Source organism: Nycticebus coucang, chromosome 2, assembly GCF_027406575.1.
Source record: "Nycticebus coucang isolate mNycCou1 chromosome 2, mNycCou1.pri, whole genome shotgun sequence".
NCBI lineage: Eukaryota > Metazoa > Chordata > Mammalia > Primates > Lorisidae > Nycticebus > Nycticebus coucang.
In genome coordinates this window covers 127,109,244-127,180,230 of record NC_069781.1, presented here as the reverse complement: position 1 = coordinate 127,180,230, position 70,987 = coordinate 127,109,244, and the positions used below count along the sequence as shown (strand labels likewise).

The following is a 70,987-nucleotide window of genomic DNA, read 5'->3' as shown; positions in this document are numbered from 1 at the left end:
TTTTCACCTCATAAAGAAGTAGCTGTAGCTTGCATCTGGTCACCACATTTGAATAATCACCAGTTCACTTTGTTTTCACTTGTCCCTGCTGTTTGGATGAACGTATGAGAGCTGTCCAGAAAGTATCCAGCCATGCAATATGAAAAATAGAAATACACATGGCTAGATTTTTCCCCATAACCCTCATATACTTGCAATTGACTCCTGGCGCCCAACCAACCAAACAAACCTGTCCTAAAATTGTGTGAGGTTCAAAATTCTGGTCTGCATCAATGGGTCCTGGTAGAACCAGCCTGAGCCAGCTTCCCAGGCATGAGGCATTGATCCTCAGCATCCCGGTATCTTTGTAGGTGCTGCTCATCAAGGATCCTTGGCCAGCATGGCCAGTGGAAGCAGTGGCGTGCCTGTGAAGAACAGACAGACACTTCGCTCACACAAAAGAAAATCATCCCGAGCAGGCAGCAAAACCACGCAGCAAATCCAAGAAGCTACCGAATGTCTGTGAAGACCTGCAAATGTGGAATTACGCCTGAGGCATGAAAGACATTTGGACCTCGAGGAAATAAAAATTATGAAGACAGACTCAGGAAATGGAAAACGGAGGCAATGTGTTGGGGAAGGAAATAACTTGCATCTTCACATTCCCCACCCTTCAGTCCACCTATCCCACCTCCCCAAAAATGTGTATTGGAAACAAACAAAAATGTTTTTGCATATAGCTTTCCCATAGACTTGATCAAAATGCAAAACTCTGTGATAATTGCTTTGATTAGCAGAAAATCTGTAGTCAGGTGGCCTAGATTCAAACCTTGCCTCTGCCACTGACCTGCTGCGCATGGCCTGCAGCATGTGACTTAACCTTTCTGTGCCTCAGTGTTCACATCTATAAAATGGAAGTAATACAACTAATTGTGTCATATGCAACTGTAAGAGTTAAATTGAATGAAAAATAAATCAGGTAGGAGCATGTCTGGATCACATGGTTACGACTTTTCTTAAATAAGAGATAACAATTGATGACGTAGGTCTAATATTAAGATATTAGAAGTGATATGCTACAGATAATATTAGCCTTGTGGTGTCCACTTGCTTCCAATTGCTTTGCCTGTGTCTACATGACTAATGTTAGGACAAATAGGTTTTGTTTTTTATACACACACACACACACACACACATGTTTTTTTTAGAGAGAGGGAGGGAGAGAATTTTCTTAAATTCACTGAACATGGGCCTCCATAGCTTTAGAAACTACCCTCAGAGAGAGGTGAAAAAATCAAAACTACAAAAGAAAAGTCAAACGGTTAGGTGGAACACTATCCATATCAATTTAATAGAATAATTGATGGTTTTCTCTTCTTGCTACTACACAAATCTATTGTCACCCTCAAGGCATAATCTGCTGTTCTAGCTGAGAAAAAAAAAATCAGTTTCAAAGTCTTTAATTCAGGGTGGGGAGCAGTGCTCAACTGTAAACCTAGCACTTTGGGAGGTGGAAGTGGATGGATTGCTTGAGCTCACCAGTTCAAGACTAGCCTGAACAAGAGTAAGACCCCATTTCTAAAAGAAGTAGCTGGGTGTGTGGCAGGTGCCTATAGTCCCAGCTACTTGGGCAGCTGAGGCAAGAGGATCACTTGAAGCCAAGAGTTTGAGGTTGCTGTGAGCTATGATGCCACAGCACTCTACTGAAGTTGACAAAGTGAGACTGTCTCAAAATAAAAAAAAAAAAACAAATAAAAATTAAAAAAAAAAAACAGGAGTCTTTAATATCTCATAAAACTACTGTGAAAAGAACATGGAAATAGATTAAAAGGAAAAAGTAGGAAATGTCCTCCTTCCCATTTGTACCCCCATTAGCTAGCACCTGCTGACAAGTGGCTACAAAAGGACAGCTCTGTGCCCCACCCTGAGAACATTTTTCTGAGGTCCCATAGGAAAATGAGATTTCTTAAGATAAGAAAAACTATCCTGTGTGTGTTCACATCAGTGTCTCCTCCCTATCACAATGGAGAGCGTGTTGGAGTGTTTGAAAATGTGACTACTTGTTTTGATGTTGCAAATTGCTCTGTTTGCCATCCGCCAACATCTTCCAGGAATAACATGCCGGGGGGTTGCCCATTACCACAGGTGATCTTCTTTCTTTTTCTCTCTCTCCTTACAAATGCTGGTGCTCTTTAAATGGGCTATCACAAGGGAATATTTAAGGGAGGGTACACTTGTTTTACAGGGACACAGCACAACAAGCACCCTGTTCATCTCTAAGATACAGAAAGACAAGGGTCATATTGATGCCTGGCTTTCAAAGCCGCAGCCTGCTGAGTGAAGGCTGATAGCTTGCCCGCCTGCTTCCTACTGCTCTGCTGAGAAGTCTGGGTGCTGGGGACTGCTGGGAAACCTCTGCCTGGCTCCCTGTATCCTGGGACAGCACTGCTGGGACAGCACTCCTAGGATGAGTTCTGCTCTGCCCAGAGAGAAGTTCCGTTCAGCAATTTCTCTCCTGGGTCCAGTCTGGGATGGTAGCTGGTGGCCAGAAGAGCCAGCCCCATTCCATCCAGGCCTGGCCTATTCCTCGCTGGCTAAGCTAAGTCAGGGCTCTTAAATCTCTCAGAGGCTCTTTCTCCAGAAAGTTGACAAACATAGTCTTTATGTCTTGAGGGTGTAGCCAGGCTGTAAAAACCTAACAGCTACCGGTAGGTCTGGTGGTTCAATCAGCTTCTCCTGATTTCTTTTTTCTCCATGGCTGTCCCAAAAGAGTCTTTGTAGCTACTCACAATCAACTTTATTTGAAAAGATTGATGTCTAGCGAAAATCACTGCAGTCTAGAGATGGAAGATCAAAAATGGAAGAGTATTGTTTCTGCAAGGACTTGGGGTGCAACAGTGAGCAGCCCAGATGGACGGAGCAGAGAAATGAGGTGAGAGCCAGGTGGAGAAGCAGCAGCTCAGCCTTGGTTTAGGTTCTCCTTAGGGGTAGTCTCAGGCAAGCTGACTGGCCAAGGCCTTGATTTTTGATGAGGGAAGCACATGGAGGTTTGGCCCTGACTCCTTAACGCTCTGGAGCCCTTTCTCCCTTGGGTGCCTACTGGTCCTCACTAGGATTCAAAGAGGGAGGCTCCGGCTGTCTAGTCCCAGGGAAGCCTAGGTGCAGATAGAAGACCCTGAGGTTACCTGCGGAGAAAACTAGGTCCAGATGAGTTCGTGTGAGATGTGCTTTTCTCCTGTCCTTCTCTGAATTGTGAAGCAATCTACCTCTACATCAAAGTCAGGGAAGTCAAAGCCTGTCACCACTTCTAGCAGTTACTACAGTTCCTCTCAACTCCACCTCCCACGTGTCTCTCTTCTCGGGAAGCCAGAGGAGATGAGGTGGCAGGGAATCCTCCCACACGCAGGAAAGAAGCAGAATTTTGTTTTTTAGAAAAGTAGATGCAGGGCGGCTCCTGTGGCTCAGTGAGTAGGGCGCCAGCCCCATATGCTGAGGGTGGCGGGTTCAAACCCAGCCCCGGCCAAACTGCAACCAAAAAATAGCCGGGCGTTGTGGCGGGCGCCTGTAGTCCCAGCTGCTCGGGAGGCTGAGGCAAGAGAATCGCGTAAGCCCAAGAGTTAGAGGTTGCTGTGAGCCGTGTGACTCCACGGCACTCTACCCGAGGGTGGTACAGTGAGACTCTGTCTCTACAAAAAAAAAGAAGAAGAAAAAAAAGAAAAGTAGATGCAGGCGGCTGGGTGTGGGGGCCAGGGGAACAGCAGGAGCCCCAGCTCTCAGAGCCGGGTCACAGACTCAGGTTGTCGGGTCACAGACTCAGGTTGCAGGAGGCATCCAAGAGCATTTTTGGTTCTGAAGACACCCTATGCCTAGCAAACCCCCAAGGCAGCTGAAGATCTCCCAGGGAAAACAAAAAGACAGCAGTCATACTGGGGTGTATTGGAGGCCAAACACCCCACCCACCACGTCTCGCCCACCCCCCATCCCCAGCTACCAAGGTTCCTCCTTCCTCGATTGGTTTTCTCTTTCTCGGATGTTCTGCCCTCGGGTGTAATCCCAACTCCGGTGGAAAGTATTTTAGAGCTACTTTTACTTTTACCCTCGACACTGGGGCCCGGCGCGGGTGTGGACGGCCCAGCGTCCTCTCGCTGGCTGCCCTGCACGCGGGAGACCCAAGCTGCCCGCCTGTCTGCAGCGCCCTTGGCCTGGGCCGGTAATGCTCACCCAGTCACACTGTGGATGCCCAAGCCGGCGAAGTACACTCTAGCCTTTTCCTTGGAGCCCATTTAAACTAGTCATGGGAACCCTATTCAGGGCAGAGGGGTAGGGAGGTCGTCTTCCCTCCGACAGCCAGCCGCTGTTTTTAACCAGCTGCGCTTCCAAAGACCGCACGCAGCGCTGAAGGCTGGAGGTGCTTGGCTGTCTGGAAGAGCGTCTGAGTCCACGGTTTGCTCTTTGTGTCCAGAAAGCTCTATGGAGACGGAAAGAGGGACCAATGAGGGGTGAGGGATGTTAGTGACAAAGTTTGAGCCCCCTCATCAAAAGGAGGACGCTGCTGGAGGATCGAAGAGACGCGAAGAAGGGTTGGGAGAGATGAGCCAAGTTTCCGAAGGGGGAGGAAAGAGTCTTGAGGCTGAGACTGAGTAACAGAGGTGTCACGGGTCCGTCTGATTCCCAGGTTCTTCCTCGACCTGCGCCCCAAAAGCTGAGGGTGGGGGGCGGGGCGGGAGGAGGGAAGCACTGGACAGAGTCTCCACAAGGGGCCACAGCCTCTGGCTGGCTCCACGCCTCGGGGCAGGATATGCTATTTCCTCAAGGCAAGTAGGTTCCGTGGTGGACCAACCAAGACTGGAGAAAGAGGTGGGGCAGGTGGCGCTGTCCAGCCACCCCAGCAGCCGGCAGCTTCAGAGAAGAGCGCCCAAATCAAATGGATGAGCCAGGGCAAAGGCCTTGGTCTGGGGTAGATCACTCCTGACCACTTATCGATTTTCTCTGTCTCTGCAATTTCAGGTCCCCCTCCATCCCTCATTCAAGTTCAGCTTCTCATGCTGGGCCACTCGGGGTCTCTGGCATCCCCAGTGTATCAGCAAAGCCGGAGACATCCAGCGCCAGACATAAAATATTCCCAAACCAGGCTCTGAGCCCTCTGTCCCCATCCTTGTGGGGCAACTCTGTCTAGGGGGTGACCGGCGCCGCCAGGAGGAGCATAGGCAACCGCTGGAGCACACAATATTTTTTGAAACGCATTGCTGTCCCCTGAAAGGTGTTATAACAGCAATTCAATTACAGTAAATGGTGCGCATCGTCCTCACAGCGCCAAAGTCGGTAACTGTGACTGACCACTGTAAAGGAATCCGCTAGATGCGCATTACTTTTATTTTCCTCCCTCCCTTGCTTCTGACCCCCCCCTTCTGTCTTTTCTGCGCTCTGTATTAATTGTAGCTGGGCCACAGGTTAATTGGCTCCAAAGAGCTTAGTCTATCTGGACAGAAACACACTGAGAAATTGGCAAGAGATCCCCCAAATCGGTTGTGTGGTCAGAAAGATCGCCCCAAGTTCCTCACGTTCCCTCTGTGGTGACAGCTCTGCTTTCAAGGATCAGAGGTTTGGGCGGGTGGCAAAGCCGCCTGGGGGTGTGGTCATCTGGGAATGACGGTAGCTCCGCTACCCACTTCTGGGCTTAGATCGTGACTCCTCCTGTTAGGAGAGGGTGTCGACTAAATCCCACGTGACATGTTCTGCAGCTATCCAAGGAAAGGTCAGGTCTGTTCCTGATGTGTCTTCACTATCCCCAGTTCATTGGGGATAACTCTCACTTGTGCCGTGGTATGCTAAACTTTAAATAAGTCTTCGGTGAAATTAATATCAACAGCAACCAAAAGGGGCAAAGCCTGGGTGAGGAGGAGGAAGGGGCAGTGGCTGCTTACTTTCCAGAGTGGGCTAAATCATCACGGAACTGGATATGTTAAAATCCAGAGGGAAGGCTGGGGGGGGGAGGGGCTCTAAAAAGTCAGCCCAGGCAGTCATTTCAACAAAGGTAAAACTAACACTAGCTCCTTTGAAGTTAAGAATGAAACTGGCTTAAAAGAGGATTGTATGTAGTGAGCATCATATCAAAGCGAGACAAAAGGTATTGCCTCACCTGGAGTTTTTAGTTTCATGATATTCCATAAAACATCACTTCAGAAAAGGTCAAGATGACAACGCAGGTGTCCCACTGTGCTACTGGGCGCCCAGAGGGGGTGTTGGCATGGACCTCTCCCTGTAGCTGGAGAAAGCTCAGTTTTCCCGGCTGGGGCAATGCAGACTAAAGTATGCGCAGGTTCCCTTCTCCCCACCCAGTACTCGGCTAGTCCCGAGTGTTTTTGTGTTGACTTCTGGAGGGGACAAGGAGCACCATACAGTGGTTGGGACAGTTCTAGGGCAGTGGCCACCCAGCCTGTAGGCCCCCTTAGCTCTCTACCTGCACCCAGCACGGTCCCTGGTGTGAGAGGTGCCCCACATCCCCGTCCTCCCACCCCCACCCCGCACCAGCAGCCAACTAGTTGCAAGGGGAAGAGCAGGTACAAACCTGTGCACTCGGGGTCTCCTGACTCCAGGTAGGCCAGCCACACCAGTGTGGAGCCCAGCCCAGGGTTTGGGCACTGATGGGCAGGAGCAGAGTGCTAGGTGCCTGCTCTGCCCAGAAGCAGCGAGGGAGCTCTGGCCCATCTGTGGCCAGAGTTGTTAGGGTTGTTTCAGCTTTGTCTGCTTTAAAACCTAGAGGCACAGTTTGTCAAGCTCAATAGAGCCCTGAACCCCTGTTTGCAATTCTCGGCCAGGCCCTCCTGACTTTTTCTTTATGTTTTTCTTTTTGGTATGGTAAGAACGGGATGGTGAGAGAAAGTGAGTCCTCAACTTCTAAGGTTTATGGTAGTAGGAAATCAGGACCTGTCCCTATAACCCGAGGTCACCAGCAGTCAGTGATCTGGGGTTGCAGCCTTGTCCCCGCCCCTAGAGCCACTTCTTAAGAAGTTGCAGAAAAGGGTCCCATGTTGCCTGGGTCTCATCGCCCCTCCTGGCTGGAAAAAACCCGTTTTGTAGGCAAAGTGGGTGACGCTGGAGGACGCTTTGTTGTGTTGTTTTTACCGAGGCTCCTGCCAGCTCTGCCTTTTAGGCAGAAGGAGTTATGCCATGACCTCCTACGTTATTCCACCAGAGGGGACTTGGATCCGCGTTTGGCCTAGTTCTAGGGGGATCCCGGGGACTCAGCATGCCCGCGGTGGCGGTGATCTCAGCGCAGCCCCCGCCCAGCTGCGCGGCCTCCCTGCCCCGGCCGGTCCGCAACTCAGTCTGCACAGTCCCCATTCCTCCAAAGGTCCCCTCCCTGCTCTGCCGAATTCTCCCCACTAGCCTTTTTCTTTCCTAGCACTTCTCCGGGACGTCGGGACTAGCCCCATCTTATTCACTGCTCAAAACCCCGCTTTTACGCCCAGTTGGGGACCTCAGTCCTTCTGAGAGGTAGAAAGAGCTAGATTGAGAGTCCTGTGGGTGGCCCTTCTCCAAGGGAAGGCCTTCGTTCGCATCCCTGCTCAAGTCTTGCAAAGTTATACTTAGGACTTGCACTCTTTTACTTCACTGTGGATCTCAGGGGAAAAATACATTTGGAAAAAAGGATCTGAGAATAGCAGCAGTGCCGAACGCTGCCGGAGGCTCTCTCCCAGACCTCCAAGTTCCCCACCGGAATTGCAACCTGCGAAGGTCTCGGATATGGGACTTGAGGAACACTTACTTTCCACTGTTCCCAGAATCCCCACACCTAGGAAGGAAGGAAACCAAGTTTTTCTCTTCAGTCTGGCACACCCCAGCTGCCCTCACCTAGGGCCTGCCCAGCCACCGGGTGGCCTTCGGGTTCTGCCTCTGCCCAAGCCCCAGTGCACGTAGGAGCTGCCCCAGCCCACAGAAGCTAGAAGAATAAAAGATTTGAATTTATAAATCCGGTCACAGCAATTCTTACACTTCTCCCCTTCTACTCACCTGTGGAACAACACACGTTATTAACCGGGTGAATTGATAAATTCAGTAGACTTAAAATATACACATACACAGATCTTTTCTTCCACTGTGGGGTTCCTCCTCGATAGAGATCTCCTAACATATGCACTTAAAGGTACTCAGGACTCCAACTTCTGTTCATCTCGGTTTTAGAATTAATGAAAGTTAACTATAACTTAGATCATTTCCCCCAAAATGCCTTCTTTGTTTGTCTAAGATAGTAAAAATTAAAATTGGTAAAGTGATCCCACATTGGTCCTTTTTTCTACTCTCCCTAAAGTTTTCTCAATAGCCATTTCTTTTAGATAAATCACATTTGGTATAGTTGCCATTACTTCTGGTCATTCCCCAGGTGTCCGATAGTGGGTCTCCCATCTGCCTAGCCAGCTTTGTATCTGTCAGCCCAGCTCTATTTCAAAGTTCCTTAGTTTGATCTGTTCTCCCCAGCTCCTCTTATTTATTTTTTCCTCTGGTGGATTAATCACAGAAACAATTGATTTTTTTCTGTGTTCTGTTTGAAAAAGAAAATAATGACATCTTGGGATGGGATGGGCCAAATGTAAGTGAGCATTAACCCCCCTGGAATATGAGGCAGCCAGTCCACTCTCCAGGTCTGATATTAAAGTTGTGTGTGCACACATGCATGTTGAAGGGTCCGCTCACGTTATCATGCTTATACACCTGAATATAAATACAAACCACAATAGTATAAAATTAAGAAGAATTTTCAATGTAATGTCAAAATGTAAACTGAATGAGAAATCATCCTAATCTGGATAAATGAGTAGATAATTAATTATGAAATCCTGATTCTTTTGAGCTTCCTATACTTGCTAGAAATGAATCGTCTTTTTTTCCTCTTTTATTGGAAGTAAGATCCTAAATTCCTCTTGACTGAAAGGAAGTTACCAGACAAGATGCAATTTTCTCTTTCTTTTCTGACAACTCTGTCATCCAAAGGATCACAGCCATGACAGAGTGTCTGTCTTGGAAAGAAAAAAAAAAGAGAGAGCGAGCTAGTGAGAGAAGCCCTGCAGCCCGTGGCCATCTTTGCATCAAAATTTTCCAGACCTCTATTTTTGATTGTGATCCCACTGATCTGAGTTTGAAATGAGAACACAGTGAAGCCCCTAAGCCTTCAATCGTGTGAAATTTTCAAAAGATCTCTAGAAGCAATCTCAGGCTGCCTGACCCCTGACAGGCACCGATCTCTTTATTCCTCTCTCTGCCAGCACTTCATTTGTTGGAATATCTTTCAGATTTTCACCTCCAGATGACAAACCTGAGTGTTTATTATGTGTACATGAATCAGAAATCTTCAAGCCTGCATAAAAGCACCATCTTAAACACAATATTTAATTTCCCACCCTAAGTGTCTGCTCCTTTATTTGCTTTTCATTAGCTTAAATATTTTTTTCCAGGTCTCCTCATGTGTCACTTTGATATTTAGATGATTCTCTCTTTTAATCATCATTTCCCCCTTGAAAAATCTCCTGTCGCTGGTGTCTGTGGGGCTCACGTGGCCACGTCACTGACAGGCAGGTGGTTGTGGATGGGAGGGGTGCATCTCCAGTCGGAGCGAGGGCCAGTGGGGTGCCAGAGAAACATTTGCTTTGTAACCAGTGACCAGGGCTGGGTCCGGACAGTGAGGATCCTCCCATCTCATTCCACCTTTCTTCTTCAGGCCTTTCTCATTCCTTACATTACTTTTTAAAAATAAAACAAAATCTCAAGTGGCTTGCAAAGTGCTGGGGGCTGTTCCCAGCGTACCTGTCCCTGGTGCTCTGAGCTCAGGTGCAGAGTTTAGATGTTCCACCCAAATCAGTCAGATGCTCATTCCTGTCCTGAGATTCCTTGTCCTGCCCCCTTTCTGTGGGCACTTAAATTCTCTGAGCGTGAAGACACTAGAGGGTAAAGGGATGAGGTGGTGATTTTAGGAAGAAGGCTGCTTTGTTAAAAAATGCCCTCTACTAAAAATGTTCTACTGACAAGTCTCGGAGGGTAGAGACTTCGCCCAACCCTCCTCCAGTCTCAGCCCCACAGTGGGGCTCTAGATCCAGGCTTGGTACCCCAGGTAGATCGATTTGAGATACAGATGTTCCCCACCCCAGCAGAGCATGGGGATGACTCGCCACTCTCAAGCACAGTCCTAGGTTGAGAGGTGGTGGGCTGAAGCCTGAACCCCCCTCCCTCTGTGTTTGGAAGGGCTGTGTTGCTATGATTAACTTATTAAACCCCCTCGTAATTATTTTAATTTGACTCAGAAAAAATACTTTGGGTGGTGTTGTGCGATGTGTTTGTATTTATCCATCCCCCCTATAAAACCTGTGTTAAAACAAATGTTACTTTTCTCTCTCTGTACATAGACCCTCCCTTTTTGAAATAGACCGCAGGGACTGCCATTAGATCGAATGGCAAGTCTTTATGGAAAGTGTTTTGCATAATTACATACCAAAGCCAGAACAGTCACCTCCACATTTTATGGGTCACAGACCATCAACAATTGCCACATTATTGTCCACGAAACCTTAGTCCCTTCATTGATGGAGCAGACTCCACTGCCTAATCTAGAACGGGAGAGGATGGAAATTTCTTCTAATAAGAACCCGAGAAGATTATGTCCCCACTGACAACGTGTTTACATATAGTTATAAAGTTCAGAGGACTGACCGGGAGAGGAAAGGGAATAGGACTAGGCCTGATTAAGAATGGCGCATGGGTTTAATATAGATAGCGCATCAAAAGGAGAAGCTGAATGCCTCTCCCCTTTTCAGATCAGACCCCTTTTCTACCTTTGTGATGCAGTAATTAAGATATTCTTATTTAGACAGACAGCTTCTCTGGTAACTGAATAATATTAGCTCCTTTGATGTCAAACTTTTGACAGTTATCACACCAGCACTGGGCAATTTAGCACAAATGCCCTCCTTTAAAAAAAAAAAAAAAGAAAAGATAGACAGCCCCCATCGGCTTTGAAGAAATCTAATAAGTGTGATCCTTATCACCAAATGATCTAAATCGCCAGCGACAGGCCGCCTGGCTATAAATTACATTCGGTTGTACATAATGAAGCCGAATTTGGGTTTTAGTTCATCGAGGCGGTATTGGTGGAAGGAGGAGCGAGAGTCCACACTTCCAGCTCCCCCACTCCGGACGCTTGGAGAGGGAGAAAAAATCCTCCAAGTCTACCGGGTCAGGGCAGGGATCGCCGGGGTTGGGGTAGGTGCCAGCAGAACCCACTGCCCTCGCCCAGCTCCAGCAGAGTCGGGCAAGACCAGCCACCTACTCCCGGGATGAGACGTAGCCCTCGCTTTCCCAGCTTGGTCGCCAAATTTGGGATTTGCCAGATGGCAGGATTATTTTCGCGTCTGTTATATTATGGGGTGTGCGGAGAAGGAGAGCGAAGGCCGAGAAGTCCAGAGATCGCTTTGGTTCCTTTAAAACACATGCACATTTTCTCTTTGACCACTCCCGGCCAGCCTCCTGGACCCTTACCAGAGCTCTTGGTGGCCCTAAGGCCGCAGGCAGCAGGCCGAGTTCCGGCCACCCTGCCCCTAGGTGGGGCCCACAGCCCTCATCTGTAGACGTGGGGCTCAGCGCTAAGCTGGAGGAGCTAGGGTTTGGGGGGGGGGTGACAGAGCATCCCCCACAGTAGAAAGCGGGGGAGGTAGGAGGGTTGGGAGGGAAGGGGGCAAAGGAGGCGGGTTAGGAGGAAGGGGACTGTGACAGTGACACCTGGAAGGCATTGTCCTTGGGAGCCACACCTGTCAATCTCCACTCTGGAGTCCAGCGGCCGGGCACCGGGAGGCCGCGGGTCTCTGAGCTGATGTCATCTCAGAGTCCGTTCCCCACCGAGGGCGGGAAAGGCTGGGAGGGATGCGAAGCCGAGTGGTTTCGGAGCAGGGTGGGAGAGAAAAGAGAAGCAGAAGTCGCTCTCAGGAGCCCGGTTCTCTGCTCGCAATTTACATGGAAATCAATAATCCAACTTTAATGTTTCTAATCTTAATTGACTGTCTTGCCTTTCCACTGGGGGAGGAAGAGTAGGGTTACAGCACCTTGTCCCGAAACCCAATCACTCAATCCTTGGGGGAGTCCTGCTACCCCCAAGCTCTGAAGTGACTGACTCTTCTTCCAGACCCAGTTCCCCTCTTTTCCTGGCTGTCGTTCCAAGTGCAGGCTTCAGGCTTAAGCAGGAAACATTCCGAGATGAGTTTTGAAAGTCTTCCGATATTGCAGGGGCAAGGAGGGGAGTTAATTAACGCTGGGCTTACTCAGCGAGTGGGAGCCGGGGCTCGGCGTGGGTGGGCGGGGCGGGTCGATCTTGGGGGTGCGGGAGGCGTGTGATCTACAGGCTCCTGCTCGGAGGCCGGGGCTGGGGGTAGGTGATCTGTGGTGTGCGTGCGGGGCGGGGGCGGAAGGGGGATGGTTTGCTGAGGTGCCCCAGGGAGTCCCCCCCAGTGGTCCTAAAGAAATACTGATTTCCCACCTACTGAGTCCCCACCCCCACCCCACAGTGAGCTACCCAACTCTCCCTCTTTCTATTCTTTTCCGCCCGAGCTAATTAGCAGCCTGCCAGCGGCCTGATTTATGGAAACAGTCGGGCGGGCGGGGACGCGCTGCTAGCAGAGCCGGGGCTGCCTCCGGCAGGAGTGGAGGAGGAGTCTCGACCGGCCCCCTCCGTTGAGTTTCCCTTCTCCCTTTCGGAAAATGAAGTTGCGGTCCCCCTTCCACCACTACTCCGGCCAATGCAGGAGGCCCCCTCGCCCTTACTGCCCCAACTTGGGACACGAGGTGCTCCGGGCGCTCGAGGCGGGCAGGTTCCAGCTGTAGCTGACCCCAAAAACAGGCTGGACGCGGACAGAGCCTGGCACCTCACTTTCCGCGTCCACTTCCCCAGAAAGGGGAAATCAGACGGACTCGAAGGGAGAGAGGGCGCCGCTTCAGGCCCCTTCCCCCCGACAGGCTGTGTGAAGCTGTAGCAGACCACGGTGGGGCCAAAAGGAGCCACCGATCTCATTTCCCTGGAGCAGCTCGCTAGGTTTTCCAGAAGGGCGTAGTTCTATACATTTCCTCCACCACCACCACCACCCCCTCACACACACCACCACCACCAATTTTTCCTAAGAGTCTGGTCCTGAGAAAGGGTGCTTTAAGTCTGAGACTCCAGCCAAGAGTCTGGGAATTTCAGGCTAGCAGAGTGCAGGAGGCACACCATTTCTAGAGCCCCATGGTCTGGCACTTACTGGACTAGTGGTTGCCAGTCTCCTTGCTTTTTGTGGTTTGCATGAATAATCTACGGGAACAAGGGGAGAGGAGTATTTCCTCTTTCAGTTGACCCCAAAAATGAGGGTGGAGAGAATAAAGAGTGCAGGGGTCAGAGGAGGAAGTGCAGCTGGACCTGTTGCTGCTGCTCAAGCAGCCTTGCCACTGGGGACAGTGTCCCACCCCTGATTTCTCCAAGAATCAATGGGGCTAGGGGTTGAACAGGCACACCTGTGCCCTTCTCATTTCTGAGAATATTGGGGGAAAGAGACTAGTAGATCCTGAAGGCCATGTGCCCAAAACATGCTCTTTGTTTCAGATTTGGGGTGGACAGGACTGGGTGGGGATAAAATAATTCTGATGAGGAAAGTGTCCCTAAGCCTGGCTATGATAGAAATTACAGTTGTGGTGAGCTGAGATCTCCAAGAGGATGTGTAAAGTTTACTCTAAAACACCCAACTAGTTCACCTTCCTTATAAGTCATTCTGGACCCTCTGACTGGGACAAATATAGAATTGGGACCCTTCTCCCGCACCCCAACGACTTTGAACACCTGCTCTGTCTGCAGAGTCCTGGGATCCTCCTTGCCAGGTTTGCCTGCCATTTAATGTCAACTAGAATGTAATTCCTCCCAGTCTGTGCCCCCCACCAGAAATTCAGTCTCCTCATCTCTTTCAGCCCCTTATCCTGCCTTTGCTAGCACCATAAGGGTTAGTAAAATTTGGGCAGACACGCAGACCCTGGCCCTCCCCTAAGCAACTAGGAGAAGGGAGTTGACACTGTCATTGGGCAATAAAACTAGGCTTTCAGCCCCCTGGGTGGTGGCCCTTCTGAATTCCCTACTGTTTTAAGGACTGAGGTCACCTGCCTAGACACATTGCATGGCCCCAACTTGACAGTGACATCTAAGTAGAAATGGACACACACACAAACGCATGCCAAAATGTAGCCTTTGGTCAGTGCATCTCTCAAAGACTGGCAGTCATCTAGGACGGCACTGGGTCCTGCCTCCCCAACTGCACAGGGCCAGCAGCTCACGTAGCAGATGCTGACGGTTAGGTGCCAAAATAACATTCTTCATTCATCTTTTTCAAAGTTGATTTATAGCAATTGACGGGTTAAAGCCTCATCTGACTTCATTACTTTTAAAAGCTGTCTATTTCACAACTGTCGCTTTTCATCACTTAGCTCCAATAAATACTTGAAGAAATGAATTGGAAAAGACTTTCAGATCATGTTTATAATTCTTGGTCACTGCATTAACATTTCTAATGACCTGACCCTCTGAGTTTCTGTAGTGTCCTCAATTGGGGCAAAAATTGCATTTATACTAGAAAACTTTAAGCCAAGTACAGGTGGCCAGAATTGCAGGCTAAAAGAAGTAAAGCGGGAGATGTATGGGCAGCAGAACTTGTGGGCCTTGAGGGCCCAGGCCAGGTACTCAGGCCACTGGGAGGAGGATGACTTACTAGTCAGGGAATTCCGGTGCAACCAGCTGCTAAAAGGAGGGTCGGGTCTGCCCGCATTGCCAAGGGTTGGTCGAATCGCTGCAAAACCGCAGGGAAATTCATGAGGATGGAAATGCTGTTTGTTGTGACCACTTCTATCATTATTTCCACCATTGTTTCAAAATTATTTTAAAGGGTCCCCTTGACTAAGGGTTGGGAGTGGCAGAGAGAGAACCATTTCCTCACGGGTCATGTTTGACTTAAAACTTGTGGGACACCCAAGAAAGGCAAAAATGTGGGAACGAAATCTCATGGATTGAAGTCCTTTCAATAAATCGAAATAGTTTCAATGTTGCCCAAGTCTTCTAGGGCTGCCGTTACTTTCTTTCCTCTCTCTATGTTTCTCTGTCTCTCTCTCTCTCACTTGCTCGGCTCTCAGAAATGGATGATGAGAAACAGAGAAAACAAAGAACGAAAACAGAAGGGAAGGAAGGGAAAAATACATAAAATACAAGGACAAGAAAGGGAAGAATAGGAAAATGAAAGCAAGGGGAAAAAAAAGAAAACTGTCTTTTCTTTTTTTGAGGGGACAAAGATAGAAAGTATAAAATTTTATTTTCTTTACTTTTTTCTTCAAAAAAACAAAACAAAACAAAACAAAACAAAACAGCAGCAGCGAAGTCCTGTGAGCCCCAGGCGGATGGACTGGGTGACCCCTCGGTGTGTTTGGGGCCAGCCTCCCCTCACTGGGCTCAGACCGACTGGAGCGCGCCTGGGGACTGCAGTCCTAGCGTCCTGCCCGCTGCCTCCGCCCCACCCCTGGGTCGCAAAGAGCGGTCGAACTTCGCAGATTCCTCGGAGCGGCGGCTCGCGAGCGTGCCATTATCTAGCCGAGGCCGCGCTCCCCGCCGCCACCACCCTTCCCCGGTCACGGCCGGGAGTCCCAGCCCACCCTGCCTGCCTAGGTGGGTCTGAGCGCTCCCCGCCTTTTCGCGCAGAGGCTTTAGGAACCCGGCATTAATGCCACTGGGTACCGGCCGCCTCACTGCGGGAACGTGGCCAGAGCGCTCCGCGGCGAGAACCCGGCAGCGCTGCCGTACCTTGGAGCGCCACCTCGCTGCGGAAACTAGAATTACGCCGCCAAGCCTCCCAGCCTCCTGCTGCCTAACTTGAGCGTCACCGGACGTTTTCCTTAATCAAAACCCTTAGAGAAGCCGAACGGTACCGGCCTTCTTCTCACTTGCTGAAAACTATTATCTGTGGCTGAAAGATCCCACAGTGGCTGCATTGGGACGAAGGGAAAATAACAGAGGATAAAAATGTATAGGTACAATTTCACGCTTTCCTAGAAAGGATAAAATAAATGAGACATGTTAGCTACGAGGCCACCAGTTCGGGCCGCCGTATGTTTTGGGTCATTTACCTATGGCCAATGCAAATGTCTCCCATGCCATGTTTCCTAGGAAGTCGTCCTCTCCCACTTATGATTTCTTTTTTCTTTCTTTTTTTGGTTTTTTGGCCGGGGCTGGGTTTGAACCCGCCACCTCCGGCATATGGGATCGGCGCCCTACTCCTTGAGCCACAGGCGCCGCCCTCCCACTTATGATTTCCATTGAAATTCATTCAGCCTGGCACCAGGGGGGCTCTCCCCTGCTTGTTGTCAGGCTACTGGGACACTGATACCCTGCAGTTTCGGTTTTACTGACCAAAATAACCACAAAATAACAATCCCCTAACATGTACTTCTATTAGCCAGTGAAAGTAGCAACTGGCAAGAGTAACAAATTACACAGCATTTTTCTCCAAGGTGCACCTAGGCATCGGACCCTATTTTGTCCAGTTGATAACTTAAGAGGTTTACCCCTCTCTTAAGTTTACATGACTATAAACTATACAGAAAATCTGATTCACCTGTACCGTAAGTCTTTGCATCTATTTGTTTTCAGAGTGCACCATCCCAGATAGAGGTCTTATAAGCAAATACAAATTTCACATGCCAAACGTAATTTTAAAAAAGAGAGGCTATTGAGGTTCAGTGAGGATTTGTATGGTTTGTTTTTAAAGGGGTACAGAATCTTTATCTAATGTACTTTTGATTATAAGTTGAACATACTTTAAAAAGAAAGCTCAGAGGTTCCTATCCATAATGATAGCTGCACCCGTGGGCGGTGGAGGGGGAAGGTAGTTGTTCCCTGGTGGTGTTATCACACTGTATTTCCCTGCCGACACAAATCCAACATAGAGGCCATTTCTTGAAACTTTGCATTCCCCTGAGTTAACAGGATGAGCCCCCAAAGGCCAGGGAAGAGATGGAATGAGTGCTTCTGGTGGTAGATTAGGAGGTTCTCAGAGTTCTTGCTCAGAAATTACAGGGCTACACCAGGAAAACAGCCAGGTTGGCTTTCTGGCTAGCTTGTCCTTTTTCCATCAGGCTAGGAAAGATTCCTGAGAGACCACACAGAAGAGAAGCCCCAGATTCCTAGCAGAACTTGAATGAGCACCCCTTACACCAGCCAGCTACATGGGGGTGGTCCAGTCTCTGGGAATCCTCAGGCGTGGGTGAATGCTAACATGGGGAGAAGACAGCTGCTGAGAGATCTTGGGAGCTCAAAGGCAATTCCTGAGAGGGTCCTGGGGCCCAAGGAGGGACTGGGAAGAGGGACAAAAGCTGCATTCCTGCTGTTTGGAAAGAGGGAGCTCCCAATCAAAAAGATGGTGCTTCTCTCTCTATCTCTCTCTCCTTTCCTCCCCTTTCTTTCCTCCTTTTCTCTCTCACTTCCTCCCTCCCTTCTTTTCTTTTATTTCTCTCTCCTTCACCCCCTCCTCTTCTCACATCCAGGTTTTCTGGTTTTTATTTTCATCCAATAATAACGAGAGATGAAAAAATGATTTTTCTTGCTATTACACTTCCTACCGCAAGATGCAGTGCAAGGCTGCAGAGTTTGTATTACAACTATGTCACAATGTTTCACTGATGCAAAACATGTACCCAGAGGGTGTTGCTAATGACTCCGGGATTGGAGTGAGATTGAGACGGGGCGAAGGAGAGAGAGAACAAGAGACAGAGGAAGGGAGGAGAGAGAAGAATTTCACTAGAGAACTAGGGAGGAAAAAAAATCACCGTATAATCAGCTCTAATAATCTAATCAGGATTTTTTCAGCTCTCAAGGTTCTCCCCATGTTTAAGAGTGTGAGCTGGAAGAGAGAGACAACTATCCTTTTAAACACCACAAGGTTTTTTGCATGTTAAAAACCACTACTTATGTTTACTCCAGTTAAGTGAAGAACTCTCCTTTGGAAATAATCAAACTTCGGAAAACGCTTAATTTCAGATTAAAGGCTTTTCCTGGAGCCCTGGTCGCTTGGAGAGAGATGGGGGCCGAGTAATCACCCAGGGGTGTGCGGAGCGCAAGGCGACCAGTCGGCAGAGGCTCACCGCCACCGCCCACGGTGCTGCACACAATTGTCCAAAAGCCTGTGACAGTCCGGTGGGACCCTGGGTGCCCCGTCGGGGCCCTCGCAGAACCCGAGGCGAAGCCAGCTTCCCGGGCTAGGCTTCTGCTGGGTCTGGACGAAAACGTTTCTCCAGCCGGAAACTGCCCGGCTCCCTCCCCCGGGACCAGCTCTGCTCAGGGAAGCGGGAGGTTTCGAGGTTCCTACCGTGGCCCAGGCGGGTCCCACCGCCCTGCAGTCGGCTTCTGCCACCAGGGGCACAGCGAGGAGGGCATTCCCCCGGGGCTGCGGCCCTTTGAACCCCAGGAGCCCTCGACTCCCGCCCGGACGCGCGGAGCTCGCTCGGGCCGGCTGCGGAGCGGAGTGCGGGTGGCGGGTGGGGTTGGAGGCGAGTGGGGCAGGCAGGAGGGGTGAGGGCGAGGGCGGGAGCCGGGCGTTAAGCCTGGAAGCTTGGCTGTTTACCCAAACGATTTTCCTTTCAGGCCCCAGACGCCAATGAGACAAGATCAAACTCCCCTCCTCGTAGTGCATGTGGTGTGTGTGTGTGTGTGCGTGTGTGTGTGTGTCGCCTCTTCCAAGAGGGGCTTTGTGAATGGGGGCTCCAGGACGCCGGGTGGGAAGGACCAGAGGCCGACCCCACCAGCGCCTCCTCCCGGGAGCTGGGAGAAGCTGGGCGGAGGGCGCGGGGGTCTGAGAGCGCGCAATGACGCCCCAGAAGCGCAGTGGTCCACAGGGAGAGACGCGAGCGACAGGGACACAGGCCGTGGAGAGCTAAGGTCACCAAAGGCCAAGAGAAAAGACCCACGGTCATGTGTGGGAAGGGAGAAGTATATTATGAATCGCATCCTTCTTCCAGTCCCGATCCCTCCAAAGCTCAAATCTCGCTCCTTAGGCCACCGGCTTCTTTTCGACTTCCTCGCTGGAGATCTATTAGCTGCAAATTAGGCCAAGGTTTTGGCCATTACGGTACAATTCAGGCCGCCAGAATCGCGTCGTTCGGTGTGTGTCTGGGTCCCTCTTCGCACAGTAATAGTTAGAAACTAAGAGGAGATGGGTATTCTGTATTGACAAGACATTTGTCATTTTTAAAAGGCCCAGACCCAAGAATATCCATCAGCCTGAGGGGAGTCGGGGAGAGAAAAGAGATGAGCGAACTGAAGCCTGAGCCACACGCAGCAGGTGACAGTCGTCCTGGGAGGGCTCGTGCAGCTGCTCCAGTGACCATCCAAGACTGAAATGTCGTTTACAAAATATTAATAATAATAACAACAGTAGTATTAGTATTGTTGAAAACAAAGAATCAGGAAGGCGGAGTTAAATTCATTTATTAAGGGTATTAATAATTAAAATTTGGTCACATGGACGTTGTGCTGTTGTAGGGATATTTAATGACACTACCTCCCTTTAGTCCCACTAAAGGCTTAACTCAATTCTTTCTAGATAAAAAGGTGTCTTTGTGATGCTCTGACTCAGCCTCTAGTGGCTCTCCTGCCTCCGTCTGCCTCTGGGTGCCCTACTCTTCCCATAGAAACTCCTCTCACTGAAGGCTTCCTTTTGTTTTCCTTTCTTTTTAAAACTGACCTTTATACCTCTGCCCAGGATGTTTTTATTTAACCAAAATTCCCCTCCCCTAGCACTGATCTGGGCAAGGCACATTGGGAACCTGCTAATGCTAGTTTCAGGCCTCAGTGTCTCCTGCTGAGGTGGCCCAAGCCTGGACAAACACCCCAAGGGAAAAACTGTAGAGCCTCAGGTGTTTCCAGCCTGTGGGTGGTGAAGATTGCATGGCTCAGAGAAGCAGTGGCTGCTGAAAGGCCTTTGAGTAGAAGTGGGGGTGCTTGAGGACCTACCTGTGTGCATGGTCGGTCTGAGATAAATGTGTTTGAGAGGGGAGATGCTCTTGGGGGAAACACTACTTAACATTTATTGAGCGCTTACTATATGCAGGTCACTGTGCTCACATCTCTGGGAACCTCTAAACCTAAGGACAAACCATCACAGCCAGGGTTAGGCCTCAGCACAGTGTCTGAACAAGGGCAGGCACATAGCCAGGTAGGTGGAGTAGCATGGCTGTGGGGTGGGGCTGGGGGTCAAAATTTCTGCTCCTCAATGCACTTCGTGTCCCAGGGTGGTGGGGCTCTTCAAACACCCATGAGCCATTCCCGAGGCCTTCTCCCTCCCTCGCTGCCAAGGTCATCTCCCAACAACCCTGCTGTCTCTCCCGGCTATGCTATGTGCTGGCCCTCGGACCCCAAGGCCTGGATGAGGATAGGCCAACAGGTTCTACTCATAGTCCCTCTTCTACACGCTGAAACCCAGAGAGGAAAGTATACTGGGCCATCAGGGCTGCAGAGGCCGGGCTCCAGCAAGCAGGGAGCGTTCAGTGCGCCGCAATGTCCTGCGTCCTATGCGGCCTCCGGCCCAGGTAACGGCGACACCGCTCCAGGCGAGGTGCGCCTTTCTCGCGGTGCCAGAGGACGCCTGACCACTCCCCGGCTTCAGCAGCCGTGGACTGGGCCTCTGGCGTTCGCGGCCTGCTGCGAAGGGCAAGATGCTGCCCAGGCCGCTTTGGCCGCCCCGCCCCGTGGGGTGTTGCAGCCTCCAGAGCCTGAGTTTTTGCTCCATTCTTCCACTCTGCCTCCCATCCCCCTAACGCAGGGGCTGAGACTCGCGGTGACCCAGTGCCTTGCCCCGTGAGAGTGAAAAAAAGCTTCACTGAGCTCTGTCTGGAGACAAAAGGCCTCCGAGTTCAGGCTCCTCCAGGCCCAGCCGCTGCGCCTTTCGCATCAGCCTCCACCTATGGAGAGAAGGCAGGAGCAAGTGGAAGTGTTGATGTGGGGATGGCTCAGGAGCAGAGCCTTAATTGATCCCCGAAATTGGACACCTCTGAGTCCAAGGGCATAGGTACGCCAGGCATCTGCTCTAGAAATACACAGTCTGCCCCCACCCCCCAGCACTCCACATCAGTCCCCGCGCAGCCTTCTAGACTCCTTGCAAATTACTTGGCAGCTAGGAAATACTCGCCCCTGATATCGACCTGCAGAGGTTACTCCTGTCCCTAAAAACGACTCTGGCTGTCCTTTTTCTTCTAGATCCTAGGGAAAATTCGTTGCTTTTAACATTTAAAAAAAATTTTTTTTTAACTCTCTTTGGGTGTGAGATGTGGTGGCAATTCTCTGAGATCCAAGTTCCTCATACTTCCTACTGCACCTGGAAAGCCAGTTCTGCAAAGAACAAATAGTCTTTTTCACAGTCAACCACTTCGGTATTACAAATAACCATGGAGCCAGAAATACCCCCTGCTTGGGAATAGTGATAGATGATAGTAGCAATATTCGCGATCGATCCTTTAATAGGCAGACGTCATAAATCATGTTCAATGCCTTGACAGCACAGTACTTACTTAATAATATAATTAAGATTAAAACTCAAGAGGTACTGGAGGCAGCATATATTGATATCTTCAAAAATTGTATTCGAGATGAGAGAAAGACCTTGGGAACATATAACCCCATTCCCAAAAAGTGGAGTCACCTGGGTGCCCTTGCCTAGAGCCCCTTTGGCTCTGCTCCCCCCTCCACACACACACCTTTTTTTCCTCACCAGTAATCCCAATCTCCCATAGGTCTGAGCAGAGAGTAAGCCTGTTCAGTAAGCTAGATATTCACTAGAATAAGAAGAAACAGGGTTTGACTTATTAAATCTCTTGGACTTAGGAATCCTTTAAAAATTCATTCCTTCATTCTTGTACCTGAAGTAAAAAAAAAAAAAAGTTCAGGAGACCTAGGAAAGGATGTGGTTTTGTTCTTTCAATACAATTAAGTTTCTTGACAAAGTTTTCAAAATTATATATAAATAACTGAACATATGCAGATATGGCAGTCCACTCCATCCCTGCAAATTAACTGCCTGTGTATTTCCCCCCTCCCACTGCTTTCCAGCCAGAACCATGGGCTTCATGATAAAATCCCAAACTTCACAAGAAAGTAAAGCTAGAAGTGATAGTCTGCTCTTTGCTTCCTGGGGTAGAGCTGATTGTAAGCGAGGCTGAAATTATTTCAAAAGTGAAATATTAAATCAACCAGAGCTAACAAATGAGAAATATTTGAAGGTCAGTGGCAACTTACAACTTTGCTATTGGTTAAGAATTTCCTGCCTTGTTACAGTAATTAATAATGCTTAGAGAAGAACGATTTGGAAATCCCTCCCCATTCTTTTTAGTTTCCTCTGTCTTTTAAAGAAGGGAGGAGAGAAAAGAAGCAAATGAGTGATCAGTAGAAACAGGAAGAACACTGAGTTGTTTGTGGGGAGAACAAAACTGGAAAATATAAAAGAAAGGGAAAAAAGATTAACCCCATGGGAGGCCATCAGGAAAAAAAGAAAATACAGGAGGAGGGGTAGTAAATCAGAAAATGAATTCTGTAACCATACCCCATGAGCAGGCTGGCTAAAGGTTGAATTTCAAATGGCCCAGAAACCCCATCAAAATGAACAGTGCTGCTAAAATATCTTGAAAGTAGTTCAGCTCTGAATCCAGGCAGAGCTCAGGGCATTGTCTGTTTTGTTGTTGTTAACAATGTATTTCTTTATAGCTCAGGAGCAGACGTGTGCAGGCTCTTCCCCAAATTCCATCCCTGGAGACCCAACTGGCTTTCATGTTTCTGGTGTTAACTCTTCTCTTGGTCATAGACAAGCCTAACCCCCCCCCCACTACCACCCGTCTTACGCTGATTATTAGATTGCCTCAACCCTACCTAAACAACACACCAAAATAATGACTTGTTGAAAAACTATAAATCATTTCAGTGTCTGAGTTTAGAAAACCGTTTCAGTCAACAAGCTTGCTGTGAAAAGCTAAAGAAATTCCGAACCTTCTGCTCACTGAGGAAGAGCTGTTACTTCCCTGAATTTTTATTTATTGGATGGGGGAATTTTTCAGATTGGTAAAAAAAAAAGGATGGAGGGGAAATAAAACCAACTTTGGCAAACTTTATTTCGTCTTCATTGTAAGCCCAGGTTTTGTCTCATTGAATCCAGGCTGGGTCTACAAAAGGTAGCTGGAGATTGAGATTTATTGGTCTCTAAATGAAAAGATTCATTTGATATAAGAGGTTAACTCAAAGTTCCTACATCATGACTAGCTTTGGCAAATGCCTTTGTTGAGTCAGCACAAAAGCAGTTCAAAGAAATTTTTAGAGATATAGACACACAAACACAGTCTCCCACTTAAGCCCCAAATGCAATTCTCTTTTCTTTGTCATTTCTTCTGTCATTACAAACCTCCCGCTTCTTTCTAGCTGGCTCAGATGGGTGCCCCCAACCCACCGAACTTTGCCATTTTGTAATTTTTGCTTTTGCTAGCAGTCAATAAAAGAATGGGGGGGGAGTAAAAGGGATGAAATGAACTTAGATAAAGCAGAACACACCAGTAAATGAGGAGAGAGATACAGATGGAAGAAGGGGGAACGAGGATAAAAAAATAGATGGACTGGTTGGAAATTGATGAAATGGGTTTTCAGGGATTAAAGTCTATAGATTCAACAAGATCCTGGCGGAATGCAAAGTTGCAGTGAGGCGGCCCTGAGAGAGGGAGAATTTGCCAGAAAGAGTGAGAAGAGAGCAGGGTGAACACAGCAGCAAGGACCACAGATCCTGTGCAAGAACAGACTATGGGGATGCTAATGAGGGAAAATTAACCTTCGGGGTGGGTCTGTGACATGGGCTCTTCTCTGAATGTCTGACCCGGGGGCTGCCAGAGGCTTCCCTCTGCACCAGTGAAATGAGATAATCGCTCTGAACTCTACCAGCCTTGGTGCAAACATGCTCCGGAAACACTTGTGAGCAGAATGTAACTAGCAGCTTCTTCCAAAGAAACAAATGAAAAGCAACCAGAACCACAACAACCAGGAGAGGACAGCAAACCTGTAGACGTGGCTACCTTTGCTCAACCCCAGAGCAACACCCCCCTACCCTGCCCTGCCTGTGCCAACATTAAAGAAAAGTCAAAGCAGGGCCTGGAAAATGAAAATTATCTTTTTCTTTTTCTCCACTTGCTTTAGTCTGTCACCAAAGGAAGCGGATAACTGGGCGTTAGTGAGGGAACACAAGGGACAATTGGATTTTATCTTCAGGAGCATGGCCACTGGGCCATACATTTGCTACATTTGCTTAGCCAGAGAAAATGCAGTGGGAAGAAGGAATAAAGAAAAGAGAGAAGTTGAAGAGCAGACACAAAAAAGAAATTCAAAGGAAAATTGTGAAATTGGTTTTCTGTCACATACACTGAGACATTTAAATACACACACGCACAGACACAGGGATTTTATTAAACAAACAAGCCAACAACCAAACGCATATCAAATACACATTTGTTCAGGCTGTCATGGGAAAGAGGGTTTGGAATGATTGCAGGGTTTTGGTATGTACTTCCTTAGTCTTTACCACTGTGGGTCCCCTCCTCTGGCTGAATTTTCGTGGAACCTCTGAAGTCTTTTTGGGGAGAAGAGGCTGAGCAGAGGCTGCCAGCAAGGGGAAGGACCCCCTTTTGGAGGCAAAGGAGTCCTGTTTCCAAGTAGAGACATCAGCAAACCGCAATCTTAGTGACAGTGACAGCGCAAAATTATGTTTAATGTTGCAAGGGGAAAGGGGGAAATATAAAATGAGTGCAGAGAAAATGTTTCCCAGATCTCCATTGCAATTACGGCAGTAGCCTATGGTCACATGGCAGGGTCAAAAGTGGAAAAAGGCTGCAACCCAGCCACCTGTTGGGGTGACTACACTGGGTGGAGGCAAAGGGCCCTCCTGCCCCAGGAGTCCTCACTTTCCAGGAGGAAAAGGAAAGCTCTGGTGAGAGATGAATGTCACTCCACCCAATCACTATACTTGGTTCAGAACCTTTTTTGGAGAATGGATGTTCTAGACTTCCCATCCTGGCAGACAAGACAGTTCAACCACTGGCCTGCTTAGTCCCAAAGCCACAGGGCTTTTTAATTAGTGATGAGGCTGGTGCAAGGGCTGGCGGTGCCTGGAAGGGGGAGAAGAAAATGGGGGCGGGGGATGTGCAGCCTCAGACCCCTCATCCCTCCTCGTGGGAGCTGCAGGAAGAAAATGGCTAGGGGAAGTAAGAATTATTTAATAAATTAGCAGATCCTCTTTAGAACTTGCTGTCAGGTCTGGGTGGGCAGCCGCACAGGCAGGGGAGACTCTACCGCCTTCTCAGGATGCCCCTAGGTATCTACAGGCGCACCCCCACCTCCAGCCAGGACCCCAAGGGCAAGCAGACAGCCTACAGCCAGGGGATTGGCCCAGAGAGGGACTGGAAGGTGAGAACGGTGGCATTTTCAAGGAGGAAGCAGTTTCTGTTCAATGCGAGAGATTATTTCCTAAGCAGCTTATTTAAAGAGACAGAGGGTTTTTTTTGTGTGTGTGTGTTAAAGAGAGATTCCCTTTGTCGTGGTTATAAAAAAAATTAATTTTGGCAGTGTCTGGAAATGACTGTATTATTGTGGTTATTAAACAATACAGTTTTCCTTCCTAGTGTGAGGAAAGGGGGAAAAAGAGAGGTGAACGTAAAATTTATTTTTAAATAATACAAATTAAACTTATTTTTAAAAACTAAAACAGGAAGATAAAGGCAGGAGGTGAGAAACTGCAATGAGAAAAAAGAGAGGAAAGTACATAAAATAGTCTGATTATTTAAAGACTAATTTGTGCAAAAGAAGGAAGGGGGTAAAAAACTTGGGGAAAAGCAACAGCCATTTCCTATGTGACAGATATACATGGCTTTAGAAAAAAATGGGACAGAAGCTATACTTAGGTATAGCTAGGATTGTAGGTTTATACTTTGATTTTAGCAACAAGTATCAAAAGATCTAAACTAATTGACTGCCGAGTTCCTTGGCCCTTTTCCAAAGAGCAATATAGATTTAATTGTATGTTGCTTAAAACTCCATTTCTCAAACAGTGTGAAACACGTAATAAAAGTCATAAACCGTATTGGAGAATTTTTTCCCCCTACAAGCATAAAGACCCACTGACACTTGGAAATCTTAGCTAATACTCCTAATGGGTTAAAAAAGAAAGGCATCAGAGAGGGGCAGCCACATAATAAAATCTAAACTGTTAATCCATTTTAATTTAGTAAAAAGAACCTGCGGTTGTGGGTGGATGTTTTGCAGAGGTGGGGTCGGGTGAGGAGACCCCACATCAGAAACCCGACTTGTTCAAACTCAGTCCACCTAAACCACACTACATGAAAAGTTCTGGCCTTCAAAAACACGCCAGAAACATCTCCATGCGAGATTATGGATCTGAAAGTAGCAGCTGAACTGCCTGGCTGGAGCTTTCTCTGGCCAAGAGACACAGGGAAGCCACTGGGCGGCCGCCGCTCTCCCGCCGTCGGTAGCCCGGCCTCCCCTAGGGAGAGACTCCCGGCTGGAGACGCAGAGGGAATGTTCCAAAGCGGCGCGGCGAAATCTCCCCTTCTGCTCCTCCTAGGCCGCAGCCCCCCTCATTGTCCTCCGTTATCCCTGACCTGGTGCGTCTAAAACCAGCCGCCGCGCCCCCTGGGCCAGAGGCATCCGAGAGAAGGAGGCAAGAGTCCCAGCCACTCCTGCGATTTAGTCGGGGGATCAGTAGCTGCAGCCAAGTTTGCGGTCGCCATCAAACTGGCTGCTGCCCGCGTCGCGGGCCGCGCCCCGGCGTGGGCACGCGGACCCGGCTGCAGGCAGAGATCTGTAGAAATCCACGTGAGCCGCCCCCTCCTCCCGCTGCCCGCGGCCCCTGACACTGCAGCATTGAAGCCGGCCCGGAGGTCCCTGAGGTCTCCGAGTGTGACAGTACTCAGCATAGCGGGTAGATGGCACAATTTTCTAACATTTAGAGAGAGGAACCCACGCTGGGAGCAATAAGTCCATTTAAAAGCCCTTTATTTAAAAGGAACAAAGATAACTGACAAGTGAAGTACAGAGACATCTCAATGAAATTTCCAAAGAAGAAAGAAATCAGAGGCTAAAGCAAATGCGAACTGGGGTTGATGGAACAGGCCAGCACTTTCTTCCCCCCGCTCCAAAAGAGACAAGATAAAAGACAAAAAGAAAGAAGTGGTGGTCACTGGGGCTGTGCGTGTTAACGATCATAGCCCAGACCAAATTCTAAAAATCCACAGCCACAAAAATTAAAAATGGCCTGGTGGGCTCCCTGGGGACATGGGGGATGAAGCCATATCAGGTTAGCTGAAGAGATGGGAAGTTTTGCCTCAGCCTTGAAGGCTCCTCCCCAACCTTTGAGAGCAGCCGCCTGTGCTGTGGCTTAGCAGGGTCCAGAAAACACCAGGAGGATGGACACGACTGAATCCCCCCGGGAGCCTGGGGACCAGAGGCCTCTATCCTGAAGCTGCCTTCCCTAGAATGGTGCCCAGGGCTGGTTGGGCTGGGGTCATGCGGGATTCCAGGCCCTAAGATTTGATCAAAGCCAGGGCACTTAAGCTCCCGCTCTCAGACTCAGGAACAATTGCTACCTCTTCAAAACCAAGAAGGGCAGGGGGGCACCCACTGATGTCTTCTGGCACAGCCAAGACAGGCCACACTTCATCTTGTGCTCTCGCACCACCCTAACCAGCTCCCCACCTCCAAAACTGCATGCCAGGTCCCCCAAATTCGTTAAAAGACAAGAGCTGCAGGCTGAGAGAAGAACAGAGGAGGGGGCGAGAGGCCGAGAGATCGATGAGGCTGCCCCTCTGCTCCTCCCGGCCAGGCGCTGGCCCCGGGCGACCCTGGCCGGCCGGCTGGCAGGCGGTGGGAAGGGGCGCGGCAGCTATAGCTTGCAGGGGGTCAAATGATTGCATTTGGGTGGGTGCTTGCAGACACATTTGCTGAGTAAACCTCACTGCTGTGCTGAAGGCGAATCCCTGTTGATAAATCCATCATTACCGTTCGGATTCAGGGAGGCAGCCGCGCCACTAAATTCATCTTACATTTGTAGCGCTTTAATAGACATTTATTAAATGCTTTTAGAGAGAGGCATGGGGCGCGTGATTACATCCTAGTTATAGACAGAACATAAAGACCCACGTTAACACCCATTTGCACGAAGGAAGGAAGTACTGGGGGGGGGGTTGTAAGGCAGAGAGATGAAGCGAGGAAAGTCGAGAAGAGACGGGGCGGCGAGGGGGTGGGGAGGGGACAGAGTCTAGGCGTTATTAGCTATGGCTGCCTGGCGGGGAGCAAGCCGAGAGCCGCAGGAAGTCTCGGGGCTGTGGAGCGGAGAAATACCATTCCCCTTACAATTCCCGGGGCTTCCCTTGGCCCCCTCACCCGCTGAGTGGGGGGCTTGTATTTTCACCACCAGGGCACTAGGGATGCCTGTGCTGCCTCCGCCGACCCTTTCTCTCCCCTCTCCCCACATCTTTACTTTTTCCCAGGCCTTTCCAACTGTGACTCTTTCCAGCAGCCAAACTAGAGAGACGGAAGGAAGCCCTAGCACTCTCAGAACCTCAAGAACTCTTAAAAGCATCCTCTCCACCCCTCTCCATCTCCAAACCAGATAAGACACTGAAACAGGCCTCGCGCAGCACAAAGCTCGGGACACGGGTGGCCTCCACTAGCGCTGAGGGCTACTTGGCCAGGCAGGCTCAGCCGAAGGACCCTTCCTCTGCCCTGCGCCCGGAGGAAACCTCACCACCTTTGCGCCTCGGGCCATCTCCTGCCTGGGAACTTGCCCTGGATTGGAATTGCCCCGCGCCCCTGGACCTCATCCTCAGGGATATGGGCTTGCAGGGATACCTAGGCTTCCAAAGGACCTAATGCCTTCCTCAGGGCCCCATTAGCCTAGTCTAAAAACTCAGTCCTCCAGCTCCGCCAGCTCTACGCGCGTTCTAACCGCACCCTTGCTCCCCCGGGACACAGCGACGACCTGGGGCGGAACAGCAGGCCGTAGGACTCCGGGGCCCACTCTGGCTCTCGGTAAAGAACACTTCGGTTATCTCAAAGTTGCCGTAAGAAAATAAATACAAGTGACATTGTACTGGGCCAAAGCTCATTAGTTCGTTGTCCGGGCCTAATAAAGGAACAGAAGCGCAAATTATAGAGTTCAGCTTCAACACACGCTCTGTCACCCGAGATCAGCGTACCGCGAGCCTGATTCCAATTGCTCCGAACTTGCTGCGCAGTTCGCCCCCACCCCCTCCTCGCAAGCAGGAGGTTGGGTGGAAAAATATAGTTCCAAAGGGGGTAATGATCAAGCTTTTCCTCTCGGAAGCCTGCGCCACCTCATTTCCCATCAGTAATCCCAATAAAATTAACGTCGTGGCTGCAATTGAAAAGAGGAGGGCCTGCGACACTCCTGAAATAACACACTCTCCCCCAGCAAAAGGTAAAAAGCAAAACGGCCCTTTGTTCGGCTAATTAACGAAGGCCCAACTCCGAAAGCAGATGTGTTTGCTTAGCTAATCACAAGCATGTTTCTTTCAAGGAACGTCATTTCGAGGGGGCTGCTGGGGGGGTGCGGGAATGGGAGAGGGGGACACCGCCCGCAGGCCCTTTCTGCATTGGGGTCTCTCACCCTAGTCTAAGACCCAGAGGCTGAATCCAGGCAACCCATCTCTCACACCTTCCTTAGCCCTGACCCCAGAGGCCCAGGAGACAGGTACCTTGGCGCTGGCCCGAAGCACAAACCTGCAAGACTGAGGGGGGGGGGGATAAAAGTTTTAATGATACAGATGCCATATTAAATGAGGCAGTTTTACAATTCGCTTTGAATAGGACGTTAACTTATTACAAGTGTGTTATCAGAAGGATGATAAGATTTATAACTCCAAGAGTCAGCTTTGCGCCTTAATGACAAAGTATGTTAAGGGGAGGAAATCTGTTCTCTATTAGAGATGAGAGCCCCTTCCCCGTTTTCAGGCATTTAGGGATGCGTCCAGAAGAGCATATACCAAGCCCTTTGTGTCTCCATATGACTATGAAACCAAGACTCCTGGTTGGGTTAGCCCCTCGCTTAGCTGAGCTTGGGACAGAATAAAGAGAGAAAGAAAACAGATAGGATTGGAGATGGAAATAAAGGTGGGGTGGGTGGTGATTCTCAGCCCTCGGATTCATGCAGCAAAACTATTTCCCTGTCTTTCTTTACCATACAAAAGATAGCTTTCCCCTAAACCAACACAGTAAGCAAACTTTAAAAAACTGGGGTCCTATTATAAACCAACGCCCAGCACTAACTGCTTTAAAATTACTGCATAATTAGATTTAGTTGAATTTCACCATTAATTAGGCAGCCGCACTGCAGGGAGCCTTTGAAATCTGAGAAAATGGGAAAAATCATCTGAAGCACGTTTTTCAAACCCAACTTCAATAAATCTTGACGCGGCCTGGAATTCAGAGAGTACCTCGCTCCCCTCCCAGGCAGCTGAGAGATAGGGTTCTCCAGGCCCAAGCTGGAAATAGATGTAAGGGGCGATTTCTATGTCGGCCAAGAAAAGGTCCCATCCCGTTCCACTGTCTCTGCAGAGGCCCATGGAAGATCGTCTCTGGGAGGACAGGTCTGTCCCACGGCCTCCCTTGCCCCCTTTCAGATCTATTAGAGATAGAGTATCTTCCGCTGCAGTTGCGCTCCTGACAGGGGCGCAGTCCTTGCAGGCTCACATATTTCTAGGGCCTGCGACCACCCGCCCAGGAGCCCTTGGTTCCTACTAGCTCCTAGCCCTCCCACCCTCCCAACCCTCAGCGGGTAAAGTCACCTTTCCTATAACTTTGACATGTAAGCAGCAAGTTCTGCCTACGTCCGGCGGGGCTCGAAGCAAGCCCGCCCCCTCCCCAGCTGGGCTTGGGCCCGCGCAAACCCGGCGCAGCCCCTGCATTAATGAGCGCGAGAACTGACCGAGGTCTGTAAATACTTCTTCCCCTCCCCCCCATTCCATTCAAACATTTAAAATCATTTGAGGATAGAGACTTTGAATTTTTTCCAATTTGGTTCTTGGAGGCAGAGGACACATGAATTCAACTCTCCTAAATATAAAGGGGGGGGGCGAGAAGAGAGGGTACTGCTTTACCAATATTTTCCTTACGAATTGTGCTGCTTTAATTACAGAGAAAAATCGAGGGCTGCACTCACTTGCCAGTAAGAGTTTAAAAGAGGGTTTTCTGCCTGCAGACGGAATGGCCTTTAGCCCCCCCCCCCCGCCTTTTTATTCTTTTTGGTAACCAATGTGTTTTCTATTACCCGGCTCTGCCGTGCCTGGCAGCCCGGCGCTCGCGGTGCAATGGGGGACGCCATGTTGGCTCAGCTCATAGGACCAAGTCAAAAGCGAGCTTCGAGGCAGAGTTTCACACGCTCCAGCTCCCCCTGACCGTCCCCCGCCCCTCGCCCCCGCCCCCTGCCTGTCGCAGCTTAATGCACATCCCCGGAGTGCAGCTCTGCACGCCGGGCACCCCGGACTTTCCCGGGGCGCTGGCGGAATTCTGCCGCACGTAAGTGGGGGCGGGGGTTGGGGGGGGCAGGCATTTTCTCGCAGCTGCTGCCAGCTCCAGGCCCCGGTCCCTGCAGCCGGCCGGATGCTAACCAAGCCGTCTCTTCGCGGAACCAGCCCCGGACGTCGCCCGCTAACTTTGAGCACCAGTCTTTCGTCTCTCTCCGCCCAGAGAGAGCTAATGGTGAAAGGCCGAATCAGGGCGACCGCGAGCCGAGCGAACAGACTAGAATCTCCCTCCACCCTCGACCCCAGCTCAGTCTTCCCCCCAGGTTTGTTTGAAAGTGGCGAGAAACAGCGATCGCCCCTCTCTCTCTCTCTCTCTCTCTCTCTTTGGACTATTGTTGCATTTCGCTTCTAACTGGGTTCTCTCACACCCCCGAGCGCCAAGAGGAGGAGGGGGAGCGGGGTTGGGAAAAGAAATAAAGCGAGCTCAGATCAGATGGAAAAAAAAAAAAAAACCCAGTAAGGAAAAAGAGACACTTAAAGGGAAAGAGTCGCCATGTTTAGCAGCTTTTTTAAAGATCTCGTCAATTTCACACAGAACGCGCTCGCTGGGTCCCAGCCCTTGTCTTTTGTCCAATTCAGTCGCAGCAAAGATCTTTTGTTCTAACTCAGCGTGAAAAGAAAAACTTTCTTTAAATGCAATAAACTTAAACCGAACTCAAGACTCTAAACAGATCCTCCTCCGGCTACTCTAAACATATACAGGGGGTTTGTTTCGACCCGTTGAAAATTTTTGGGTCCTGTTTTTCTGCCTCGCAAACCCCCAGCTCATTGCTGAAACTTAGAGAGAGTGTGAGAGAGATTTCCAAAGTCTAGAACACATGCTTAAAGCATAATAAAACAGGGACTGTCTTTTGCTTTGAAAATCATAAATTATAATTTAATGCCAATAATAATTTACAACAAATGGCTGTTTACAATAAACTAACACAAAACAAACAAGGAAATGGGCCTGTGTTTTACTTATTAGAGAAACTTCACACACTCACATGGATAGCACTTGCAACAGGAAGAAAATAAACAACCGACAAAACCTCTAACTAAAGGTCAGTGATACTGTGCCATAAGAACATACTTATTTTATATATGTATATATCTACAAAAAGAAGCTGAGGGTCAGATGGAGAACTCTACACCAATGCACAAATCAGATTTTTCTGGTCTGCATGTGTCGACTAGAACCTTCATGAGTATCAAAGTTTAATACACTGTACAAAATTATCCCTTTTCTTTCACCTCCTGGTCACCCCCCCCCACTCCTCTAAAATCAAACCACATTAGGGTGAAGTATTTGCTAGGGGAGGGGGAAATTGGAAAGCTTCAGTAAGAACAAAATTGCAAGCTCCCAGCAATGAGCTTCCTCCAAACCAGGAAAAGAGAGAGAGAGGGAGAGAGAGAGAAACAACCTCAAAACAGTTGGAACTACTTCCACATCAGCACACCCTGTAAAGTTGCCTTTTCCTTCCTTCCATCTTTCTCTCTCTCCTTTCTTGTTCTATTCTTTTTCTTAATTTGGCTTCTAGGGACAAAGGATCCCAACCGCAGCACAGATTGTAGCTACACATTCTGAAATGTCAAAATGTCGATATGTTTTTACATACCTAACTCCAAAGGAAAAGCTTCCCTTGACCTATACCCATACTCTCACAGACCGAAGGTGAAGGGGGGAGGGGAGAGGCAGTCCCATCGCAAGTTATTACATATACATTAAAAATAGACTCTTCAGTGCTATAATCTATATCACTGAATTTAAAATCCTTTCAACAACCACAGTAGATGAGAACCACAGAATATTTTTAAAAATCACACCTATTTAAGGAAAAGCTTGCAAACAACTGCCCTCTATTTACAATGCTGTGATTAGCTTGCTTGACTGATCTTCTGCATAACTGTCAGAAATGTACAAAAGAGTATTTTTTTCTGATCATAAAATAGATACTGATCTCAAGATTTCTAATACTTTTTCACAATACCTTCCCTAAGCAGGCACTTAAGTGTGACAAATATAAGGGCCTTTTTTTTCCTGGAAAATCCATTTTTAATTAAAAGGAGGATTAGGTGAATGGGGGTGGTTTACTATATCAGTATGGCACTTCCTAAACCATAGATAAACCATTAACTTCAGCCTCCCCCCTCCACTCACCCAAATTAAACAGGCAAATACACTAGTCCACATTTGAACAAACTAACTGAAGGGAGTAAACAAATGGAGCCCCCCAGCCGCTCAGCAAGAGCTCACAGGGGCTCCACTGGATGGAAAGACAGTGACTGGGGACAGCCAAACAGGTTTCAGATATCAAATAATATTTTAATTTCTGAATACTTTCAATTTTCCTTGGAATATAACACACAAAGACTCGACCAAACAGTTCAGTTATTATAACTTTTACAGTATACAGAAATGTTGCACTTAAAAAAAAACCTTCAGTTTTTTTAAAACACAAACTGTAAACTCTAAGATACTGAATCAATCACGTTACCTATAAGTGCCAACAGTGTTATTTTGTCATGCTGATTTCAATGGTATTTTTTTAAAAAGGGAAAATATCAACAATTATAATACAAAGGGTTTGCAAATATACAAACAGATATAGGATTTTCATAACAATTCAAGAACTAAGCGGGACCCAATTCAAATTACAAAAGTTCACTTTTTATTCAAAACCTCAGCATGTGTCTTGGACACATTCCTTGGCTGCCAATAAATTCCACAGTTCATTCTCTTTCTTAAAATATTTTTAAAAAGCTAGGTTTGTCATGGTGTCTTTTTTGGGGGGGAGGGTAGGGGTTGCATGTGGTTCCTCCAGTTTTCTAATTAGAGTGCTCAAATCCACCTAAAATTTTTGGTCACCACTTGTAAGTGCGTTTCCATCATCTCTGAGTTGCCTTTTAAAGTTTTATGTCTTCCTATGATATTTTCATGGACTCAGTTTTAATTCTTGCAGAACATATATTTTAATGATACACAGTTTTTAAGAAGCCAAGATTATATCAGAACTTATTATAGAACCACAGAATAAACTGGTTTGGAACCAGAAAAGTACAAAAAAGAACAGCTAGAGAGGTACATAGACACAGGACAATTAATAATTTGGAAAAAAAAAAAAGACTTACTTTCTCCATTCTGCTAATTTTCTCCCAATCTCCTTAAATGCACTTTTAGCAATATTTTTCAAAAATTTACCAAAAAAAGAAAAAGACTAATTTCTTTTTTATACAAAAATGATAAGTAGCAAGTTGTTCTGACCAACACAGGAGTTTTTTTTTTTAATGCATTCTGTAAAAGTTCATTTGACAGTCTTTTTTTTTTGAAATTCACAGTCCATTAAATTCTTCCCCTCTCTTCTTTTAGCAAACTTGTAACATCCTTTTATATCCTTTCTTAACAGAAGGAAATTAAGCAAACAAACCAGTCTTTTGCCTTTTCTTTCTCTGTTTCACTCCCCCTTCTTATTTTGATTTATTTATTTATTGAATTGCCATATACGGCCAGTTAAAACTGCTGCCGGACAGTAACATATCCCGGATGAGGGTTTCGATGGGGGTTTTACCTACCAAACGGACGAAAAACAATTGCTCTATGACTGAGGAGGAGACGGTGCGGAGGGAAGGGAGGCGAAGCAAAAGCTTTCCGAATCTCGTCGGCTGGTTGGGGTACTGGCTCCTAACGTATTCTTCCAAAGCACACTGAGACTTTTCCTGCAAGCTTTCCACATGGGCTACATCAGAGAGACCACAGGCATCTGGAAGAAAGTTAAAAAAAAAAAAAAAAAAGAAGAAGAAGAAGAAGAATTCCGTCATCAGATTAAGAGGTTTGAAATGGGTCACATGAGGTGTGTGCACAGTGCTCTGTCAAACTGCCCCAACCGGAGTTGGAGCAAACGTCTATATAGTGAAAACTTGGAGTGGGGGTAGAGGGGTTGAGAAAGAGCATGAGATGGTCCTGGAGTGTTTGCTTTAAAATAAAACACAGCTCAGTATGCTACAGGCTTGCCCTGCCTAAGTCCTCAGGCTGGGTCACCGGGAGGCCCAAGAAAAAGTACATTGGGTCTATCTGGCCCAAGTCAGTAAACAGACAAAGCCCAAACTGGCAGCACTCTTCCCCCTCCTCTGTAAATAATAGTTCAGCTTATAATTATACAGTGGTGGTGATGGGGTGGACAACTTAGCCCAGCCCCAGTAATGGCGTCCATGATCCTGCCTCAGATTCTCCCCAAAGAGGGCGACTCATTTTTCTCCAGTCTTTGAAACTGATTTAAGTGGCCCTTTAAAACTGATCTTGTCAGTTTAGCCTATTGAAGGGCAGCCATGCAAACTGTGATCTCTCTGTTCATTTGAGCTGTTTCTTCCCCCCCTTTTCTTCTCTCTCCCTTTTCTCCCACCCCCCCTTTATTTTTTTTAAACCAGGTCCCTCCAAAAAGCAACCCCTCCCTGTTATCTTCAGGAAAACACTTTTCTTTTTCTGATACGTTAAAATACAATAAGTGCCTTTGAAATGAGAAGCTTCTTGGTAAAGGCGGTTCAGGTTGTGACCTGACCCTTCAGGGCTCCCCAGACAAGACTGGGGTTAACACATGCATATTGTGTATTGTTAAAATAGATATTCAAAAACAGCCTCTACCATCTCCACCCCAGGAATTAGAACACACATACAACCTGCTCATGTGTACCTAGGACTCTGCATGTCTACAGAATGTATAGGTGTCTATGGTCAGGAATTAAAAGTCTGTTTGCACAGGACTCCTTCCCTCCAGTACTGTGTGTCTGCCTCTGAATCAGATAACAAGAACCTTTATCTCTTTGTGAGGTGCACACAGGCCTCCACGTTTTGCAAATAGTCATAAATTAAACTGTTAAAACAGTATCAGACATTTAAAAAAAAATTTTCCCCCTTGAAAGACCAAGGGTAAGGCTAAGATATCAAGAAATTAACTATCACCCCCATTGTCTGAGAATGTGGGCTGAGTGGGATGCGGGTGAAGGGAACTATAGGGTAGGGAATATCCTGCCTGTATATCTGCATCAGGCAAACGGTTTAGATATGAAGGGCTTACAAGAAAAACAACCCAGATCCATGCCTCCTCCATACAGCTGCCCTGCCCAAACACTGCCCTCTGAATGATTACCTAAAGACTTCTGAATGCAGAATTTGGGGTGACAGTGAGGAGAGGCTTTATGTGAGAAGCAGCAATGTGTAAAAGCAGTTTAAGGACTTAGAACCTGCAAGAGATTCATATAATGACTTGGTTCCCAGACTTCTTCTAAACAATAAAGGAAAAACTGTGGACCTCCTTTTTGTTTGCCACATAAACTTCCCATCTCTCCTAGTTTCCTGATTATAGGCTTTAAAAACCGCAGTAGGTGACTAGTTCAAGCCTTGCCAATGTACAAATGTTTGTTATTCTTAACTGGAAACCCCTTTCTGCTCAGCCATGACAAAGGGATCAGCTGACAACTTAGTACAAGAATGTAAAGGTGGGGGTGTGTGTGTGATTTCTACCCACCTGGGCTATGCTGAACTCAGCCTGGAGGCAGCCAAAAGGCTCAGGTGTGGCCCCAAATGCAAAGCCAGACACCTTCAAAAATCATTTGGCCTCAAGAGTTAATTAATATCAGATCTATTACTCACACAGGTTAAACTACATGCAAACTAATTAGATTGCATAATGCAGTCAATGATGGTTTTATATCTCCAGCAACATTCATATCCAGCTTAAGTTGGCATAGATTTTAGGTTGTTTGAAAATTGCGTTAAGTCTTTGCCTGTGCAAGGGAAGGAAGAGGCCAGAGTCTGCAAGTTCAGCAGACATTCTGAGGAGTTATAAATGGTTCCTTTCCTCCTCTCATCCCCTTTTGAGAGCTCCTTTTTCCTCTCCTGGCAGTCTGCGTTATTTTAATAAGAACATGATTTCAAAAATTGCTCCCCTCAGGTTGATTTGCCTGGAGCTCCAACTCAGTATACTGAGTTAGCAGGTAAACTTTTCCCCTGCAGGGACCATGCCTAGGGTCCTCCAGTGCCCAGGGACATCTCCTGGGGGCCTAACCAGGGTACTAAAGAAAACCAGGGTCTTGAGAAGGTTTCCTGCGGGACTGTAGGCCCAAGGGCCTAGGATCAAGAAGGAAGAAAAGCAGGAAAAGGCATCCCAGTCTGGATTTAGAAGCAGGGAAAATGGCCCTGAGAGCCTTCCCCATGGTTCATTTTGGGTGTCTCTGAAGCATCCCTCCTGCAGCCCAGTTTTCCTCTCTTCTCCCCAGGACAGGCCTGGTGGTGCCCTACAGCTATACAAAGTTCTCACTTCAAGTTGAACTCAAGTTTGGCCTTGCCATGGCACTCTCAAGTTTTCTGGGCCCTAACCCTGGGTCAGGAGCCCTTGGACACGAGGACAGGGCTTTTTCCTACCTGAGGTGAACAGGACTATGGCCTTGAGGCAGCTGTACTCGGCAGAATCGACGTGCAGAGCCTTGAGCTTCTCCACTTGCTCTTGGAAGATCCGTATGTGGTCCATAAAGGCGACCACCCGGTCGGCGGACATGGGCGAAGCGTGCAAGCCTGCTGCGGCCAGGAGCGGGGCGACGTGGAGAGGCATGGAGCACTGTGCTGCGTTCAGCACAAACAGCTCGCTCCAGGTGAGACGCAGCAGGGCCACCTGGTCCGTGATCTGCAGGTCAGGGAAGAAGGGGATGTTCCGGGCCCACTCGACGGCGCTGAAGAGCATCCGCGCGGCCAGTTCACAAATGTTCTCGATGCCCATGATGTTGTTGGGCTGCATGCACTGGCTGCCGAAGCGCGACGTGGGATAGGGCTCGGCACGCAGCAGCAGGGAAATATATCCCGACAGGTACGAGTGGCAGTTGAGGGGGTCCCCGTTGGTCAGCGCGAACTGCCCATGGGTCGGCTGGGTGGGCGGCATCCTGCCCCTCTGCACCGCTGTGGGGAGGAAAGGAGACATTCCGCAGTTAATGACTAGCCTTGGTCCCCAGGTCGCCAGCAGGGTCTACCCCAGCCTGACCCCACCCACCCCTAGGCCCCAGCAGCAAAAGAATCAGGCAGGCCTGCCACAGACTTGGGAGCCTCTAGGTTCCGGGCACCACTCCTCTCAAATCACCACCCAGGCAAGTTCTGATGGCCAGAGGGGCACACTTGCCTCCGAGGCCCGCTCGGGGCTGGTCCGCCGAGGACCCAGAATTGGCCACTTTGCCTCGGGGTCCACGGCGCTGTGGGCGGGATGTAGCATTCTGAGGGCATCTTTCTTCTTTACAGCTAAACAGCTGATATTTCTTATTGATTGGAGGAGAGGGAGCGGGAGGGGCGAGTCTGGGGGGGAGGGCGAGACGCTTTTGCAAAAGACACAGTGTTCACCCCAGACGGCCTGTGGCCGCCCCTGAATGATTCTCCCCCAAACCCTGCAGCCCCAGCCCGGCAGGGAACCCCTGGTGAGAGACAAGAGTACAGCCGAGGTCTGGCGTCAGTCTAATCAGTGTGCTCGGAGAAAGAGACCGAGGGAGAGGGCGGAGAGAGAGAGGGCGGCCAAAGCGAGAGGAAGCCGGGAAGAGGCAGGGAGCCGGCGGCCGGCACCAACGGAGCCCGGCCTATGAGGGCCGGGGAAAGCCGGCGTAGCTCGGGCTCAGGCTGTTATCTGACTCCGGACCGGGAGAGTCGCTCTTGCAAACACAAAGAAACCCCGGCGGTGGCTCGCCCCAACCCGGAGCCCGCGCCCGGCGCCGAGCGCGCCATTGGCAGAGCAGGGCTCGCGGCGCTCGGCGAATTTTATATCACAAAGACCCAACTCGCGCAGAGCGAAAGCAGCCACAGAGGGCCCCTCGCCCACCCTTTCCTACTTCCTATTGCGCTCTCCTCGTTTCAAAAGTGAAAGGAAAAAAGAAAACAGAAATATATATATATATTTTTTTTAGCAGAATGTTAATCCATGCAGGGTCACATGAGCGCTGCCCGGGAGGCAGCGTTAATACGGCGAAGTGCATAAAATTGCCATTTGTAATTTGAACCTCCTGTACAAAAGTACAATCTCAGGTTGGTTTTTTTTGAGAAGGTGGGGGCTGGGGAGAGGGGTGGAGGGAAGGAACGTATGCTGAACATGCAGGAAAAGCAAGGGAAGAGAGAGAGAAGTAAATAAGGCTTTAAACAACAACAACACACACCCCATCCTTTGCAGAAAGGCAGTCTCCAATGAACTCGCAATCAATGCAAAGAAAATGAAAACAGACCAAAGAATAGAGAAGGAAATCAGGCGGCCAAAGCATGCGGATTTGGGGGTCTGGGTTCCAGTGCAGAACTCGCTTCTAGTATAAAACCCCTTTCTGCTGCAAAACGAAGAGAAGAGCTTGGGGCTTCTGTGTCCTTACCCAGAGCAGGCTAGCCAAACGCACCCAGGGACCCAGGACCCTGGACGAGGGGGGGAGAAATGAGAGGCCGATACCTTCCCGTCTCATGCCCACTTTGAGGCACTTTTTGAGGCGGCAGTACTGGCACTGGTTGCGGTGGTGCTGGTCGATGGGACAGTTCCGGTTGGCGCGGCACGTGTAGCTCAGGTTCCTCCGCACGCTGCGCTTGAAGAAGCTCTTGCAGCCCTCGCACGTGAACTGGCCGTAGTGCTTGCCGCTCGACTTGTCGCCGCAAACCACGCACTCGATGTGTTGTTGCTGCTGTTGCTTGTCGCTGCCTGGGCCGCCAGGGCCGCCCTGGCCACCAGCCGCCGTCTGGGCCGGGGTGCTAGCCGGGCCCCCTTGGCCGGGCGTCTGTGGCGTGTGCGGGGCACCAGGCGGCGGGCCGGGCACGGGCGGCGCCTGAGAGGCCTGGCTGCCCTGCGAGCCGGGCACCTCGTCCTGGGGGTCACGCCACGTGCTGACTACCATTGCCATATCTATGGGGGCTGCGTCCGGACTTCCTGCTCCCCTGGCTGCGGGCGGCGGCGGGGCGGCGGCGGCTCCCGGGTCTCGGGCTCCGGCGCGCCGCCTTTTGTGTATGCGAGGGTGCGAGAGGGCGCCGGAGGGCGCACCGGGTGGCTCGGGGGCTGGTTGGTTGAGGTTGGTTAGTTTTTCCTTTTTTGTTTTTGCTTTTGCAAAGTTTTGTCGATTGCTTGTCGGGCCCGGTGTGTTTGTTTTGTTTGTTTTCCTCGGCTCAGTTTTGTTGGTTTCGGGGGGCTTTCCGTCAGGAGGGGAGGGGAAGGGGACAGGAGAGCGAGTGGGAGCAGAACGTGGAGAGAGAGGGAGGGGAGGGAGAGCAGCAAGTCGATTGTCTGGCTTCAAGACAGAAGTAGGAGGCAAAAAAAAAAATCTCTCCAAAGATCTCGCTCGCTCTCTCTCCCTCCCTCTCTCGATCACTCTCTTGCTCTCAGAGCTGGTGTGCAGCCGAGGAGTTGGCGGAGGAGTAGGAGGAGGAAGAGGAGGAGGAGGAAGAGGAGGAGGTGGAGGAGGAGAGGCGACTGTCCGGGGGCCAAGTCCAGGGCAGCCCACAGTCAGCCATTCAGGAAAGCCATCGAAATCAGAAGGACTAAGAGATCGGAGGCGCAGGGCGCGGGTGCGCCCAGGGAGCCGGGCAGGCCGGGGCGGAGGCCGACGGCCCGCGGAGTGGCCGGAGCGCTGCCTGGGTCCGGGGGAATCAGCATGAAAGTGGTCCGGGTTGGGCGCTGCGCGGCGTCGTCCTGGCGCTGGGCCGCCGCCGCCGCCTGCCCTGGGCGCCCGGCGCGCGCCTGGCTCGCTCCGGCCGCCGCCGCCCGCAGTCGCCGGATGGAGGCCGCTCGCCGCTCCCTGCGGGCCGCCCGGGCCGCCGCCGCCGCCGGAGCCGCCGCCGAAGCCGCCGGGTCAGGCCCGGAGCCGCCGCGTCTAGCGCCGCCGCCGCCGCTGAAGTCGCTGCTGCTGCCGCCGGAGCCGCTGCTGCTGCTGCTGCCGCCGCCGCCTCACACACATAGGGAAAGAGTCAACTCGCCGGCGGCGGGGGAGAAATGATAAAAGAGAGAGAGGAGGGCAGATCACCACCTAGAAGCACATCCTTCGTGCGCGGCGGGGGGGGGGGGAGAAAAAGACGGAGAGAAAGAATGAAAGAGGGGAAAAAAGGCAGCACGGCACCCAGAGAAAGGAGGCAACTCGGGGAGAGGAGGAGGAGGAGAAGAAAACACACACGCGCGCACGCACACACACACCGCGTAGAGAAAAGAACAGAGAATCAAAGTGATCAAATATGCTAAAAAGGGGGGCGCGGGAGGGAATGCGATTTATAGGCGCCGGGGCTGGCAGAAGTGGCTTCTCCGCGATCAGCTCACTGAGCTCTCTATATAGTGAACTTTGACACGACTGCTGCAACTTAGCGCACGTTGCCATGGCGACGGCGCGCCTTATAAGGCTGCAGCCGGGGTTGGCCTGGCCAGGCGCGCGCGCGCCGCCCCCTCGTCGTCATTGGCCGGAGCGCGGCGGCCCCGCCATGACGGCCGCGGGCGCAGCCCGGTCCTAGCGCGAGCGGTGTAGCTGCCGCTGCGCGGGGCGCGCGGGGGATGGGGGGGCGGGAACCCAGTGGCCCCTCCGCGGCTGCTGCGGAGCGGGGGATGGGCCCGCGCGGGTCCTGGAAGCGCTGCCCGGGCTCTCCCCACACCCAGTACCCGAGGTTGCTGTCCCGGCCGGGAGACTAGCGCAGTGCGCACACACAACGCCTCTTAAAGGCTCCGCGAGAGGCTTTGGATGGAATCGAGGACTTTGCCTCTCGCAACTTGGCGAGGCCACAAAATCGCCGCTCGCGCACCACCCGGGACTCGCGGCGCATCTTGGTGCGCACTATGCCAAAGAAAGAGAAAAGTTCCCTGGTTTCTTTGCAGAGGGATAGGGGGTGGGGGTGGGAAGGTGCCAGGAACTGAGTTTGCAGGTATTTCCAAACGAAAGATTTGGCCAAATCCGGGAGATGGTAAACCCTTCTCTTAATCAACTATGATCACTTGCTTGGTTGATGGCTCACTTAAAAATTCTTTTTTAAAGGAAAAGGCCGTTTAGTGTTTGTCTTTTCCCTGTAGGCAAGGAAACATTTACAGGTATGTGGCCTGACATTTTAATTGCTCAAATAAAGCATCTCGGATGCTGAGAAGCAGAAGTAGACTTCATCTCATTGTCACGACGCAATTGAAATCAATTTTTCTCAACTTTATCCTCTCTCTTTGGTTTTAGCTAACTCCAACCCAACATCCTGCCACTCACTCAGTCATGGTGAGAAGGAAAAGACTCCTGCCCACTGATGGACAGGCGGAGGCAGCTGCCCAGCCTCTCCTATGCACACCTTCTGTACACACATGTAAGGGCATATGTATCAGATGCACATTTGTCAACATACACAGACAAAGACTTCAGCGGCTATGCTTCTAGGTCATAGAACAGTTGAGTATAGACTTCATTGTTCCTCAAGTTCCTTTTAAGCATTCAAATAGTCATTAAAACACACCCAGAGATTCTGCCCCAAATTGGAAATAATACTAGTATAAGTCAAGAGAACCACACACAAGCCATAGTCTAACTCAAGAGAGTCACTGCAAAAAGAACAACTTCATAGCCTATACCATTCTGCTCAATGTACTAAAATCATTGATAACACTTGTGTCTTTGAATTCCAGGGTGTTTGGTTTTAGACATCAAAAATGTAGAACTCACCCCAGAACACACTATATTCTAATGCAGTAAATGTGTTGTCTGATTATGACCAATCAATGGACTATTATTATTCCATTCATACAAGAAAATTGTGCCTTCATTATACACACTTTGCACCAAGAAAAACTGTATGCCGGTAAGCCGACCAGGTTTATGAACAATTAAAATATTGTACAGAAAAGACGCTGAGCTCCAGGAAAAAAAAAAAGAACAAGTGTAAAGAGTAAATTGACAAATACAGAAAAGCCTCCTTGGTAGATGAAAAATGGACTAGACAAAGATAATTAAAAAATAAAGTATACATGTAATTGACATGTATAGATTGCCCTTTTGCATTCAATTCTTTTTATACACATAGGCAGAATAAGAGGTAGAGACGAAGTGAAGATATGATCAGATATGGGCTGGTTTTTAGGAAAAGAAAAATCATCTTCAAGCTTCACATCTGAAACCCCCTAAGCCCTTACTCTTTGCTGAAATCATATTTCACTAAATCTACAGATGCTGAGATTATTTATAAGGTGTAAAAAAAAAAAAAAAAACTAACCCTCCAAACCTGTAATGGACAGTGAGCTATCATAAACCTGATATGTAATAAAATTGTCACAGAGAATTTCAGGTTGATTAGAGACACAATATAACTTTCTCCTGAAGAGGACAAGAAGAAAGGAGAAGAAATCATTTCAGAGAAGAAGGTTTTGAGTTTTGTTTCAACTTCTATGATTCAGGAATTGCTTTATGTTACAAATGTCAATGGATTGGGGCAAACTCAGCAGAGATGTGGTGAGGCTGGGGCTGAAATAGAGAATCTAATGGGCAGTCCAATCTCAATTTAGTAAAAAGATGGAAATAATTGATTATAGGGAAATCTTAATCTCACCTCTTGAGCAGGGAGATGTCTATAGCAAGATTACCTTTTACAAACAAGTGAAGGGGACAATTTTGAGAAGGGAGAGCTTTCCCAATCCACTTAGACATATTGGGAATTTAAACTATGCTCTGGTTCTGACCGCTTAGATAGAAAATGAAGAATTTCTCAACCATCTCTTGCAGAATTGGAGCCTGCTAGGGAAACGATCACAGGGCTGCTATGAAATTAGAGGTGTTTCACTCTGTATTTTAGGACTCACTCAGTTATGTGTGAGTTAAACAGTTAAAAAGCTGTTACAAAGGGGAGAGAAATCACTGTTTAAATTGTAGTTAAGTTTACTGCAGAGAAGAGACAGGACTGAGACTGAGAAGAAGGCAAAAATACTTTAAACTGTCTTCAGGGCTGCTCATTTGCTGTGACTCTAATATTAAAAAGTACGCAGACTAAAAGATAAACATCAATATATTATTACTGTTTTTTAAAATCCAGCTCAGTTTTTTATTGCAGATGTAAATTTATTTTAATGAGAGAAAATGGCAAGTTTTAATTTGTCTAGAGAAAGTTGGACAAACATTTGTCCTGATCTGGAAAGAAAAAAAAAAAAAAGAAAGAAAGAAACGAACACCCAGGAATATAATTTTCTTCCAGAAAGTGGCCTGATGGGCTGTATGTAGTTCTTTACAGATTAAATCACAATATGAATACAGACCCCAGCAAATACTGAGTTTAACTCTGAACTCAGTAGAAACCAGTTTCGTCCTCCAGGATTCATTGAATTCCTCCTTTCCTTCAATCTAGACCGTGTGTGTTTTTCTCTTCCACCACACTGGAGCTCCATGAATAGGGAAAGGGGCTTCCATTGTGTCCCTCTGAACTTCCAAGTCAATGCAATTTTTAACCACTGGCTTGTGGTACTTTGAAAATCACCAGGGGCTGTCAGAGTTGGGTCCTCTGAAAAATTTACAGTGCTAAATCAGAGCATATGCTGGGAGGGAAAAAATTGCTTAAGATTGGAGCAAGTACAGTATCTGTCTGCCCCCTAGTGTAAGAGTCCTCTCTGCCTAAAATTCAACTTTAAAAGAAAAGGAGCTCTTAAAGGGAAACGACTTTGGGCTCACGTAGGCATAGGAGAATGAAACTTCTGTACATTTTAATCTGAATAATTCTTCAGGATTTAAAATTAATTGGCTCTGACTTCGTTGGACCGTACTCGGATCTCGCCACCTCTGCGTTTCCAGAGTTACTGGCGAAGAGGCGATTTTTTTTTTTTTTGAACTGGGTTTATGTGCGTCCTCCTCACCCCCTCCTCTCTTTTTCTTTCTCTGTGTCTCTGTCGTCTCTCTCGCTGGCTTTTTAAAAATGAGGAACCGTTCCCTGAACGTTCTGGACAGAGCACAGAATTGCTTCTTAAGTCAGCCCGGCGCGGTTGCAATAGACAGCAAAAAGGTAAACGTTTGCCTGAAACCCGCACGCCAGCTCCACCACCCCGCCCGATGGTGAGTACCCTTCTCGTTGCGTTTCTCGTCTTAGCTTAACCGAGCGCTCGCCTACCCGAACCGCGGCCGAGGACGCTGGGCTAGGCTTTTCTCTCTCCCTGCCTGCCTGGCTGTCAGTTGCACAAGGTTGCAAAATGAAGCGCAGAGGCAAATCGAACAGTAAATTCTGGTACTAAGAGAGAGCCCAGCAGCTCCTTTGCTAGAAAAACGAGTCGTCTGCTGCTTGGAAAACCACGCTTATAAGACTGATTTTTAGTTTGCTCTATGGAAGGAAATGAGTTTGAGGAGACAGGACGAAGGGATGGGAGGCACCGCAGTCTTAACGCTTCGGTTTAATCATATTTTGGCAGCTTTGCAATTGTATTTCCCCCCTCTCCCCCTCCACCTCTCCTACCACACACATGTAATAAAATATGGCAATGCATTGAATTGACTCTGTCCCCCCCTTCCCCGAACCCCTGAAACCACAGTCCTAGGCATTTCATACACGTTAGCAAACCGATTTTTTGAAAAGCCCCAAGTCATCCCCATCCCCACACAGCACAAGGAGAAAAGTGAGAAAGGAGAGAGAGAGAGAAAAAATACTGGAAGTAAACATACCAAAACCATATTTGCCTTGTTCAAGGTCCCAAACCGCTTGCATCTTCCTCCTAAACTGGAATAACTCTCCTTTAGTTTGGCGGGTGAAATAAACGCTTTGTTGGCCCCCTGAAAAGATGTGTCTTTGATAATTAAAGAGAATCTCTTCCTCGGTGTTTATCTAAGCGATTGTGCAAACTGATAAAAAGTAGGCACTAGCCTGCAGGGAAAAAGAGGAAAGGTGAGGGGAGAGATCTTCCACCTCAAGGAAGAGCTTCCCCATGTATTAGGCACTCTCAGCCTTAGAAAACCCTGCACACTAACTTTAGAGAGACAAGGTTTCAGGGAGCTTTGTACATAGCTGCTGAGGAATGCAAGCCTCGCCTTTAAGAAAAAAAACCTCAAACCGTAGGTAGGAGATGTCTGGAGTGATCCTTGTCTCTCATCTCATTCCTTAGAAGGAAGAGTGCGTTGTTACACCTTGTTTGGAGCTGGAAAGACGAGACTTTAAAAACACCCGTCCAATTGAAAAAAATCTCCCAACTTAATGAGTTTAGTCGGAGGCTGGAGCAAACGGCTCAGGCTCAGCAGAAAACCGCCAACAACTATAGGCGATATTGCAAAGCAAGGCGACCCAAGGCACAGCCAAATTCCACTGTTTGGGGTCGAGAGGGATGGAGGCTAATCCTAAAGCAAGTTGGAAAAAAAACGAGGTGGGAGAGGAGGGGGAAAAACAGCAGCCGCACAGACAGGCAGACAGGCTCCCTTCGCCCTGGATCAAAGATAGAACTCGAAACAGGAGGGCAACATTTTTCCTAGGAATCTGTTGGAATCCTCATTTTCTACTTTTAACTCAAGTCTCCCCAAGTGATTTTCTCTTCTCTCCCCTGTGGATTTGTACCTCCCCCCTTTCCCGTCCCCATTCTAGAACTTTCCAGAAGAGGAAATCTATTTCTTTTGGGGGGAGGGGTTCCCTATTTCATGCCTTCAGATAATGAATGCTTAATTCACCCCCTCCCTTTGTCCACTCCCCAAAACGAATAAAGGAAGCAGGAATACGGTAACTAAGTGAAAATTGAGAATAAACTATGCTGCCTCTCACAGTTTAATACAGTTTTAACTAATGGATTTCTTTTTGTTTTGTTTTAAGAGAAGAATAATGGGGAAACACGGATCTTTTATTTTAGGAAACTGTTATGGTAAGACGTATGTCAGACTTGACAAATGGAACTAACGCTCTTCGGCTGCTTCTTGTCCTTGTCTTAAACAGGAATTAAGTTAAACACAGTGCTGAATGTTAATTACATGTTTACTGGCTAATGAAAATTACAAATGGTTTTGCCACCTCAAACAATGATGAAAACTCTGAAGACACTGTAATTATATACTTTGAGCAAAATAACTCAGAATATTGATCATAAGAAGTGTAAATCTTTTTTTAACTATTCATTAATACCATAAATATGGGCTACAGAAGTTTTTCCTTGCGGTTTGTCTCATCAGTTGTACTGAGTGGATGGATGGTGAGGCTCCTCTGGGGAGGTGGTGAACTCATTCTCTTAGTAGAAGGAGGTCACTTGTGTAACTCAGAGGTGCCCCCTCCCTTCTGCCCCGCCCCCTGAAACCCCAGCAGAAGGTCGAGCGATAGTTGCACAGGAAGGCCCAGTTCAGGGCAGGTGAAGGTGATCACAACCCGGGCCTCTGTCCTCCCCTCCCCTTCCCTTCTGTCTCCTCCTCTCCCTCCTCCCTTTCCTGCCAAGTCTGATCAATGACTGCCTTCCCCAGCCTGGGTGCCTGTGGGATAACCTGGCCTTCAGGGTTCCTAATAGAGGACCAGTTAGATTAGGAAACTAACCCACAATCCAGCCGTGAGCCCTGACAACTTAAATTCCCTCCATAAGGGAGGGCTAGGGCAGTTCATTGCAAAAAAGGAAAAGAAAAAAAAAGTTGGGGATGGAGGTGATTATTGAGTAAGGTATCTCAGGCACCTGAACCAGAACTGGTTTCCCTGGGTTTGGGAGGAGAGGAAAATTTTGTTATTTATTTATTTATTTAACTTTGGCCACAGTTGTAGTACTGGCAGCCACTTGGATCTCAAGGGTCAAAGGTGAGGTCTGTACTAACCCTAAAAGGCTGGCCTGGCCCGAAGGCCAAGCAGGCAGGGCAGCCTGAGTTTGTCAGCCACTCTGCCTGGGACTTTGGAGGGGGCTCCTTCACTTGGGGGTCACCGAACCGAGTGTGGGTTTTAAGTGGAATATTGAAGATTTTTTTTTTAAAGTGCCCTAGGCTGGTAGGACTGGAGTCCTTTTTCCCTGAGAATTCCCAAGGCGCTGGTCTTTGTCTTAGAAGGAATGGAGTTTCTGAATGGTGTGAAAGGGACAGAGAGGGTCGCTTCAAATCGATTTTACTTGTCCTTTCTGTCTTTTCGGATCAATGCCCTTCAATGGGCACAGAGGTGCTCTTTCAACCAAAAACTTGTGCTACATTTTCTGCCTGTATTGGTGCTAAATACAATAAGCACTGGGCAGATTTTTTTCTTTGCTCTCCAACGCAAGAAAGCACCCTAATTAAATTGTTTTATATGGACAGTCAAGACAGACCAATTAAGTAAGCATTAATATAAAGATAAAGTCTGAAGATAAGGCGGTTTAGAAAATCATATGTGGGACTAAGGCGAGGGCACTAGCATTTGGGAGGAGTGCGTGGACCCTGCAAGGTCATGCACCTTCCTCCTTGGGCCCCTGGGTAAATGCACAGACCAAAGCCCCAGGTGAGAGGGGAGCAGGCTGGCTAACAGGTGGGTGGCAGTGCTGGAGACTTGTAGGTTCGCATCCCCTGGCTCAAATGTGGTGGAGCCCGAGGGACTGGTATCCCTCCCTTCCTACAGGAGCAAAGTAGCAGTACAAGGTGGCGGGTTCTATAGGATGCGGTGAGATGGTGAGACGGTGCCAGTTCTACGTGGGGCCCACTGCTCTGGGTCCCAGGTCCAGGGTTCGGCCCTACAGTATTGAAATAGTGCGCACTGCGTGAGGCCTGGAGGGCCAGGGGGCATCAACTCTGCCGGCTGCCACGGCCAGCCAAAGCCTTCTCACAGCGAGGATCAGGGCAGGATCCTCCACCCCACCAAGGCCTCCAAGCAAAGCGCTTTTTCTCGCTTTTTAGGAAAGGGGAGCATCTTTTCCAGGAAAGTAAAAAGTTCTCATCCAACACCATCTGGCCAGATGGGCTTTGTGGACCAGTCCTCGGAGTAGGAGAAAGGCCCGGAGTCGGAGAAAGGAAGAGCGGCTCCCCGTCCAGCAAATAGAGGCTCTGGGCTCCTCCACCTCCTTTCCGCCCTCAGAGGTGTGGGAGGGAGGACAGTGTGTCTCCGCAATGGGGGCGACCCAGAGCAGGGGCCAGGACCTCCCTGCATTTCGCTCAGGGCTATGATAGGTAGTCCACGGGTCGAGGGGGCGCAAGTGCCGCGCTGCCACTGGAAGGGCTCTCGGGACGCACGCCGGGCGCCCAGGGTGGGGGGCAGGGAGGAGTGAGGACCAGAATTAGAGCCTGGGGAAGTGGCTGAATGTCAAAAGTAAAAAGGTTGAAAAGCCAATTTTCCAGGCGCGATTTCGCCCCCCTCCCTTGCTGGTTGGCGAGGCCGTAAATCAGCGGCCCGGGCTGGGGCGGGAGGAGCCCCCTTGGCGGACCCGGCCGGGCCCCGCCCGGGCTGTGCGCACCTCCCGGTGGGCCCCGAATCGATCCGAAGCCTAGCTGAGGATGTCACCGCACTAAATATTTACTGATCACACACAAATAGCCGGGGCTCGAACGATTTTCCTCTGTGAGGAGAGCGCAGAGAGAAGGGTAAATCATTTTATTAGTGTGGATAAAGCCCAGAGCACACTCAGGGCTGGAGTGTTTTAAGATGTGTCTTCAACAGGATGAAAAGAGTTAGGGAAATCGATACTGAGTGATTAGAAGCCCCCGGGGTGAGGAAGGGGGACCGGGCTTTCAGGGATTTGGCCAGGCTGAGAGGGGGGAGGCAGCGTCGAGGAGGGCGGCCTGACCACCGCCTGGGAGCTCCCCGGTCCAGGCCTCCGTCCTTCCCTCCTCGACGGGAGACCTGAGGGCGCAGCCACAGGCAGGGGAGCGGCGGCTGCCGGGCTTCGCCGTACTGTGGCTGGGCGAGGGCTGCGCCGGCTGCCGCGGAGCCGAGGACTCGGGAGCCCCGGGCTACACGCCGTGAGTGGCACTGGCCAGGTGGCCACGGCCGTGGATCGCAGGCACGGCTCGGGATGGCTGGCGTGTTCCACCGTGCGCGGTCTTCCCGGGCCCTTGCGGGAGTAGGTGTAGCCTGAGGTGGTTGCGGTTCGCCTCCTGGCATTTCGGGGCACTCCTCCCAGCCGAGCCCCGAAGTACCCCCGAACTTTCTCTTTGAAAAAATCTCTGCCTGTCATCTCCTTGAATATTTTTAAAGAGGACCTAGTGGCCCTTGCCAGCCAGCTGTCTCACCCTCCCTCCCACCCACCCGGCGTCGAGTGCGGCTACCCGGTGGCGAAACCCGCTGGGGACCGCGGGGCGTGTGGATTCCAGATTCGTGGCTCATGGGCAGGTGGGACGACGTCTGAGGCCGAGAAGGAAGGCAGGGGGCAAAGTGACAGATACCAACGATGCCCCAGGGTGGGAAAGCAGCTTTGAGGGTATCAGGCTACACCCAGCGATGAAAACCCATCTGGGCCCCCTAGGCCGGGTGCAGGGGACTAAAGCGGCCGAGGAGTGAAGACTGGCGGGGCTTGCTGAAGTTAGCAGGGCGCTGAGGGGAACTTGCTGGCAGGGAGAGCAAAATCTTCTTCCCAAACTCAAGCAGCAAAGTCCTGGAGCGAAAAAGGCTTTTCACGTCTCACGAAGCGCAAGTCTCGCTCGCTACCGTGACCTAGCCTTGACGTTCCAAACAGCTGCAAATCATCAAGTGGGCACTAATTGGGGGAAAAGAGGGGCAGAAGGTGAGGAAAGCGGAGAATCTTTTTCGTTTATTCTTTCTTTTCTCCCTCTCCGCACCTCTTCCTAAATATCTGCTCTTCTTAAAGAAATTGGTAGCTACCTGCATTTATTTATTTTTCTGGAAAGGTTCACCCCCTCCCATCTCTTTCAACTGCCCGATTTTCTTAGCTGCTTGAGGGATTCAATTCAGGCTGCCCTGCTTGGCTTGTTGGTGCAACAGGAAATATGGCTGTAGATCCAATTAACCGTTTTTCCAGAAGAGGGTTTTTTTTTTTTTTAATGAATCCCAGTGGATTGGAGCGACATGTTCAGGTGTGAGGGGATCCGTACCTTGAATCCCTTCCTCTGTAATCTTCTGATTCCTGTGTTGGAAGCTCACAAGCATCTCTGACCTGGGGGTGTCAGGAACGGGTTCCCATTAACCCTTCTTGGTCTTGGCCAGAGCGAAGGTTAACTATGCTCATCTACCAAAAGGGGCTGTGGCAAAAAAGAGCTGAGGAAGGGGCGGAGGGAGGAAAGGAAGAAGGGAAGGGAAAATTCACTCCAGTTATGAGGATTTCATGTCTCACCTCTACCCCTCCTATGAAAGCCGGTTTCCCTTCAGAGAGACAGCAACCTCATCTATCAAGGCAGCACACTCCATAGCGATGCACTTTAGGGAATAAGAAAAATATAACGTAGTGAAATATTTTCTCCTATTTAGCTGACCACCCAGTTCACTTTAAAAATATTTCCAACATGCATACAACAGATTATTGTGGGAGGAAGTTTTAAAAACTGCAACTAAAAGAATTACGTAGTTTATCTTTTTAGCTTTAAGTAAATGCTAATGTAGAATCTTGTCAGTAGCAAAATTATAGCCATAAAATCTGGATGAGACTAGGAAAAAATGTTCTGCCTGTTTCAAACTGGGTGGCATATTAATGGATAGTTATATGATGGTCATGAGCCCCGAGGTATATGGGCATGGGTGTGTATATATTCTTACGGTGTTAGAAGTTCCTTGATGGATTAATGGTTCATATACTCAAGCACTAGAGAGAAGCTGTCACTCATGTGTACATTCAGGAGTAGGGCAGAAGGCAGTGCAGAAAAAGAGTTTTGAATGAACTCCTTGGTTTCACCATTGTTGAAATACAAGCTGAAATCACCTTAGTAATAGTAAAGCTATTGTGGCTCGAAAACTCATAGAAAAACACTGAAAAGTAAAAACATCAATTTCCTAGTTTGGTAGCTTTGGCAGGTCATTTAAAAAACAAGGTGAGCATATTTTGCCTAATATATTTATTTAAAAAATTAGGGATATGCTACTTCGTTACTTTTCAATGCACTGAAGAATTAAAGCAGATGGGCTGTAGCTAGAGATGATGGGATAAAGGTGCTCTCTGCCCATTTAACCAAGTTTGATGTGGGCTGTACATGTTTTTAATATTAATATTATATTGCAAGACAACTCCTGCTGAGAAAGTTCTAAAGACATCTAAAGCCATGTGGACATCGGTTCTTTTAATGGACAGAGTGAGAAAATCAAGTGCATGGTAATGAAATCCTTAAAATGACAGTTAATTTTGAGTATGTCAAAAGAGTATTAATCAAATGGTATCAAATGCTCACTTAAATGTGAAGATGTTAGTAAGACAAATATCCAGATACGTTTATGTTGTTAATTAGCTGTATCAGTATACTTAAAGAAAATATAGGTAGAACAACAAAGAGGATTTATTTGATTTAATTTCACTAAACCACGAACTCAAGATGAATTTCAGAAGAACAAAAATAATTTTAGGAGTTATTCCCATGCTGTTGGTTTTTATAAGGCTTAAAAAAACATTTTCAATATAAAGCTTATAATTAGAAAAGTAACTAGATGGACTAAGACAGACACTGACATAACAAGGAAACATTATGCATGAATTTAGGAAAATTTAGTTAATTATGTTGTAACTTCATTTCTCCTTTTGAAAGACTGTTTTCTTGAAATAGTTGAAGGATCATGTTAAAAATTAGTAAAGAACTTCTGTATAAAATTAAAATATGATACTATTTTAGTATCATATTCAGCTTCTAGACCTTAAGAGATATTAGCTTGTAGGTTCACAAAGTGTGTTGTTTGAGTAAAACATATAGTAGTCTTTTTAGTTTGAAGACAAGGTAGAAAAAGGTACCTTTCCCATCCGTCTATTACAATTCATAATAAGTTAATCAACCTTATGTAAGAGATTTCTATGTACTTGATTGAGGTAAATTGAGTAAGATGATGTTACTTTAAATAGTTCAAGCAAAACCGAAAATGTTAAAGGAAGGGAATATTGACTTTAGTGAAAAATGTTGCATTGGTTATTTCTTGACAGGACTATATCACATGTCAGGGAGAAGTTAAGAGATTGGGGAACCCAGTTTCCTTGTAGAATGCATATTAATAACTTATTTATTTCTTTCCAAAGGTATGTTGCAATTTTTTATTTTACATATACTTTGTTGCCATATTACCAAGGCTAATATTGTGAAATGTAAGCAGTGGAGGTTTAAAAAAGATATTTTCCTTTATAGTCTCCTCTGCATGATAAAGATGTATATTTATTTACTCACTGATTTCCACTCATGTGATTTGGGTTAATTTAATGGCTTTTAAAATTATATACTATTTTTTTAAAGTCTACATTGTTTACACATTGAAAACAAATCCAAAGGTATCAAATCTTTTTCAGGAAGAGCAATTGAATGTTCAGTTATTGAAGAGCTGCAATTTCAATCCCCCAGGTTCTATTGAAAACAAACATCTAAACCTGTTCTTGTTTCCTAACAACTCTTAAAATTGCAACTGGCATGGTTGTGGATGAATGATCATTTAATACGAGTCTTTTACTCTCTTTTCCTATTTACCCTGGAGATGCCTTTAATTTGTCTCTTATGCTTATGCATTTTAAAAAGTATTAGTCAATATGCAAGAATTGTCTACCCCCTTTTAAAAACCAGTCCATAAAAATTCTAAGTATAGAAAAAAGGTGGGATGTTTATCCTGAAGTTTCAGTAACATACACAATTTTCTTAATAAACTAGGAGAAACTCTATCCTAGATAAATGAACATAGGGCAGCTGTTGAGTAGGCTTATTGTGACTTCTTGCCTTTGGTATTAAGGTATTTGGGCTTTTGTGTTCACATACTGTCTATTGTTAACAGAGTGAATTTTTTGAAATTGAAAACAATATTTTCAAATTATCCTGCCTTTATCACTGGATGCATTATTAGATTGAAAAAATAATATTCACATCTGGGCTTAAATGTGTATGCCCAGGCGGTGATGAGGAGCAGACACTCTGCAACATGCCCCACCCCCCTCAAAAAAAAAAATCTCAAAACATTACACATGTTAGCTCAAAAGAAAAAAAAAATTCTTAGGTTTCAATGTGTTGGAAATACAGGCACATTATTTCTGGAATGGAGCTCTTACTAAATTTTTTTTATTTTTAAACTTTCTCTTCTAAGATGGGACACATCTGTTGTACCTATAATTTTTAAAATTTAAAATAAATTTTAACTTTGCAGGCTTTCTGTAATAAATGCAGATTTGTGAAAATTAAGACTCCAAAATAAAATACAGAGGCAAGTGATGGGGCATGATGGCTTGGCTCGGTTTTTAGGGATGTTTTAAAAATCTGTTTTTAGAAAATTACAATCGCATGCTTTTTCAAGTGCAAAAGGTGGTGATGATGGGAGGAGAAGAGTAGAAAACATCCTTTCCCACCCTCCCACACCAAAAAGCCTCAAACAGCCAAAAAAAAAAAAAAAAGAAGAAAGAAAACCCACAAAAATCCATATCCTACCCCCCACCAAAAACCCCTTAGCACTTTGGGAAAGTTTCTGTGAAACTGTGAGTCCTGCCAAATCTCCTAGTTGGTCAACTTTTTAAATGCAGCAGGCAATGGTGAGACAGGAGTTAGCAGGCTGGCGGCCTCAAGAAGGAGGCAGCCTTTTGGAGCTCAACTCTAGAGACTTACTACTTAGAGGTAAAGTTGGTAAAGCAACTGTTGAAAGTTAACCTTTCGCCTCCAAAGGAGGTTGGCTGAGGCAAGACAGCAAGAACTGATATAACCAATTTTATTCTTTTCTCAGGCATTCCTAACTTTTATGATTCCACCCTCCTTCCTTTACTATCTGTCTTTGTGCCTCCAGGGCCAGTGAAAGAGCAGGGCAGATTCTAGATTGCTTTCAGAGTTTGCCTTCTCTGATGATGGATTACCATGTCAATTTAAACGGCATAGGATTAATTTGTTTCAATGATTTCTCTTTAGGCTGAATGCCAGCCGTTTTTCTATCTCTTTCCCTGCTCTTCAGAACAACAACAATCCTCCCCCTCCCCAAAAAGCCTTCTTCCCATATTCTAAGTTAAGAGACAGTAATAGAAATAGACAAGTTAGGTGTAGTGTTGCAGCACAGTTACAGGTCTGAGTGTTTTTATCTCCACCTATGAGGCTGAACATACAGTCAGTCACATTAAAATGAAATTGGACTCAACATTTATTCAATAAATACTTGTCTTGTAGATAATCCAGTGCCGAGTGCTTTTGACACATAAGGACTTAATTTGTCTTGGATAACAAGTTATTAATATGGCACATTTAAACTTGCCATCTATAATAAGGTTATTGAGATATATAACAAATCCAAATGATTATTGCAAAAAATAGTTTGTGTGAGGGATGGAGACATTTTTGAGAATACGTATCTTTATCATATTATATACACACACACATAAACTAGTAACACACACAGGCACAAATTGATATATAGATATCAAATCTGTATATGTATATATAGATATATATTTCAAATCACAAATATAGTTCAGTGAAGTTAAAAAAATTCCACCCATTATGTAGATGTATCTAACCTTTCCAAAATAAAAATGTGTCAGAGAGTTTTTTCTTTTGAAAGATTTCTAAAGTGCACAAGAAAAATGCTGTTCAAATCCAATTTCTTTGCAAGACCAAACCTATTATGAGGTTGCAAATGGCACGGAAAAAGCACTTAGGTGCAATCCAAAATCAAACACCCCCTCCACATTTTTCACCTAAACTAAACCTGCAGGCAGCCAGAGCTGGTAGAATAAAGGCAATTTAAGTGAAATAATCTATCCCCAAAGTGATTATTTCATTTTGTTCTCTAACCGGAGGTCCCCCAGTGGATACAAAAGGACAGGAGAGGGATTTCGTCCTGTAGACCGAATATGTTTGACAAACGTGACTATTTGAACCTTAGGCTTCTTTTTCACCACCCTCTTCTAATTGCCTCTCTTTTTCCCAGCATTCCCCCCCCAGTGAAATTTACATCATGGTTCATAATAATAAATTGCATTTTGAATATGAGCACAAATGGGTTTTATAGCCTTCTCCTTTTCTTCAGTCCTCTCAATGCACAAGCAGGTTTATCTGAGTATGTCCTTTCTAAGGACATACAAGATCAGAGGCCAATGACCATCAGAACCGGAATCTATGCAATTTTAATTTGTAAAAAAGTTGTTGGTTGCTCACCTTGGGGGAGATTGTGCATCTCTAAGAAAACCAAATCTTTGAGGGCTGGGAAATGATGTTACACATGAGCAGAAAATCCAGGCAAGAAAGGCTAATTGAATGAAGAGAGAGAATTAGGTTAAAAAATAGAGTACAATCTAGTATCACATTTTCACTAGTGTAAGTTGAAATGAAGGTGTCTTCGAATCGCCAGTGTTGCCAGAGTGTTTAGATGTTGGCCACAGATGGGAACACCTATTGAAATGTGTCTGAAGAAGATTAATAGGGCTTGTCACTGTTGGGAAAGCATTGCTTTGCTGTAAATTTCTACCAGCACAAGATGAATTACCGATGAATGCTCACTTATCAACCCCATCACTATCGTTCGACACTAAATCAAATTGAGAAGTTATCTGCAATCAGAAAATTTCTTTTTAAAATAGACACACACCTTTATGCCCCAACTCTTTAATAATCCCACTCACAAAACAATTCCCCGTCCCAGGATGCTTATTTAGCTTAAAGCAAATTATATCTCAATAATGAATATGGTAATATTTTTCAGTTCACACACAATGGACAGCTGGCCAGTAGCAAAGTTTGACAGTATTTTAACAAGGGTAGGAAGGCTTCCGGGAAGTCATCATTTAATATTTCATAAAATGTGTTCTTTTTTACTTTTAGATTTTTCTCTTCTTTACTTGGAAGGCAAAGAAGAAAGTGGGTTTGCCGCTCTAAACCCTGTGACCTAATAGTCATCTAATGCTCTGGTAAGATCAAATTATGAGAGAACTACAAGTTTAGATAGAGAACAATAGGATGAGATTAAGTAGATGACAGTGATAATTGAGGACATGCATTTGTTTTTATAATTTAATGCATTTTATATATCTCATTTTAAGGTGATTTATTTGAGAAGCAAAACAGGGGCATTATCTCTTTTTATTATCTGTTAACCAGCTCTAGGCATTCAGAGGCTTTCCAACCCAGAGATAATAATATTTTAATAAAACTATCAATCCTTGCATTTTTATAGAGCTCTGCCTGTTTAAATAGTGCCTTCACATGCATGACTCATTTGATTTTTACTGAAATTCTGTACATGCAGATATTTTAAATTCCCATTTTGCTGATGAGTAAACTGAGACTCAGAGTTATGTGAGGTCATGGAGCTAATACCAGCCCAGTCATTATTTTAATCTGTGTTTTCTAGGTTCTTTTAGGATTTTCTCACTCCAAGACATATATAAAGAAGAAGAGAAGAAGATAATGATAATACTAATAGCCGCTAGCGTGTATTATATGCCAACCTCTGGTATAGGCAAGAGGGTGTGGCTCCTGCCTCTTGGAGACTGGCCCTGAGGTCACTCAGAATTACGGAAGGTCTCCATTTACTTTTTCTTATCTCCAGAGAACCTTGAATATATAAAACAAAGATGGTTCCTTAGAAAAAGATAGAATTTAAAACTTGCAAGAAAACTTTAAGCTTCTTTATTTTCCAGATAAAAGCTAGCAGAAAAATGTGAGTTCTGCAAAGGTTAAGGGATTGATTCAGGGTCATCCAGCTGGTTGGTGACACGGTTGGCCTCCAAATTAGAACCCCTCCCCCCCCCCAAATATTTCCTATCATGTTCCTTATTCAACAAAAAACAAACTTCAGATCATCTGATCATGTTCCTAAGTATTTCTTTATTTTATGACATGATGCATTGAGGGGGCTATTATTGGTGGTTACATGAAATTTTCCAAAGTCTTTCCCACAATAATTTTTTATAAAACCTATTAAACTAATCAGCCAAATAGTCAAAGCTGCGATGAAGAATCACACAATAATAAGAATATTCTGCAGTCTTCATTAGGTCATAATAATGCTCCGGTCTGTATTTATTACAGCCCTCCTCTGATGCTTCCATAACCAAAAGTACTAGATTTATATTCTCTAATGGTTCCCCAATGGGAAAAACCTGTGTTTTTTATCTTCTTTTTCCTGTCCCAAATCACCCTTCCAGATACATTGCCTGCTTTGGGAATCCTTGTCTGGGTTTAATCAGAAGTTGCAAGACAAAATGTGCATTATTAAGAAATATAAATATTTTCAGAAGCAATCAGAGGGATGAAAGATTGATTTAGCATGCAGATTGGGCCTAATTTGAAGCAGCTTTGTTCTACTGAGGGCTACTGGGACACAAAGTCAGGAGCTGTTGTGGCCACCAGTTGGAATTCGAAGGCAGTAGAATGAACCTGTCAGGATTTCTTTTGCTAGATAGGCTGAAACAACGTATATTCTTTGCATAGTGTATTCTCCAGTTTCTGGGCTAAGCCACCTTTCTTGCCTACCCTTAGAGATTTGTAATAGTCACCTTTGAAAAATTGTGACTAATTCCTTCTTCTCTTTAGAGTTCAGATGGGCAAGTCCCTCCCTTTTTCCAATTCAGAAGTTGGCACAGCATGAACTTTCATAAGAACGTTTTGGCCTGGAGGCATCTGTATTACAATTTCTTTCTTGGCTTAATAAAAGGTATCACCGTTATCTACCTGGTCAATCTCTATTGGCTTTCAAAATAGAGACATAGAAAAACCTAATAAGCCTCATTAGGATATCTGCTTTAAAAACAACTGGGCTGCCTCATTTAGCGTGTTGCTTTGAAATGTCCCAGCAGAGCTGGGTGGTCATTGCATGAATAAAGGTATTGCTAATTTGGGATCTTTGTTAGTCTGGTAGGTCTGAAAAAAAAAAAGCCTAATGTGTAGGTGGAATTTTAATACACAAGGGATCAAACCCTGATTGTTGTATTTTGTTTTCTTTCTTTCTTTAATCCTACTTTTTGTCCACATGGCCATGTGTGAGAGATGGCTTGATTTTCTTGATATGGTTCACCCATCCACAGCTGGAATTCCAAAGAGGACTGAAAGTGTCTTTAAAAATCAACGCAACTCGGGGAGCCTGAGAGAACAAGTTTTCCTTTGTTGTAGGGTATAGTATTATTTGCTGTAGGTTTTTTGATATACATTCTAAATTAGGCCTGCAAAGGCATGCTTCATCTTTAATTCATCACTCTCAGCTGAAAGAGATTAGCAATGTCTAGCACGCACCCCTCGTATGGTGCTGACCTCATCAAGTATGGTCTGAAATTAATTAGCCTCATTCATTCCAAATGGAAGAGGATAATGGAGCAGCATTTTAGAGATGACCATCACAAATTGTATGCAGCATATTTAAAAGGCTCCTATTTTCCAACCATGTAGATTAAAATTCTTTCCAGGCCTTACAATATGCCAGAGTTATCAAGGACCCAGAGTAGAGCCTGGTCAGGTTTCGTGTGTATATATGTTTGTACGTGTGCAGAGTTGTATGTTGCATGCGTGTTAGAGTCTGTGTATAGATGTATCCATATTTAGCTGGCTTGCTCTCCAGGATGATACCTGGAATATTTGACCAACAAAAACCTCATGTTTAATACCGTTTCATATAATACAGTAGTAGATTATGTTAAGTGGACCTTTTTGTTGCCATTAAATTGGACATGCTAGCACACAGACTTTGCTGCTATTTTTTGGTAAGATGCTATTCATACCCTAATTTAGAAACAGAAAAGCCTCTTAAAGAAATACTCAACTTTTCTATTTTGAGTTATTTTTGAAACTTTCTATGTCTTTTCTCAGTCCCTACTGTTTGATCATATTTTAAAACATGATTTAGGACTAAGTTAGATTACAGAATCACTTAAATTTACCATCTTGCTAAGATTAGCTGATTTTTCCCTTTTGGGGATTGCCTAAGCGCAGCCAAATTTTTGAATATCAAAACCGCTTTCTTTTCTAGCCAAAAAAATCTTGACCGGGGTTCTTTTGGATTCTCAAAGATGTTGTAAAGTTTATTTTTATGAGCAGTAGTTTTGAGACTACAAATTGGAAGAAGAAAAAGCCCATGACTTTCTTGGTGTGTTTTCAGGTTTTGATTTTTTTCAACACTATGAAATGTAGTTAATTTATGAAAAGATATTAGTAGTACTTGGGGGAAATTTTACATAGTATACATTTCTTAAGAAAACAAAAATCCCACTATGACTGTTTAGTTAAATTAAAAAGTGAGGATTCAGTGTAATGTAACTACACAGTTTCTACTTAACTATTGGTGTAAAAAATGCAGTTTTAGGCAAATGACGGATTTAGAGCTTATTGGTAAAATTCGTTTTCACATGTGAGCTATTGAAGATGATTGTGTCTTTAATGAAACAGAAACTGGAAGTATGTTGCCCATATCTCTGCGGATGTAGGATTTAGAAACTTCTCTCTGCTCACTTTAGCCTAATCTTCTCATCCTAGAAGACCCCTTTATCTAATGGGCACATATCATTTATTTGTGCAGCATCATCAATCACGAACCATGAACCTGTCATTTGGACATAAACGATCTATCCCTAAATCTTCCCAACCAACCCTCTAGCATATAATTTTAGGAAATTAGCTAGCTTCAAGTTTAGACTTCTCACTTCTGGGGATGAAATGGAAAAATGGAGAAAGCTTACTATTCAGCCATAAAAAAACATGGAGACTTTACATCTTTTGTGTTTATCTGGATGGAGTTGAAGCACATTCTTCTTAGTAAAGTATCACAGGAATGGAAAAGCGAGTATCCAATGTACTCCATACTAATATGAAACCAATAGAAAAATAACTACACACCCACAGGAGAGAAAAACACAAGTATATTCAGGTGGGGGGAGTGAGGAGAAAGGAAAGGGTAGGAGGGAGGGGGATTGGTGTGCTCTCAGCTAATGTGCACAGTGTAAGGGTAGACAGCACATTCCCTGGACTACAACTTGAACTTTACCTTTGAAATGCAAACTTAACCATTTGTACCTTCATATTCATCTGAAATTTTAAAAAATGGCAAAAGTTTAAATTGTACACATTTGATTTTAAAGTCACAGTTTGAGCCAAAAGAGCACGGTGTGATGTAATTCTTTGAATGGTGACAGAAACAGCTAATTTTCCTAATTGTCATCTGGTCAGTTTGGAATTTCATGGCAGATAAATGGAATATTAATTAAAGGGGGATATTCTGCAAAAAATATTTTGATCCATTATGGTACATGTTACAGATAATGTGATATTTTCCTCATAATTTATTGTTATTGAGACAAAGGAATGTGTGCATTCTATGATACTGCAATTTGCTTACATATGGGACAGCGTGTCTCAATTCTTACTTTTTTTTTATTAACTGAGGTGAAAATGGCAGAAAAACTGTAAATATAAGGATTAGACGATATGAAATTTGTGTTCATTCAAATGACAAACTCGAAGTAAAACTCAGGTGAACTTATCAAATTTTATTTGATATCCACCTGAAACTATAAATCTGCCTTGGCGTTTGAGAGTAGAAAGGAGGTTCACGTGAAATTCAAACCAGGTTTTACTAAACCTAACCCAGACTTGCTAACTTTGGGACAAAACTGTGATTGCATTTTGGGCTCATAAAAGAACTTTCATCTCACTTTAGTGATGATGAATAGATAATGGATAGTGGGGAGAGAACTAGAAGATACCTTTGGATTCGTTGTTTTATTTTATTTTGTATTTCCTATAATGTTCTGACGTAGGAAAAGGAGTGTGTGAAGTAAATTTTCAATAATGGGAATGGAAAGAAGACCACATACGTGAAGAGGAATCAGCAGCATTTTCACAGTTAACTATATGCATAGGAGTTTTTACACAGGAGAACTTGGATGATATACTATTAACTAACATTTCTTGAGTGCTTACTACAATCAGGCACTGTTCTAAGCACTTTGCACCTATTAACTTGGTTTGGTTTACCATAACAATTCTTGGCAAACGCTGTCACCCCCATTTTGCTGATAGGGAAGACTACGCACAGGGAAGTAATATAATTTGCCCAAGGTTACACTGCTCATAAAAGTGATTTTAACCCCAGATGTCTCATTCTGGGATCTCTGTACTTAAGTACAATGCTATCCTGCCACTCTGGAGAAAACACAATTGCAATGTGATTTGAAAACAAATCACTACAGACCTCACATGGGAGGCTTATTTTCTCATTTTTTAACTACTGAGGACAGCAGTAAATTTAATGGGAAAAGCCAAAGTAGACAAACTCATTCTCGCCTAATCTCCTTGTCCCAGAAGTAGGAAGGGAGTTGGTTTCCCAAATCTCCTGTAAGTCTTTGCTGAACTTCCACTTGGAAAACTCCATTATGTAGGATGCCTAAGTGCTACAGAGATAGAGATAAGCTGAGTGAAATTCAAGGCGGGGAAAAAAGTACAAAAATGGCAGGGCAATACAGAAGGATAGAAAGAACTAAACACGTAGAATTTGGCCAAGCAATAATAGTTAATAGACAACTTGATAGTATTCCAGAAATATTTAGAAGAACAATGAGGGCCTACATATGTCACTGAAGAGGTTGGGAAAGGCAAAAAGGTAGGTCTAAGAGAAAAACAAGTTAAGAGAACACTTTGATTTTGTGTTTGCCTTGCAAACTTACAATGAAAGGTGTGTGTTCTTGGAATACTAAGGGCTGAGCTAGAGAATTCATAGGAAAAAAAAAATTTGTCCCCAGCATTGTGTAGGTTGAAGCAAAAAGATAAGCTTAAAAAATATTGTAAAATTATTATTTACATAATTAATAATAATAATATGTGGAATACCCCCATAACCTTTATATCTAATTTAATCCTCATGAGGAATTGCAGGGTATCTGTTATAATCTCTGCTTTGACAGGTGTGGAATCAGAGGCTCAAGGAAGCTACATTACCTGCCCAGGATCAGACTGCCTGTATCCCTACGAATCCCTCCTAAGCCTGGTCTGCTCCCAGAACACCCCACTGTCTTCTGCTACATGACATCTCCATGATTTTGCTCAGAAGATGATGTCACAAAACAAAAGGTTTCAGATCATATTCATTTCAGCGCATTACCCTCGAGGAGTCTGCCGCTAAGAACAAATTATGCTGGAAGGAGACACGGCACTTCTTCTGAAATCTGGCCGGCATCTTCTGAGGGGTGGCCCGGTCTGCTCAGCTCTTTCAGAAGCTGTGCATGTTAAATAAATACTCAGCATTTGGCTCAGCCACGGGCGCGAAGGAGAGCTGGAAGAAGGCAGAAACGTGCAGTAGGGCTCTCGAAGCTGGCCTGCAGCCTCCTGTGTCTGCAGGCCCCCAAATGGAACCACTTGGCTGTTTATAGGAGTCTTAGTGCTGATGAAAAGACTGAATTACACTCCAAACTTATCACTGCCAATGAAGAAAAGTTCCAGATTCTTTAAAAAGTATGTAAAGCATCGTTCTGAAAAGTGGCAACGGCATTTGGGACCAATTACCCAGATTAAGAGGCAACAATGATCTGTTTACACTTTGTAGCCAAGAGCCCTTTGGCTCTGGTCCACAAACTGGAGATTGTAAATTACAGGAATTTCAGCCTAACATTGACTTCTCTTTTGACCTGTGTGTCTGGGAATAGAGAAAAGCTGGTAGACAAGCCTTGGGTAACTTTCCTTAAAATTTCCATGAATGGAGAACTGATTATCATCTTCCAGGTAAGACAGTTGACACATGGAAGGCATGGTTTGATCACTCGAGATGTGTCTAATTAACTGTGCAAGATGTGACAGGATGTGGTTTTTCAACTTGCTACTCCTCAAAAACGATTTTTGCAGAAGTTAGAAAATAAATGGCTCCCTGTCCGTCTTTTGCTTAATTACCATAGCACTCCAATTTAACTCCATTTTCTAATATATTGTGAACTAATCAGTAACAAATGGTAAATAGTGAAGTTATTACCACAAGAAACGTGCTGCTGAGAATAGAGAATAGACGTAGATTGTGGCAGATTCAGATACCATGAACAAAAAGGGAGGCGTCTAGAACATTTGGTAAACACTCTGCAGCTGATAGTGCTTTGAACCATTTGGAAATGAGATGTAGATTTCTCCTCCTACAAAGGAGGATCAGTTCTCACTTTGCATAATCCTGATAATTTCAGAAGTTTTGAACAACGCTGGACTTTCTTTTAACATAATCCTGATGTTAAGGGCTTGACCTTGCCAGGAGGAAAATAACAACAGAGGTCAAGTAATAAGGAGGAAAAAACCCCCCAAAAACAGAGATATCTATTCCTGAAGTGCAGACCCACCAACTGCAGTGGTTTTGAAAAGACGAGAGATGATTTTACTCATAGCTGCCGTGCATGTGTGTTCAGTGTGAAAAGATCCAACCATACTAAGTGTCACCTTTAGACCATCAAATTGGAAATAACTACAGGTAGAGACGAGTTCTTCTTTTTTGTGTCTGGTTGGTTGGATAGACATTTAGATAAAAACAGGACCAAGGTTAAAGCTTGTGAGTGTGGGGTATTGTAAAAGCTTTAGAGTTGGGAAGCATTTTTTATTCAATCATCTAATGAAAGCTTAATGCAGGGCTGTCTTTTTCTTTTCTTTTCTTTTTCCTTTTTTTTTGTAGACATAGTCTCACTCTGTTGTCCCAGGCAAGAGTGTATCAGCCTAACTCACAGCAACCTCAAATTCCTGGGCTCAAGTGATCCTCTTGCCTCAGCCTCCCAAGTAGCTGGAAGCACAGGCGCCCAACACCAATGTCCAGCTAGTTTTTCTATTTTTAGTAGAGTCAGGGGTTTGGATTTTGCTCAAGTTGGTTTCACACTTCTGAGCTCAAGCGATTCACCCTCTTTTGTCTCCCAGAGTGATAGGATTACAGGCGTGAGCCAACCCACCCAGACCCTTCACTTTATTCAATGTTAGGATTTTTCTGACCCTGGTTTATCTCCACAATTTACCATTTTCTTCAGTGTCAGAGCTTCCTGACATTTACAATTAACTCACAAATTAACTTAGAAATGATAGTAAGCTCTCAGCTAAATGATACAGTGGCCGCTGGGGACCAAACCAATTTTCTAGAACAAGGTTAGGACTAAGTTGCTCTGTAACAATGTTAAAGTTGGTTCTGTAGAAGTAGTTACTCAAGTGTGAGCAGGAATCTAGGCGTGGGAGGAAGGCATCCTGCGCCTCTCCTTCTGCTGCTTACTCGGCACTCAGGCATTTCTTTATTAAACGGAGATAATGTGATTTTCAGATTTCAGGGGATTCAAGGCTCTGGGGATTCCTATCCTTTGTGGCAGGAAGTTTGGAGGTCATTGGTCCAACTTCCTGTTGAAATCAGAACTCTGGACTGGGTAGATGGTGAAGCGGATGGAGGTGGAGCAAAGTTTTGGAGCTGCACTTTCAAAGCATATAACATGAACAGGTGCAGGTTAGGGCGAAGGCTACCAGTTTGGCCAGGCCCACCTGGAGAGACACAGAGGAAGGGCCTCTTGTTCACAGAGCTGCTACTTTGAGGAGCTTTGTTTTTAAGAAGTTTTGTTCCTTTTATGAAAGCAAAAATTTGTTTTTGGACCACCTCTCCCTTGTATTGAATTCTGTACTCAGAAGCAGTATCTGAACCTCATTCTTTGACCATATAATAGACCTTCAAATACCTGAAGATAGTCTGGGCCCAATGGGTCATGCCTCTAATCTTAGCACTCTGGAAAGCCAAAGCAGGTGGATAGCCTGAGCTCACAGGTCTAGACTAACCTGAGCAAGAGCAAGACCCCTGTCTCTATTAAAAATAGAAAAACAAGCCAGGTGTTGTGGGCACCTATAGTCCCAGCTACTTGGGAGGCTGAGGTAAGAGCATCCCTTGAACCCAGCAGTTTGAAGTTGCTGTGCGTTATGACTCCATGGCACTCTACTCAAGGTAACAGAGTAAGATCGTGTCTCAAAACAAAACAAAACAAAACAAAACAAAATCTGAAGATAATGTTCATGTTCCTCAAACCACTGTTTTTGTTTTACTGGCTAAAGTTCCCAGTTTCCCATATGACATGTACTCAAATAGCTTTTGCTTTCCTGAATTGTCCTTGATTTGCCAGTCTCTAAGGAGTGTCTCAAAACAAAATACTCAGAAATTACATGACCAGAAAGGACAGTATGTGTCCACCATGTCACGTGACTGGCTTTCCATGGAGCCCTTCATCAAGGAAGAGCCCTCAGCCACTGGGACTTGTATAGGGGAGTTGCTGCACTTAAGAAACCTTGACTTTTATCCTCATTAAATTTCATTTTGTTTTGGCTTTTTGGTAGCTTTTAGAGTCTGTCTCTTTCATCTTCTGTTCCTTTACAAATTGACTCGTACTTTCCTTTTTCCTTTTTAAAAAAGTTCTGCCCAATCGTTGAACTACATATTGCAGTGACCTGAGTTTCTGGAGTTTCTGCAATCAACTAATGATTATGTTGAAAATAGTGGCATGTTTATTTGCCTGGGTTTCAATCCTGGATCTGCCCATATGCCAGGTGTGTGGCCTTGGGCATGTTAAATTTTTGTGCCTCAGTTTCCTCAACTAGTAATAATGTAACTATTATATAGGATTGTTTTGGTGATTCAGTGAGTTAATATAGACAAGACTCTTAGACTAGTGCCTGGCACACAGCACACAGTATTTATTATAAAGGAAAAAAATAAATTGAGATAGGTCCCTAAGTTAAGGACAGGGCTGCTCTGTGTCTCTGGAGATGAGCGCTGTGCCTGGAACACACCTTGTCCTAATAGATGGAGAATATGGGTGAATGAGTCTCCATAGTGTTCCAGATGCCAGATGTAAGCAAACAATATAATCAATGCTGTGGTTTGTACATCTAGCAGATTTTCAATATTATTATTAAAATAGAGGTCCTGATCATGGAAAGAGAAGTTGTGTGCATTCAACATCAGACCATCTTCTTTGTGGCTATTTTACTGCTAAGCTCTCCGAGACCAGTGAGTGTCTTTTTTTTTTTTTTTGGAAGACAGAGTTTCACTCTGTCGCCCTTGGTAGAGTGCCACAGCGTCCTAGCTCACAGCAACCTCAGACTCTTGGGCTTAAGCCATCCTCTTGCCTCAGCCTCCCCAGTAGCTGGGGCTACAGGCTTCTACCACAAGGCCCAGCTAGTTTTTCTATTTTTAGGAGAGGTGAGGTCTCACTCTTCCTCAGCTTGGTCTCAAACTCCTGAGCTCAGGTGTTTGAGACCTGCCTCAGCCTCCCAGAGGGCTCAGATTACAGGCGTGAGCCCCCGTACCTGGCTAATATCAGTGTCTTCATCAATGCTAATCTATGATGCTTCTGCTCGGCATGGAAGACTAGAAAACTCACACGCATAAGTTCAATCTCAACTCAGAAAAGAAGATGTTCTGCTTAGTTTGTGCTTGTACCAGTCGGAAAAGGGATGCTAAACATTTTTAGCATAAAAAGGAGTTTAACCAAAGAACGCTAGTATTTCCTTGTCAGATCTTCATTTTGTTTAAACTTTTCTTGATTCCCAGGCCATAGACAGTACTCCTTCAAAAATAAAAATTGATAAAAACAAACATTTTCCACAGCAGCCCCTGTATGGAAGTTTCCACATCTTCCTGCCTTTCCCTTAACACCAAAAATCAAGCAGTAGGTCTTGATTTACGTGCAGGGCCACAGAATGCACCCTTCAGTTGGGCTTCGGTCCCTTAAAACAAGTTCTCATCAGGTTAAAAATTTAAATCTTCCGGAGCTATCTTTTACATGTAATTCTCTTTGAACTTCTGTCTATGCTAATTTAAATCCGGGTGGTATTTTCCTCCTTCGGTGTTAATACAGTGGAGCTCAAAGAATAAAATTCACCAGTATTTTCTCCTTTGTGTGTGTTCAATAGGTACCCCCGAAGCAATTACCTACTGTGAGATGTGGGAGGAGCCATCCGGTAGGAGCAGGGGCCACGGGTAATATGATACACAGTTGTTGTGTGTGTAATGTGCTAATACTTTTGACAGCCGCCATCCTTAAGGGGTGTAGCAAGCCATTTGAAATTTGTACACAGACTGCCCTATCCATTACACCTTGCCCGTATCATACCCGTAATCTCCCGAGGCAGATATGCTATTACACTCAGCGGGCCGAGGTCTGCGGGTGCTTACATACACACAACTCCCACTGACTGTGCCACCAAGACACTTCAATGGGACTTGTCAGCAGCATAAATTTAGCCTGGCACAGTCACAACCACAGCCACAGCGGGTGCAGCTGAACAGAGAGACCTGGCTGTGTGTTAAAAAGGCTGAGGAGGAACAAAAACAGCTGCCCGTTTTCATAAGAAATCTTATCCCTCCAGTGTTAAGAACTGTAGCCCGATACTCAGCACACTCTTCATCCTCGTCCTACAACCCGTGGGCCCCAGCCTAGGACTTAGAAGCAACCAAAATTCAGTGGGAATTAAAAAAAAAAAAAGAAAGAAAAGTCTGTGACAGGGCATAAAACCGTGCTTTGCATCCAACCTTATTATGTGAGGGGGAAAAATTCCCCAGAGATGATCTTCAGAACATTTATTTATCAAAATTTATAGGAACATCTTGCAGCCCATGACCTTTAAATATAGAAATTTAAAATACCTAAAAGAAGGACGCCAAGATGCTGAGCTTTTGAAAGTCACTAGTCTTGTCTGGGTGGAACCTCTCCTTCTGCGATGCTTTATAACGTGTACTCAGGGCTGTCACGTTGATACGATAATTGCCATATTTGGCTTTTCGTAGAACTTTTCAGCATGTTATCTCATGCGATTCTTGGGGAGGGATTTCTTGGCCCCACAGACATCCCCAAGTCATATCTTCTCAATGATCAGATGTTACTGACCTCGGGCAGCGCCTGTGGCTCAGTGAGTAGGGCACCGGCCCCATATGCTGAGGGTGGCGGGTTCAAACCCAGCCCCGGCCAAACTGCAACAACAAAATAGCTGGGCGTTGTGGCGGGCGCCTGTAGTCCCAGCTGCTCGGGAGGCTGAGGCAAGAGAATCGCTTAAGCCCAGGAGCTGGAGGTTGCTGTGAGCTGTGTAATGCCACGGCACTCTACCGAAGGCCATAAAGTGAGACTCTGTCTCTACAAAAAAAAAAAAAAAAAAGATGTTACTGACCTCAAGCTCTGGTTGCAGAAAACACCAAGCTGTAATCCTTCCTTCTCAGAGTCATGGAGTTAGCAGTTGTAAACAAGAGTCTATAGTCGGGCAAGCAGAGGCCCGGTTTGAATCTCTGCTTCATGCTGCACTCATTGTATGTTGTGGTTGGGCATGTTGCTAAACATCTGCAAGCCCCATTTTTCTCATCTGTATCCTGAGGTTGAAACAGTAACTTCTTCATAGTGATGCTGGTAGAACAGCATCAGAGGAGATGTGGGAGAGTACTTGGTACGACACACATGCTCCAGTGAATGAATGTGTACAATTGTTGCAGGGTACGGTTCTTAGTAGGCACTCAATAAAAGGTTCATTCTTCTCCTTCTTCTCCTTTTCTTCCCCAACAAGTCTTTTTTTTTTTTTTTTTGAGACAGAGTCTTAAGCTGTCTCCATGGATAGAGTGCTGTGGGTGTCATAGCTCAGCATATAGCTCAGCATTCAGGTTCAAGCGATCCTCTTGCTTCAGTTTTTCTATTTTTAGTAGAGACAGAGTCTCACTTTTGCTCAGGCTGGCCTCGAACTCATGAGCTCAAGCAATTCACCCACTTTGGCCACCCAGAGTGCTAGGATTACAGGTGTGAGCCACTGTGCCAGGCCTTCCTAGCAAATCTTAATAAATTAATGCTCATGCAAGCCTTTGTAGAATGAGAAAAATACTGCCTTTTAAAAATAATTAAATATTATTCCATGAATAGCAAATGACCACACATGTAATAGAAGACACTTAAAGCTATACTCATCTTTTGATTATTGGTATAGAGCAGACAAGAACAATCTGTTTCTAAAAAAATGAAAAAGTAAAAAGTCAGCAAGGAATCAAATTAGACATTCAGTTAAATCTGATTAATTGCTATTTCCAGTGGAGATTTTAGCTGGGTTTAGGATCGCTGCCTCTCTTAACAGTTAAGGTTAGTGGTTAGGAATGACCCTTAAAAAGTTCAATCCAGCTCAGCATGGTGGCTCATGCCTGTAATCCTAACACTCTGGGAGGCCAAGGAGAGTAGATCGCCTGCACTCAGGAGTTCAAGACCAGCCTTAGAAAGGCAAGTCCCCATCTCTATTAAAAACAGAAAAAATAGCCAGGCATTGTGGTGGGTGCCTGCAGTCTTGGACTACTTGGTAGGCTGAGGCAAGAGGATCGGTAGAACCAAGGCATTTGAGGTTGCTGTGAGCTGTGATGCCATGGCGCTCTACCCCAGGGTGACAGAGTGAGACTCTTATCTCAAAAAAA

The 70,987-nt window shown here is 46.4% G+C and overlaps 1 protein-coding gene and 1 long non-coding RNA gene across 4 annotated transcripts; one reads left to right on the top strand and one right to left on the bottom strand.

Moving 5' to 3' along the window:
• Window positions 1–33,931: 33,931 nt before the first annotated feature.
• Window positions 33,932–47,158, bottom strand: NR2F2 (nuclear receptor subfamily 2 group F member 2). Of its 3 annotated transcripts, none has more exons than XM_053581777.1 (3): window positions 46,258–47,158; window positions 38,045–38,572; window positions 33,932–35,387 (listed from the first exon to the last, which is right to left on the bottom strand). In XM_053581777.1, the coding sequence occupies exons 1-3, from the start codon at window positions 46,298–46,300 to the stop codon at window positions 35,113–35,115; spliced, it is 846 nt and encodes a 281-aa protein (XP_053437752.1). In that variant the 5' UTR covers window positions 46,301–47,158; the 3' UTR covers window positions 33,932–35,112. The 3 variants fall into 3 exon arrangements, with proteins under 3 accessions (XP_053437752.1, XP_053437751.1, XP_053437753.1); XM_053581776.1 differs by lacking the exon at window positions 46,258–47,158 and adding an exon at window positions 40,083–40,624; XM_053581778.1 differs by lacking the exon at window positions 46,258–47,158 and adding an exon at window positions 38,790–40,064.
• Window positions 42,035–64,466, top strand: LOC128579723 (uncharacterized). Its single transcript, XR_008378256.1, has 3 exons — window positions 42,035–45,657; window positions 57,412–57,497; window positions 63,477–64,466. It is a non-coding gene; the product is annotated as an uncharacterized LOC128579723 (long non-coding RNA).
• The last annotated feature ends 6,521 nt before the right edge of the window (window positions 64,467–70,987 follow it).

Coding starts and splice junctions, on each gene's coding strand:
- NR2F2 (XM_053581776.1), bottom strand. CDS start 40,524: ATGGCAATGGTAGTCAGCACGTGGCGTGACCCCCAGGACGAGGTGCCC. Junction 38,573..40,082: donor AGTGGGCATGAGACGGGAAG/GTATCGGCCTCT, acceptor TCCTCCCCACAG/CGGTGCAGAGGGGCAGGATG. Junction 35,388..38,044: donor CATAGTCCTGTTCACCTCAG/GTAGGAAAAAGC, acceptor ACTTTCTTCCAG/ATGCCTGTGGTCTCTCTGAT.